Raw genomic sequence first — 72,089 nt, forward strand, 5'->3', positions numbered from 1 at the left:
TATTGTGATAAAACCTTTCCTCATGGCAACATTCTAAAGGCCTCTACACTGGCGTGGTGTAAATATTTTCATTAAGTAACGTGAGTTAGGTATATTCGGATGTAACATTAAGTCCAATTTACACCGCAAGCAACTTCATAGAGGTCCGGGGCCGTATTGTCTAATCTAATGTTTCTGACACTTGCGATCACAATGAAATGACAGTTTTTGTATGCGAAAACTCATTGATTGTGATCGCGAGTATCAGAAACGTTACGCAATAGACCCTTGTACGAGTACAGTCGCCACCAGATATTCCGGAGTGGCCAAGGTGGTCAAAAATATCGGCACATGCACTCTATTATTAAGGTATTAGAGTTCATATATCGATATTTTTGACCAGCTTGGCCGCTCCGAAATATCGGATGGCAACTGTACGTTAAACCATGTTAAACTAAGTCAATGAGTCCGAACCGCTCGCGGTGGAAACCGGGCTTTAGTGTACCATCAGCCAAATATGTGGTCTACCACGCTAAAGTTGATAATCGTTTGCATGTCATAAAACAGTAATGCCAATAGATGTCTGTCAACTTGAAAGTTCGACTTTAGCGACATATTCATTTGATAGGAACTTGTTTAAATTGATAGACCACTTATTTGGCTGATGGTACACAACTTTGTCATTCTTACCGTCCTACGAGCACATGTCTCTGATGTCGCGTAAAATTTAGGTAACTTGGTGGGAAACGAGTTGTTGCTTGCAAATCAATTGGACGAAAGGGGTCTTTGATTTGTAGAGTTCTTCAAGTGGGGCCAGTGGCATAATGTCTTCTACTTGTATTTCTCTCAGATATAGAACTAGATGCCGAAAATTTGGCTTTTCTTAACTACGCATATATTTTTTTAACAGTTACTTTATCCTGAAGCCTTTTGTCTAACACACTTAGTTTTCACCACTTCTTTCTGTCATACGATGTACACTGAGGGTAGAAAGAGACGGCGAATGCGATCGCGAGCGCCCGCGCTTTGCTCAAATGGCCACTATCTTCATATTACTACCGTAAAATGAGGTTACTTTGGCCCCCACTGAATAAATATGCTCCAATTCTGTATTTTGTTTGTGTGTCTTGTAAGTCGCAGTCCTGGTACCCGATACACTTCCCAATAAAGTGGCAACACTGAGCTTTAATTTTTGCTCCGATATTTCCTTTTCTTTTCCTGTCAGACGCCGTATACAGTAATAAGACGGAGTGCAAATAATGATGATGTAAAAATACACCAAACGCCTCCTAGTATGAATTATGAATGAAATTAAATTCAGGAGCGTAGTTACCCAAACGCCGGATAACATTCCTCCTAAATTAAAGTTTTAATATATATATTAAAACAATATTATGACGTAGTTTAAGCAAGTCACCATGATAGTAGGTGATCTACTTTACATAAATACATACATGAACATACCACAGCATAATAATTTTCAAAATAATACAAAGATTACGAAATTTGGAGCAAATATCGGAGAAAAGTAACCTCATTATACGGTAGATACCTAACTATCACCTAATGCTAAATAATCGTACCTTAAAAAATGCACTCCTTTAGAGTCGAAGGCTGTGAAATAATAGCTTTAACCTCCCATTGTAGATACCATACCCCAGAACCATCCCATGTTTGCTATCCAAATGTAATATAATATTTAAATCTAGTGATTTTAGCATTAATTTGTGGCGATCGACGTACGATTTATACTAAGCGCGCGCGAGAAGGGGGGGGGCTATATTGATACTTTTATCTCAGTACCTAATGTCGAAACTAATAATACGTGGCACTCAAACTTAGCAGATTTGCACGTGTGAGTTATGTTTTTGACCTGTTGGCTGCGTGTATGTCCGTTCCTATTTCCGCTCGTAACTACTTAACAGCTGAACCGATTTTCATAAACGAGTGTACATAAGATTTTAAAAAATCAAATTTGCATTACCTACTCAGTTGTTTTTTTAACTAATCTTACTACCGATTGTGTTGCTTTGCTAGGTAGGTAGGTCCTAAAAATGTATGAAAAGAATTGTTACATTTGGATAGCTCCACGCATACCAATACTTACATATTATATATTACACCTTACAAGTACAAATTTAATTTCCCGTCACATAGCTTTAGGTCACATTTTGTACTTTCCTAAGTGTAGGTACAGTATTATTAAATCTTAAATTAGATTTAGGAATTGTTATACATAATAACTTTGCACGACCACTCAATGTTCACTCTTAAAACTATCTTCAAAATGTAATCGACTTGCTATAAAAATTGTACTTTATCTACTTATACCTTAATTAACTATATTCTGAACATGTTTTATCAAGTTAGAACCCAGTCTAGAACTATGTATGATGCATGTAAACACATTGTTTACCTACCTAGGTATACCTACCTGCGAAAAACATAAAAATGTTTTTTTTTTGGGCTGGTTAGATCAATTTACCAGAATCGTTATTTCCCTGTAGGTAGCAACATTTCCATTCGCTTTTTTCCCATTATGTTTTTTTTAAAGCAAATTTTCACGATAGCGTTTTTTCCCAATTTTAATCGACACTGCAACAGATGAAAGCTTCGGGCCGATGCAAACTTAACATAACCTAAACCTACCCATGTTTCGTTACCTATATTGCGGCTGTAAAATAAGTTTTAGTAAAAATCATATTGTTCGGAAAAACCGCGAATATTAATTTTGGTTTGGATAGGTATTTAACTAAAGGTAAACAAAACAACGTCAATTGGTGACTTACATATTGAAATTCCCTCATTAAACAATATATACATTTACATTCTGTATTGAAACACACTAGTCTAGTTGGTATTACAATGATAGATAAGTAAAATGTTTAAAATCCTTGAATGTACCAAATCTGGCAGTTGAAGTTTGTTTACATTTAATTAACCAAGTAATAACCAACCCTTTTCTTTTTCTTGGATTATTTTGTCGCTAGCCGTTCTTGGGGAACCACAAGGAGGCATTACTATTGAACATATACTTGCAACAATTTTGAAACATAGTTACTTTATCCGTAAAATACTTGGCGTACGACTTTTTAAAACATGTTCAGGTATCTTTCAGAATCTCGCTCTACATATTAATTATATCAAAATATTTATAAAAAGTTTTATATATGTATACCTAACAAATAAATTAAGACAAGAATGAGTATATATATCACACTTGAGACAATAATAGTAATCCAATTACATATACGACACTGGAAGGGTTTCTACATGAACTTTTAAAACAATACCTACAAAAAATTTAATACGCAATCGTCTCAATAACGTTTAATGTGAAAAGGTTCTACAGTTTTACAGTTTGTAACTACAGAACTGTAAAGTGAATGAGTGGTTGTGGTGCTAAAAATGATACACAAACACCCTCTTATTATGTTGGCAGTACCTACTGCTGGTACTTTCTAGTAAGTAGTTAACTTTGAACTCAACCGCTCAACCACTAAGCAGGTAAAGTACAACCAGAATGTTAATATTGCTCAGAGGGGCTACTACGAAACTCGCAAATCGAAGTTCGTATCGCACTGTCACTCTCACTTGCGTATTAAATGACATAAGCGTCAGAGGGACGGCAATATACGAAGTTCGAGTTTTGCACTTCGTGGTATAGGGTCGAGACTCGTCGGCTTTCTTCGTTTTCCTGAAGATTCAAATGAGAATGAAAGAGAAAACCCGATTTTGTTTCAAATTCCGAACGTCATTAGCAAACTATGCGACATGCGAGCACAGCTTGATGTGATATAACTGAATAACAATATTGTTTTAAAAGTATGTGTTTATAATCATTGATCTAAAAGTTCGTTGTTTCAGCGGGCCATTTAAAACTGCAAAAAAGAGAAACATTGAACAGTTTATTTTTAGTTCGATAATTACGTGGTTTGCTTTAATTTAAACCAAGTATAGGTATTTATATTCCTATTTGGTTTCTTTTTTTATCTGTTTACTTAATCTGATATTGAGAGATTATCTGGTAATGTATGATGTGGGGAAAGGCTACAATAGAGATATTTCTCTCCAGGCAGTATGCGTCCGAGTTGAGAACTTCGACAGCGCGATCTAGGAAGTCGGAGTTTCTAGATTTCCTCTCTAGATAGCGCTGGGAGTACCACAAGTTTAATTGTGTTTCGTGTTTTGATCGATTGTTTTAAACTTTCTTTGTGTATCTGCTCTTTGTTTCTGATATTTCGTCAGTCAATAGATGCCTCCAAGCAACAAAGTCTGTATTGTTTTCCCTGTAATTAGTTAGCTAATGTGATGTGTTCTATGTAAAACGTTTATACACAAACATACAAAATAAATTTTTTGAAGCGTTTTTTTGTTAGGCTATAAGAACCTATAGCATTTTTCTACGAACCTTAGATCAATGAATAACCCTTCTATTTGACCCTCTTTTTAGAATGTAAACCTCCAATTTGTATTTTTCCACTTTTCCATATTGTGTAATCCATAGATTGGTGTATCCAATGTTTTCACTAATAAAATGAAGCTATTCGAATCAAATGATAAAAATAAGTAACTACGTGAATTGAATTTGCAGGCTTTTTATTTCTATCCTTAGACGACATTTTATGTAGGTATTTATTTTACTATGGATTTTTTAACAATAGAAATGAGGCAAACAAAACAATCTTGACCTGTATTTTCATTGATAAACACGTTTTAAAAATCATTACTGCTGTTAGCGGATAAACACCATAATATAACATCTGTTTAAGAACCATTGCCAATAAACTACAAACCCACTACAGAAAATCGCATCTAAATCGGTCAAACCGTTCTGCAGATGAATGGGAACATTTGTTTACGCACAAACAAACAACCTCTCTGCCTAAGTGCCTAAGCTAAACGCATGCTTCTCAGTTCCGTCAAAAAAATCATGAAGATATTTACCTCATTTTCATTGTTAAAAACCGAAGTATAAGTAAGTACTTACTGTATAGATCTAACCTCAATCCCGTACCTCTCGGTGATACTTACAAGTTGATCCACCTTCTTGCTCGTGTACAATATAATACATAGAATGACTCTTTATTGTACACCACAGCAGTAAGCGATATAGAAAACAGGTACATAGACCGAAGCTAGATGTGACCTGTAGTGATATGACCTAATAGCCTCAAGTAGAGGATCGTATGGATTCGACCCCAGGCACCTGTCGCTCGCACCTTTTCAGAATGTGTGTACGAATTATTCGAAATTACGAAGAACTTTATGATGAAGGAAAACTTGAGGAAACTTGCACACACCTGCGAAGAAATTTAATTTGGTGTGTGAAGTTCGTAATCCACACTGGGCCTGCCTCAAACAACAGATGACTATATTTAATACTAGCTTTTGCCCGCGGCTTCGCTCGCGCAGTATTAGTATGTACCTAGTAGTAGTACATTATTTCGGGATAAAAAGTAACCTATATCTTAATCCAGGGTATATATTACCCGTGTGCCAAATGTCATGCAAATCCGTTCCGTAGTTTGAACATCCATCCATACAAATTTTCGCGTTTATAAGAATTAACGCGTTAGTAAGATTTTTTTTAATTTATCTAATCTCCCTTTTTTAAAAAAATAACAGGAATAGGAACGGGAAGGAACGTAACGTAAAAATTGAAAATAAATAAATAATTTAACTTGAGAACAGGTTACCCAGACAACATTACAAAATTAAAACATCAGTTCTTTATTGTGTTCAATAAATAATTTAAATATCGATAAATTAGTTCTTAAACTCTAGCCGTTCGTTCGTGCGCTTATGTACAACATGATGCTTTAGAGGTAGCTCAGTAGGTGGGTGATGATGACGATGATGAAACCGAGGAGACCGAAGCCACGCTGGAGTAGCTCGGAGACTGGTTCGAGCTCGACGAGGAGCTGGAGTCACCAGGGTAGTATGAACTATACGCAAGCTGCGAGGGGTCCCACACGCGGGAGTAGGGTCCAGAACCTGATGGCTCCCATTGGGGGGCGTAAGAGTCCTGAGGGGCGGCGGGGGTCGACACGGGGGTTCCGTACTGCGAGGCTGGGGGGCCGTACTGGGGTGCTGGCGGCGCATCCGTTGGTGCCATCATCATGGGCATAGCTGATGACAGAAAAAGGGTTTGAAACGTGGACTGGTCTTCCTTACTAAACTAAATCGAGTGTGTGTTTGAGCTTTAGGAGTAGATTCGAGTAGGCAATATGTTTTTTTTATTTTTATTGAGGTAGTCTAGTGTGACCTAATGGCCTCTCAAGCAAAGGGTCGAATCAATCACAGTTTTTCGAAATTTATGTGTGAAATTACATTTGAAATTTAGCATGAGCTTTACAGTAATCGAAAACATTGTGAGACAGTGCACACATCTGCGAAGTGCTATGTGGAAATTTCCAATACAAACTATCTGGATTTGGATGCACTCTTGCTTGGGACATGGCTTCCCAGGTTTCAACCTGGAGAGAGATCTTTTTCTATTTCTCCCTACATATTGACCATCTAGTCCTAGTGTTACACACCTCCTTTCTTCATAATCAGGTTGTAGATCAAGAAACCAAGTACGAGCGTGATGGCAAGTTTGCTGAGGATCAGAGCCTTAACCGCCTTAATGCCGATGATGGCCACGAGGATTGGCATCAGAGCCTTCATCTTAAGTTTGAGTAGCAGTAGGACAGGCAGAAGCAGCTTCTTCTTCAGGATCCCTCGTGCTGTAAAGAAGTAGGTCATTAGGATAAATGGTTTATTAAAGACTAAGGCTTTTCTACCAGACTGATTGGAGATTTTTACAGTTCCAGAATTTAACAATTGTTTTTTTTTATTTGTGCGTATAAGTACTACAATTGCAATCAGAAAAACTTGCCAGGAAATATTTTTGAGCGTCTTCGAAAAAAAAGGACGAGGTTATCAGTTTGTTTGAATTTTTTTTTCTTACTGCAACTGTTTGTATTTTAAAAAGTTAAATAGGTATCAATGAACTCCTTACCTTCACCATTTTCAGTCTCCTCAGGGAACTCAACGTCAAAACCCCTGTCAGCTCGGTACGACACCTCAGCATTCTGGAAGATGAACTCAGGTAACCTGAACCTGAACTCATTGGCATTCAGAATCCTCCCCACGCGGTCGAAGATCACTTTGTCAATATTCGTCTCGTCGAAAGACCGGGAAGACTCCTTGGTCACGCCAAGCTGCGTGTCTAAATAGGAGAGCACCTTCACTTTGAGACAGGAAGACGGTTCGCTGGTCTCGAAACAATCACTGATCACACTGTCCAAGAGATCCTCACTTGTCCTCAGCCTCGGGGTCTCAACTTCATTCTCTCCGATGCTGTAACCGCTCACTATCGCCACACAAGCCAAGAAAAGGCAAACACACTTCATTTTCCCGGCTTTCACTGTTTCATTAGACTATTTAATTAGACGTACAGCCCGGTCGGTTAATAGTGCAACAATGATTTAATTTTTCGATGGGCTTGGTTTTTATACGGTATCCTTAGGGCGGCAAGGCACGCGTGCCGTGCGCGTGCGACGCATCACAAGCGCTCTTGGCGAAGCATTTAAGAAAGTCCTGGTGGTGAGAGTGAGTGCGATTTGGTTGGGTATGACTATTAAATATTGTTTATTGGTATGGTGGTAACAGGACCACGAAAACGGTCAAACGATGGAATTGGATAAATTGAGTATTTTTACGAAGCTTAATTTAATTTCCACTGTATGTTACTGTGTGTGTAAGAGTCATTGTATTGTATTGTATGTTAAGGGCTAATCTTGCGAGTTGTAATTCAGCCAATTTTTCATTATAGGATCGGATTGACAATAACTCAATCGAATAATTCATAAAAATATCGAATTTAAACTTCTACATAGTGTTCTTTTTTCAACAGTCAATTACTATTTCGACTTATCGAGTTTGACCAGGGAACCCTCGATATTGTATAACAGCGAGTACCGGTACTAAAAAGTACAGTCAGCAAAAAGCTAAACATTAAAAATACGGGTATTGTAAATTTTAGCAAGATTAATTTGCTTAGCCTTCGTTATGAGAGATATCTTATTAAATGATTTATTGAATAAGATCGCGGGTGAGCAAATTAATTGTTTTAGTTCATACATATCTTTTTCACAGAGTTATCGTGTCATAATTTTTGGACGATTATTGTCAAATTGACCACAACTTTTAAAATTAAAGTCCATCGTCAGTTTTATTAACACAAAGAAGTGCTAGTACTTAAAGAATAATTCATGTTAATCTAGGCATACCTTACGTTTGAACGTGTAACATAAAACACCAGCTGAAGGCGAGAAGTCCTTGTTATGCGCGGGAGTGCGGCTCTCGCCATTCATGCGCTCATACCGATCGATCATTACGATTTTGCGAGCACCTAATCTTAACGGTATAAGGTTGATGTTAACTTTACGAGTTGCAGTCTAAGAATTTTTGTGTATTTTACAGTCTTAATCATTTTGGTGGAAACACGGCCTAAGTCGTCCTAGTATACACTACAAGTATGGTAGAGTCACTTGTAATCTTCCCTGTTACACTGTTGGCTGTTGTTAACGGTTTTCTGTATCGCTTACTCTTTGTGGTGTAGGTACGATAAAGCGTCATTGTATCGTACTGTATTGTAACATCACTTTATAAAGAGCTGTCATTGAACGTTGCACAGGGTTTATCCTAAATTGCCTCAAACATACACCTCCCAATCGATGATGGATTGAAAATCAGCATTGTTTGCGTGCGTGCCTCCGCTGCCTTAGCCTTCGATGTTAGGTATTTTTTTATAATAGCCCAATTATATATATGTTCTCACATAGTATTTCTCTTTTCAGATCTAATTGAATTGAGTAAATAAAACAATAACCATTTTACTCTTAGCTATATTTTATATTGTTTGACAAATAAATTTTTAAATTTCATTAAAATAATTAATAATTTTATGTTTATACTTTTTTATACTTATGCAAAGTAATGTTATGCTAATTAAATTTATGCCAACTTATCGTTATGCTAATCCACATTACGCGCATTTACATTATGCGTATTCAGTTATGCAAATTAATGTTATGCGAATTAATAATTATGCGAAATAACGGTATGCCAATTTCAATTAGGATAATTAATTAATGCGAATTAATATAGACCCCCATAGCACACGCTTAGCACAAACCATTTACCATTACCGTGCTTAGTTAATAATACGTTTACTGCAGATTTTTTTTAATCTTTAACAATGTATGTTTTATTCTAAATGTGTTATTACAGATTTTTTCTGTTCTGTTCTTGCTTTCGTCGATCTTCTTTTCGTTTCAATGCCAAATCTTTAGCTCTTATTTTTATTTCATGCAATTTGTAAACTATCAACATACTCGTAGCCCTTTGATAATTATAAAATTGATCAAACTCACTCCGCTTTACATAATGTTGTTTCTTAAAAATACCTAGGTGTTATTCAATGTTGTCACAAATAAATTACGTAATCATTAAGTGAAACTTGCTTTGCTCTTATTCAACAAAAAGCTCGTGTTCTATCTACTTACCCAATCTCCATTATGCAATATGGGGTGGCGGACATTTTGTATGCACCACGCGCCGCCATTTGCATTTACCGCCATGTCCGGATTGTGAAATTGTTGTTTCTCTTCCGTTTGCTGGTAAGTGCCGTGTCACACTTTACAGGGCGCGCTAACAGTTGATTAGTGCTTAATTAAAGGCACTTGGTTTAGTGTTAGGTCGTTTAAGTTTATTTGGAATAGCATTAAGAAAGAGCAAGAGTTTTACCGAAGCAATTGACATGCCTACCATGTTGGCATGGAATGAATACTCGACGATATCGTTATACTCCTAGCTTTGAAGACAAGCAAATAAGTTAGTGTTAATTACTGGCATGGGAAATTGTTATTAGAAATTAATCACGCTTCATGTTTTCACTGACACCATTTATAGATTTCTTTACATGTTTTCAGGAACATTGTTATTTTCCTTAATTTAATTACAGCCTGCTTAATCGACACATATGCAGAAAAAAGATGTTCGTTTTTTTTTTGAAAATGAGTGTTTTAAAATTTCAGAATATTTCAGCAAATGCTTTAGTTGCTTCGAATCAAGACTTATTCTTGTAAAGGTTAGTCAAAATTATTGAAACAATGATGACCTCTTTGACGCAGTTTAATTTGAGCATCGATCAATCTATAGAGAACCACATTTAACTTTTCGATATCCCGTCTGCTGAACTACTCCGGATTAACTTTAAAAGACATCTAAATATGTTACTAACATTGTAATATTTAGTTAAAAATAATCCGTTTTATTATTACGCAAATTAATCTTTCACCATAAGACACGTAACAAAAATTTTCATGAAACCATTACACAAAATAGAGTCCCTTGTACGTAGCCATACCCCTTATTACATCTCCTTGCTAGTTGTTGTTTACTTTCAGCATTTCAAGTTAAATAACACTATTTATAACCCCGATCATGTCCGTCGTGGTCATACCGAGTCGCTCTAGCGGTCGAGACTGTTGTTCATTACAAATTGTGTATTTAACCTCTTTATACACTATACTTCTTTATTAATGACTTTGTGAATAATTTTGGTTGATAACAAAGCTTTGATTTGTAGTAGCCTAGCTGATTTACTGTCGCCAATTATTGCTTAAAGTTAATAGTATTGTACAATGAATTTTGAGGTGCGTACTTCCTTGTTTGTCCAAGAGCTGCGGTTTCTTAAGTCAATTATTTCCTGACCAGTGTATAGAGTTTCTTAATTAAGCGACGGCTGACCTGCTTTTAAGCTTTTTCATCACACTTGCTCGTAAACAGTGTCGTAACATGCAGACTACCTTGGTTGCGACCTTAATGTGCTTGTCATGAAACCCGTGGTCGGTAAATGAGTCATTGTGCGTACAAATTTTCTTGTCATGAAGCCCAATGTCGGTAAATGAGTAAAAGCCCGTACTGATCGTGCTGCGCGCGCTGCTGCAGGACCACACGCACATGCGGCTCAGGCACATGCTGAGGTAGGGGGAGGGCGACGTTGCCAAGAGCGCAACCTAAGGTATCGCCAATATTTGGAAGAATTATATTTTTTCTTTTAGAAATATTAAATTTTACTCGCAAATGTGATGAAAAACATTGTATGTCGCACGGGCGGTACTAGAATTACGAACATCGACTCATTAAAGCCCTCAGTCTTCGACTTCGGGCTTCAAATGGACTCTCCTTCGTAATTCCTTATTTACCGCCCTTAAGACACAATGTACTATTTTCTACTTGATACTGGCGGCTGGTTTCTCAAATATCACCATAAAAATGAGTTTTTGTGCCCTTGCCAGTACATTTTGGAGGTGTAGCATACAGGCGTCTAGAGCGGTCGCTCCGATCATTTTTCCACTTGTGTCGACTTTGAATATACAGGTCATTCAAAACTATATAACAACCAAAAAAAATACAACAAAACAGTATTATGGTCACCATGAATATAGCAATTTTTTTTTACTTTAATTACATCCGTTTTCTACTAATTGTGCTTTAGCCATTCCACTTCCGTTCCATCTACATTTATTTTTGTCTACATCTAATTACTTCGACCCCCAAAAACCTAACTCTATTAAATAAACCAGCCCAAACCCTTACTGGAACAAACCAAAAAACAAAACTATTTATTAATCAATGCCAAGCTGTCCGCTAAGCCATAATGCATGCTGATTCATTGAGATTCTGACGGCGCCAGGATAGCATTCCTACCCTCCTGACCCACAAGAGACCATATCGTACGCTTATGGAAGGAAAGCGAGCCATAAACATCGACAGCTACGAACAACCCAGATATAAACGACCCGAATTAAAAGTAACTATAAATTATCACATTAAATATCAATTGACAGGATAAATAGGGCCACTAGTCCTTAAGCGACCGTTTTTAGTTCCGTAGTCAAAATGGCGAAAACGGAACTCTCTGTCTATTTGGAACAGTCTGTCTGTCAGGTCTGTCCAAGGCTTATCCCAAATATCCAGTACCTACTAGAAAGATGTATTCTGGCCATCACGCCGACGTAGTAGCAGAGCAAAAATGAAAAAAAAAAATAGCGTTGTTGAATAATGTAAAATCTGTGTACCGTCACCAGCACCAATATTTAACATCAAAGCGTACATAAGTAAATATCTGATACTACTCTATTTGGCTCTACCAGGCTTGGTAGGACGCGTTAGATATTTTGGCTCGCTTCGCTGTAGCAGGTATCAATGGAGTTGACTATACCTAATTACTAGTTGGATAAACAGGTATTTCACAGTGAAAAGTGCTCAAAGAAACTCTACCTAATGTAAGATCAGCAGCACATCTTCACGAATAAAGTGATACAAAGATCTAAACATGAGTATTATTTTATATTACCAAGCCAATTATTACTCCCGGTACGAATATTTTCGTACTAATGAAAATTGTGTACAATAAAATAATTCAGTTGCATAAGCAATTTAATAGAGTAAATTGATAATACAAACTGAAATATAGATGCACCCAGAATCTGGGAATGGGGATTCCCAGTGATGGTCTTATTTTTTTGGTTTTTCTGTGCATCTATATTTCAGTTTGTATTATAAATGTAGGTTTTACGGGATGACCCTAAAAGTAAAAATTTGGAATTGAAATAAAAAATACAAAAAGATTTCAAAAAACCAATCTTAATAGAGTAAACTGTATAACTGTGGAACAAGCTAGAAACTCAAACAAACCTTTACTATCCCATCCCTCTAATAGTTTTAAAAGTTTTTAAGTCTTTGTTTTTTACCTCAGCACGTCTTAACCGCTGAACCGATTTAGATGAAATTTGGTATTCAGATATTGAGTTCCGGGGCCTTCCACATAGGATAGTTTTATCTCGAAAATTGCATATATACTCGTAGTTCCCGCGGGATAGCGATAAACGAATTCTACGCAGACAGAGTCGCCGGAAACAGGCTGGCTTGTGTGTTCTAAAACTTGTCTAAAAACTCGGCTTTTGGCGATAACATCACTTATGATTATGGTAATATTAGCATCTATTCCGAAATTATAGAACTATAATTTCCCTTACGTTTTACCTAGATTACGTTTTTATAAGTTCTACCTTTTTTAAATTAAAGCGCGTAGAGTCAACCTCTACTTACAAAGATAGAGCCACCTTAAAACTAGAATGTAAATTCGCTAAATTCCATTTCGGAAAATCCCTACTTAGTGCACCTCACGACATATAAAAAATATACGTCTGTCAAATCTCCAGTCTCAGGTTTGAGTGGTTGAGATAGAGCATGAAGAGCGTACGTGCATAGCATACGGCAAGCTTAAATTTTAACGTGAGTCCAGGTTAACCGCATGCATTGACTATATCACTAGAGCTAGAGAATTGACATTTTGTTGACATATTTCTTGAGGGTCATAGAGGTGCACTAAGAAGGGATGTTCCTAAATTTCTAGGGTATATCAGAATGAAAATGATTTAAACTTTAGTTTAAAGGATCTATCTCCGTGTTAATAATTGATATTTTAAAGTTGTGAATTATTAAACACAAATTCACATTTCTAAACGTGACAGTAATAATATACCTACATACGATAATTTAAAAAATCTTCCTAATTCATTTGTTTGTACCTGCTGTCATTTTGTCATGGAGTCATAAGTACTCGTAACTTAGTTAATTACCTACCTAATAGTATTTATTATGATATACCTAATTTGTAATTTATGAGCAGCTATCTCTCGCAGTCTCAAAGAATTAGCATATTAGCTATCCAACAAGAAAACGCTGTCATTCTTTTGGGTTGGTATAATGCCACGGGGGTCATTTCTAGATTTAATTTAGTGTTTAACCCTTTTCTTGCCAGTTAGAACAAATGTACTGAAACCAAGCCTCGTTGGATTCTTGTAGCTAACAAAAATAACTTTAAAAAATACAAGAAGATGATCTAAAATTATGTATCTTGTAATAAGATACAATACCAAAATTAAAAAGGGTAGAACTAGTTTTTCAGGGTAGTGCCGACGTAACCCTATTACTGAGACTCTACTGTATGTCTGTCTGCCTGTCTGTCTGTCCGTGTGTCGCAGGGCTCTTTCCTTGAGTCGTAATATTTAGACACTTGAAATTTTCACAGATTATGTATTACTGTGGCCGCTATAACAACAAATACCTGAAGCAGCACTTGCACTGTTGTGTTTCGGCGTGGAGAGTAAGACAGCCGGTGAAATTACTGGCACTTGAGGTATCCCATCTTAGGCCTCTAGGTTGGCAACGCATCTGCAATACCCCTGGTGTTGCAGGTGTTTATGGGCGTTGGTGATCTCTTACCATCAGGAGACCCCCTTGCTCGTTTGCCATCCAGTCGAATAAAAAAATAATACTAAAAACACAATAAAATAAATATTTAAGGGGGCTCCCGTACAACAAACGTGATGGTTTTGATGTTTTTTGCTTGATATTAATAATGGCAACAGGTAACGCTTGAAATATACACAGAATAAGAATCAGTTGTATACATATATTCACTTCCAAAATAAATAAATTTAATTAAAATAAAATAAATATTTTAGGGGGCTCCCATACGACAAACCTGACTTTTTCGCCGTTTTTTGCTAATGTCTAATGTTGTATAGAAAATGGTACAGAACCCTTCGTGCGCGAGTCCGACTCGCACTTGACCGGTTTTTTTCTTTTTTATTGATTTTTATGTTATTTTTGTGCTATTTAATCAAGCAATATTTGTAATTAAATTGATGCAATCGTCTTGACACTCTTAGAATATAAATACAGTAGTTAGTTAGCATTTAGATCGAATGCCAATGCCGAAAGGAAAGTTAAGGATGTAAGTAGTTGACCAGAAAGTCAATGCGTTAGAAAGTTAATTTATATCTATTGAGTGTCAAGGAAACTGACTTTATTAAGGACACGTACGTACAAAGTTGAGACTCAGCTGTACTTTCTTCTTCGCTAGAGGCACAATTTTTATCTATCTAAGGACCTAAAGGTGAAAACAAAAACTAAGTTAAGTGTTAATTACTGGTGTTAAGGGTCTTCATGGCAGCGGTGATAGCTTGCCACTAGGTGACCCACTTGCCTGTTTTCTTTTTTAGTTGTATAATAAAAATATATCTACTCTAACACCATTAGTTAATTTTAGGCTGTTGTAGTATACCTTTTACTTCAGTTTCCTTTTTGTCATAAACCGGTTCTCTTTATCTCATTTAATTTTTGTGTATTTGTTTTTAGTGTTGTATGTAAACTTTACCTGGTTATGTAGTAAAAAGTAGTCCAGAATCGGCTAGGATGTTATCTACGTTATATTTATATATGCGGAGCGTAATCATTTATAATTTAAAGGATTTGAAGGTGTTGTAGATTTATTTAAGGGAAAAGTAGATTATTTTGTTAAGGGCTGATTAATAAAAATTAATAGCATTAAATATACAATACTTTATTTGTATATTTTAAAGTTAGTAGGTAAATGATTCAAAAAATAAAATGCAACATATTTGTCAACGATTTATTTAAAATATAAAACACTCACTCAGCACATTCACGCTCCTGTCACACAATAAATAAATTGCACTACATAGTATTTACACACGCAGTTTCATCGGAAACTATTATTTGGTCTAGTCCGTTCGGCCAATTCTAAAATCGAACGGTGGCCATTTTGAACGGTTTTTTTTCGGGAAGTCTTGGGTCGTTTTTCGTACAGTCCGAGTTCGAGTAGACAGGTTTAGTGGTAAGCGTTGTAAGCGAGTTCTTGGGCGATTTCTTGTGGTTCAGCGTCCCTCCGGTGGCGGGTGGCGGCATAGGCGGCGTCCCATGGCCCGTGGGTGGCGATCTGGGGATGCGTGTTGTCCGCAGCAATCTGTGTAAACTACAATTTTAGGCTCAAGGGTAAGTGAGGAAATGTTAGACAAAAAGTGCGCTTGTGAAACAGTGCGTGGTTGGTTTAGAAGGAACAGTGCGTGCAAAACCAAATAATAAACAATGAGACTTCATTGGCATTCAGAGACGGTTTTTAAAAAAGTGGTTTTTTAGTTGGATTCGTTGTTGTAGACGATGAAAAAATGCATTAATAGTGATGACTGCACAACGCTGCATCGTTTCGAGATATCAAATATTCAAAATACAGGGACATACTAGTGAAAGTGCTACAGGATAAGTGCTGTGTATTTCTTAAAATCTATGAGGGTATTTTAATTTAAATATAATACTGGCTGACAACTTATTTTAGAGGAAATAAATCTCGCTTTAACACTACAAAACAATGTAAAGAATGTGTTATTAACTCACCTTTTTGCAGAGCTGGAAGATGGCTAGAGCGACGGACACCACGAAAGAGAAGAAAGACAGCTGCAGGGCGTTCCAGGCCTTCAAACCGAGGACACCGATGGCCAGAGGGATCAGGGTCATAGCCTTGAGAAGCACGAACACCAGGATCGGGACGATAATCTTCTTCAGTTTAGCCTTACGCGCTTCGCCAACGGAGCGAGCACCTTCCTTGTTGAACTTGATGTTCAGGCTCATCTCATCTTGGTCCAGGTTCCTGGGGCTCACAGTGATCTTGGTGTCAGCGATGGGCAGTTGGAAGGTCACGTCGTGGGACTGGATGAAGTTTTCAATGTTGTCGAAGAAGTCCCCATTGGCACGACCAGTCACGTCGTTGCCGGCTCCGTTTTTAGTCACCTCGACGGTCTCAGAGATCTAAAAAGAGAAATAGTTAGAAAAAAATCTTACACCATTAAATAATAAAAGCTGCTTGGGGTTAATCAAAATTACCTGGAAGACATCCTTCTTGAAGATGGTGTCTAATAGAGACATGACCTTGAACTTGATGCATGCGGTTGGGTCGGAACCTTCAGCGCAGCCAGATCTCATGTCTTCCACGAGACCGTCCATGGGAGTTCCCTTCCAGAAGCCCTCCTTGGCAGGCTGGGCCATTGCACCTCCAAAAAGCGCAAAAGCCACAAGGAACATTGCTCTGTGAGACACCATACTGATCCTCTGTGCTCCTGGTGTTGACGGGGCGAAAGCAAGTGAGTGTGTGGTGATTTCGTCAAGGACCCTCCGCTTTTTATACAGCCATTTCAAATTCAGCACGTTGTTTGTAGTTCCGGTACGCATTGTCTTTCATTCAGCGAGCCAAACGATGCCTTACGATCTTTTGGAGGGGAAAGGATCTAAGTGTAAGGGAAAGCTATTTGATATGAATCCTCCTCGAACGGCACGATCCAAAAGGGCGCATGTGTAACCGCAGGTATTCGCTGATCGGATGTTTTGTTATAGGCAGTTGTGAGCGCCTTTTCTGTTGTTTGTGACACCGTACCCTGATTTGGAGAAGTAGTGATCCAGTTAGTGTGTCCCTTTTCCACAAGTGGTTAATTCTGTTGGTGTGAGCGAGAGGAGGCAGTGTGAAGTTGCCAAGTGTTTGATATGGAAGAGCAGGCATGCGTGCTCGCCGTTTGCATACGTAATTGTGTCCGATGACTATCATTGAACTTGTCACCGAGGAGATAATATCTCTGAACAACCGATTTATTAGCCTAAATGCTCTGCACTGCAGAAATGTGAGGTCACTGGAGTAGAGTTACGTGCGTTTGTTTTGATACGAAAAGAAAGAAAATAACATGAAGGCCAGAAAAAGAATGAGGTTCTATTATTACTTACATATTTGTATAAGCCAGTATAAGCTCAATAAGTTGAGTAGATAGATCTCGTGAGTTTTTTTATATGGTCGAAATACGTAGGTATGATATTTTTAAAATTTTCAACCCATGACTCCGTTATTTTGGAAAATGTACGGAAAATTAGTCGAAAAAGAAACCATATGTATACGTATGTAATTGCTCACAAAGTTTCACGAGATTCGGTTGAGAAATGCGGCCTGTGGAGTAGAACGGCCAGACAAACAATTTTTTTTTCCCAAACTAAAACGGAGACGCTTCGCACTCGCTTGGTTAGTTAAATGTCAATTCGTTTCCAACACTTTTGATCCTGAGCTCAGTAGTAAAGAAACTTATTATCTTAGCCTAGTTAAAGTACCTATTCCCAATACTTCCTGAGAATTCTCTGATGAAGCAGTTGCCTTGGCAAAATGCCTGTGCCATTATAGAGTCACCATCAGGAACAACACTATAAAAGATGTAATAAATCTTCAAACAACTGTATTGCCTTGAGAAGAGGAACTGTTTTAGTCTGTGTAGAAATGTTTGGGGCTGATTCGACTTCAAGTATTTTTATATCACGATCAGTAGTTCTTTTAGGACCAGTACAGATAGACTGCATTCAAACTGCAACGTATCCGAAACTGTCGCCTGCCCATAGGTACATCTTTTGTTGCAGTTCGATTGCAGTCGGCACAACTGCACTCTGACTGCAATTGAAATGTATGGGCAGTCGGCAGGTGGTAGTTACGTTGCAGTTGGAATGCAGCCCGTCTGTACTGGCCCTTAGTATGTAGGTATAGGTAAGGATCAACAGCTATTTAAATAGCTTCTATGTCTATGTAAGATTAAAGACTGACTCCCTCTTTCACCATCCATCGATTAAATTTATCTGACGGATAAATGCGATGCCTTCTCTGTTTATTTACGGCAGCACATTTATCCGTCAAATAAAATTAGTCAATGGGTGGTGAAACAGCCTCTTAGCCTTTCAATAACCTATACTGATATGAACATTCCTAAGGACCGTCGTCCACTGGTATTTAAGACTACGAGTAGATAATCAACAAGCTAGGTGCATAAATTTTCAACAAGCGCGCAAGGTTTTAACAATATTTTAGTATTAGAATAGTTTTCATTCATCAAATATCTCTGGACTGTAGGCGGTTTGAGGAATTATAATTTTTATACCTGCAAATATTTCTTTGTAACGAAATAGATACATGTACGTCGCGGTAACGGTGCCTATCCTCTTTTATATACGCGGGTAGAATAACAATAGATGACCATTTTCGTTCGGATCCGCCGTCGGAGAAAGTGATACCTATTTCACTTTACCAATTAATTAATTACAATAACATACCCATAAATCTAGTGTTTTTACTTTATACAATACTGGTTCTTGCCCACAATTTTGGTTGCAAAGAATTCGTTAATCGCATGTCTGCAAGAACTAGATATACAATTTTTCGGGATAAAAAATATTCTTTGTATTTATGTTCTTCTCAAGGTATTAAACTATCTCTGCAAAAAAAAACATTTCGGTCGGTGGAGTACTGCTTGAAAAGGTAACAAAAAAATAAAAAGACATAATCTCACTCATATTTTTGTATTAAGTTTGAATTAGGATTAGTAAGCGTAGTTATTGCCTCCAACTTCGTCCGTGTCCCTGGGATAAAAAGGAGCCATAGATGCAGACGTAAAAATAACAAATAAAACCGTAAAAATCGTAAATTTCAATGTAAATAAATGATATTATTGTTATTGTTAAAAAATAAGCACATTAAAAAAGTCTCGGGATACTTATGTACATTATCAGGGATAAAGATATCAATAGGTAACTTTTGATGAGTGTACGTGATCATTTGAAAACAAGATTTTATCAACTGACTGTAACCACTGAAAATAGGAGTCTATGGTGCTTATTTTTGAAACTTTGAATAAGTTCATATTTTTACACTTGACTGTACAAGGTAAATAGAGAGTAATTAATGTACTCGTAGATACGAATACTTTTACTGCAACCAGGACACAACAGAGATCATTATATTCATTATGCTACATGCAAGTTTCTCTCCGAGATAACTTGAGATGCATAAACCTATAGTGTAAATTCCGCAACGACAAGATAGCAAAAAAATACCAATTTAACTTTGCAAACATAATCCAACGATCGTCTCATATCTGCCGAGTACACATATTGCGTCAGTCCGTTAATACCACTAGAGCTCACTAAACATTACATCACGCCTTCAAATAAAACGGTTCACCTAAAATTAATCATATGAAATTAAATTAACGGCGTCATTGTCAACCAATGCAGACTGCAAGTCCACACCGGCTACTCAACTTAATAACTAATTCATTGCCACGCCGAGGAAGCGCTGCCTTACCAAAACTATGGAGCGGCCCACACTTGGCGCTCAGAGGCCAGGCATTCGATATTTCATATCATTACTTAGTTCTCGCATCGTCCCCGCCCTGAGTGGACAGTCAGTGCAACGAATCAACCTATACCGTGACCTATATCCAAACCAAACCATATAAGAAACGGTCATGTCTAAACTGACCGTTACAAATATTAAACGGCCAGTTATAACCAAAAAAGACATGCCAAATGAAGTGAAGCAAGAAGAAATTCAGAAGACACATTACGACAAACAAAAAGAGAAGCAAACTGAACTGATGCAGAAGGCGAATAAGAAAACAGCTGAATATCAATCAAGTAAGCCGAGTTCGGGAGTGTTTACAGAAGTTACAACTGCTGGTGCCTTTACCTCTAGGAATGTATCAGTTAAAGAAGCAGTTAAGAGTGATTCAAGAGCATCATCGCCCAGAAATGGAAACGGATCAAACGGTGCTAAATCTCTTTTAGGATTTCCATCTTCAGCTAATGATTTAGCTCTCGCCGCTAAATCTGACCTTGAAGCCGATGTAAACATTTCAAAAGCAACAAAGGAAAAAGTCATCGAGAAGCTATTTACTTTAGTTTCAATGGTGCAGCATGTTTTCGAGTCAAAAGTAAGAATTATGGCAGAGCTAGATAAGTTTAAAGACACACATTTGAAAAATGAGATCAGAAGGGAAAAAGAACATTCAGAACAACTGTACAAATTGAATATGAATTTTCAAAATGAAGTTGTACAGGCGATACAGCGGTTGAAAAGTGAAATTGATATTTCTAGGAATGTTTCACAGAATGTAGAAGAGAAAATCAGTAATGTTGCTTCAAATGAAGGTTCGTCATCAGTTGATTTTAATATAGCAGGGGAACAAGTTAAAGATAAAGTTAGTGATGACGTTATAGAAGATCAATGTGAGTCAGAAGTCAAGAGTGATGATGCGCAGTCGAGTGTAAATATGTAACCTATAAAATAAACTTACGAATAAAAAGCTTGCTGTGAGAGTGTTTTTATTTATGAATCCTTGAGTTTTTTGTAGTAGGTACCGCATTCATAGATACGGGCGAGGCAGTTCTTACCTATTACCAATAAAATTTTAATTGACGTCTTTGAGAGCAACAGTAAAAGCCTCGTTGTGAAACCTTGTTGTGTTGTTTTTGATAATAATATTCTGTGTTTTGACAAAACAAGTACGAATAATACAAGGTTATTTCGACAGAGTTAAAAATGTTTAAATGTTTTGAAATGTTTGGAATGGAATTCGCTCCCGTCGTCTGTATATCCAGATAAATACAACCTAGGGCTCTTCTAGGCTAAAGTGAATAGACTGTTACTGAACCAGTGAGATACACCTTTGGCCTCATCTGCACTTTGTTAAGTGGAGATTTGTTAAGTGCAGGAGGATTTTTATTTATTTTTTTACATAAAACTGACCGCGATTGAATAGATAGGATTCACTTGAAATAAAAAGTAATAATAAGTATCTAATATGATTATTGTTGTTTATTACAGTACCTGGGCGACCGAGCTTTACAGGAGCTAAAACTTGAAAGCACATATTTTCCCAGAGACAACTTAAACCCAAAACCCGTTGTACTGCTCTTGACTGTACCTAACTTAACAATATATTATATCCTAATAAGACACTTAGGCCGCTCGCCCACGGCGACTTTTTGTAGCGATGCAGTAGCGATGCTGTCGCGCGTTCGCATAGATGCGAACGCTAGCTGTGTACCCTCGCCCACATAACCACGATTTAGTCGCGATGCAAACGCGCTACTGTCGCACTTCACCCTCTCTCCCTTCACACCCTCCCTCCGTTCTGTCCACGATGTCCGAAACCGTCGCGCGTTTGCATCGGTACAGTCGCGATGCTGTAGCGCGTTTGTAGAGCGTTGGCATCGCTTCTGTAGCGCATTGCCAATGCGACTAACGCGCGTTAGTAGCGATGCTGTCGAGCTTTTACAAAACGCGCGACAGCATCGCTACAAAAAGTCGCCGTGGGCGAAGGCCCTAAGTCAAGGCAACACACCTGCTTTGCGGCCATTCTATCATCAGGAATGTGCAGTGTGGGCGGCATAGTAGGATGCATTGCTTACTACCAACTCCATTGATAGTTTACGATATAACCGTTTACTGTCATTGGTACTGAAATCATGACGTTAGTCAGTCAATTAATCATCATTATGCGCATTAATTTTAAATTTACCACGAACTTTACTGTGAAGGGAAACACCGTGAGGCTGCACAAAGCTGCGAAGTAATTTAATGGTGTGTGTGAAATTTCCAATCCGCACTGGGCCCGCGTGGGAACTACGGTCCAAGCCCTCTCATTCTGAGAGGAGGCCTGTGCCCAGCAGTGGGTCGTATATAGGCTGGGATGATGATGATAATGCGCGTACTATAAATAGATAGCTAGTCTTAAAGTTGAAACCTTTCGTGTTTTGTTTTCGCGGTGTAATTATTGAAAAAAAAAACGATTATGATTGGTTTAATTAACATTTTCTTAAAAGAATAAAAAGAGTTAAGACTGATTATCAAGACAGTTTTAGGACTACGGACATTTCGTTAAGAATTTAACCGTGATAGATAATTTTGAAGAGCACGCCATCTCGCGTGATCGACGAAAACTATTTTGTTGCAAACAAAAAGTACGGCCTTCGTTTTGATTGCGCACGGGTTTTAGTGCGTTGAATTGCTCCTAGATGTCGCCAGCGCCAGCCAGGTATTAAACACACAACGTTCTTTTGGACGCATAAACGATATACATACTTAACTCCATAAGATTTCCGAAAAATTTAGAGATTTAAATTGATGGTGTTAAAGCAAACACAACTTCGAAAATTCGTCGAAGAATAGCCGAAGAAGTCCGTCATAGCTGTAAAAATTATGCAAGTTGAAGTGACAGCGGTAGGCCACAATCGCTCGAAGGACAGATAACCGTTGGGGAGAAAAGTCCTCGAGGGGCGATCATGAACTGGAAGACGAAGCGTGGCAGGCCTCTTATTTGGTGGATTGACGAAATCGTGAGAGTTGCGGGCAACCGCGCGGTGGATGCAAGTGGCGAGTTGTCGTTGATTGTGGCGTTCCAAAGGGGAGGCCTTTGTTCAGCAGTGGACGTCTTTCGGCTGATGATGATGAAAGCAAACGGAGCAGCTGTAGTCGAAACTTTACTCGCACCATTAGTTACTTTGCTTTGACCTGACAGGATTTTACATTGACGTCTTAATATTGAACTTAATTTAAATATATAAATAAGTTAGCCTATGATATGATAATGTAATGGATGGTTTAATTTATGTAACACTAACAAAAACACAATAAAATATATCTATTGAGCAGCTGCTAAATTCGCAATCATATTTAACTACAATTTAATTCTAATTAAGACCATTTCAAAAGTTTTAGGCGAGACCTCACGGCCGATAGAAAAAACTACTTACAAACACGTGCAAGAAATTTATAAAACCAACATCTGCGAAATCAGACTTTTTATGAGAATTTCTTTTGATACGCGCGTAAAAAACCGAGGCCCTTGCGTTTTTTACAATTCACATAAGTATCGGATGGTTTGCGCCCGCGACGTTTGATTTATACAGCGGGTGTTTTTTGGTGCGAACATTTAGTTGGTTGTTCGGTTTAATATTGTATAACGGACATAGTTAACCACAGGGCCCTAGTGGTTTAAACTTGGTATGGCCTCTCAAGAAGCGGATCTTGGGTTCAATTCAAACCCGGCCTCCCATGTGAGTTTTAGGAAATTCATGTGCGAAAGAAGTAGCAGTAGAACGTAGGTATTATAAAGGATGTGGCCTGTAATACGAGCAAAAAATTAAAACGCAGATCGTACTCTTCAAACTGAAAAAAAAACAACTTTAGTTCAGCGACTTTTAAATAAAAATAATGGAGTGTTTGAATTTTCCTTTTTTTATACAAATTAAATACTGCTATTATTATTATTCATTTATTTATTAATTTTTTGTTGGTTGGTCTTTTCTCTGGGAAAACGCTTATCGAGTTTTAGTCCGAGAAAGCTCGGTCGCTCAGGTACTGATGAAATGAAATATCATCCATTTCGTCAAGAGCACTGTCAAAGACAATATTTTACTTATTTAAGTCACTTATTCTGTATATTTCTATCTTCAATATAGTATTTCAGTATAATTATTAAAGTTTCATTTAATACAACTACATTTAAGATTCTATCGAGCTTAAACATGTCCCTGGTTTCGGCACCATGTTTAAGTTCGATAGAATCTTAAATGTACTTAGTTGTATTAAATGAAACTTTAATAATTATACTGAAATACTGTATTGAAGATAGAAATATACAGAATAAGTGACTTAAATAACAATGTGTTGCTATGACGTCGAAATTAGAAAATTAAAAGTAAAATATTGTCTTAGACACATAAGTCAAGAACAGTAGAAGGTGATGTAAATAAAACCCTTGGCGAAGATCACAGGTTACTCGTGAAAAAATCGCACGCAGAAAAACACACGTGAACTTGACCTGATATAGTTCAAGCACGCACTTTTTGTCAAGTCGGATAGAACAAACGGCTTGTCAGCTGGTGACGTTAAGAGTTTGAGATCGTGAGTGACGTAAAGGTAATTGAGTCCTAGTGTTTGACAAGCTAATGCCCAATAGATGACACCCTGATGTCAGAGCCGGTTGAAGCCAGCGCGGATCCAGTTGCAAATTTTATCGCCAGGCCTTTGATTATTGAGTATTAAGTAAAATATTATAGTAGATCATTTTGATACTATCTTTTCTTTGGCGGCAATTTCGTTTTGGTTTTGTGTTGGCAGCGTATTGTACTTACCTACATTGCATTGATTTCAAAAATATTTTCATGGACTCGGCCCTGAATGCAGCTATGTTCCATCCGGGGTTGAGACCTTAGGTCACGGACCTAGCCCAGCGTAAAAATTCTTTATAATGAATTTTCAAAACGGCTATCGGATACCACAAGGGACCGAAGAGCTGGCAGCTTCCTCGCACAACGTGTCAGCATTGCTTTGCAGCGAGGATATATACTTTAATAGCATATATTATGAGCATTATAGCATAGCATATATATGGAGCATTTTCTTTTAACTAAGTCCACACGCATAGCGTTCAAAATGATGTAGGTACCCAGAAAACCCACCAAAATAATGTATGTACACGATATTTTTAGTAAAATTAAGTAAACTACCACAACCTCAATCACAATTTTGTATACGGTATTTGCTCCCATTTTTAAATATACATTTTTAAATTTTCACGTACCTAAGCACGTGAAAATTTCTTCATAATATCTACAACGCAGCGTCATTTACATGTAAACAAATATGAAATACAAGTTAGTAGGTGTGTACGTACGTCATTTCAGATTAAAGAGGTTTTAAGTCAGCCAACTTTTTATTTATATTTTTGAAACTTAGCTATAACCGAATTTTACACCACACAGCTTATCTCTTTATGAAACTTCGTTATTTTTAACCCCCGACGCAAAAAGTGGGATGTTATAAGTTTGACCGCTATGTGTGTCTGTCTGTCTGTGGCACCGTAGCTCTTAAACGGGTAGACCGATTTGAATGCATTTTTTTATTTGAAAGCAGGTTTTCTAGCGATGGTTCTTAAACATGTTTCATTTAAATCGGTTCAGCCGTTTTTGAGATATTGAACTTTGAAGTGAAAAAGTCGGGGGTTTTCGAACTTTTTGTTGTTTAGGTTATATATAAGTATAATATTTGAACTTTATATCAAACTAGCTTTTGCCCGCAATTTCGTCCGCGTGGAATAGTAATTTTGGGAAGTATTTTTTTTCGGGTACCTATTCTGACAATAATACCTACATATAGAAACTTCTGCGGTATACTGAAAATAACATATTTTACTAAACTATTTTTTGGTAAAACATAAATATTTGGCGGGTAGTCACACTTTAGCGATACAACGTGTATTTTTTTACCTTGCTAACACAAAAGGACTCTTCATAGTGAACTCTTGGCGCCTTTACGTCCTTTTGTGTAAGTAAGGAGGGTAGTTTTATATTAAGACGGCATTTTTACTAATCATACCTATACATATTTCCGATAAATATACTTAATATAGTAATTTGCTTGGAATTATGAATTAGAGCGCAAGAACAAATGTTTTTTAGGGTTTCGTACCTCAAAAGGAAAAAAACTTTGCTGTCCGTCCGTCCGTCTGTCTGTCAAGACCCTTTATCTCGGAAACGCGCGGAGGTATCGAGTTGAAATTAAAACCTTAAACTCAGAGCTACAGTCCCATGAGCTGTGAAAAATTTAAACTTCTAAGTCAAAGCAATCAAAAGCTACAATCGCCTTAACCGAAAAATTAAAGGGTTCTTTCGGCTGTTCTAGAAACTTGCAATTGTGTATGAAGGTAGCACTTATAGCACGATCAATAAGAAAAATCTGAAAATTATAATTTTTCATGTCTGGCTGTCCTTGCCGATAAGCCATCTAAAATGAACCCACATTGCGTACATTTTGCTTAAGAGAGGGGCTCTGCTAACACTGGATATTCATAAAAAACGACTAGCATTTCATCTTTTTTTTTAGTTCATATCAAATACTTAAACATAAAGATTCATCGATTTATCTTCGAGAATGACGACCTTCCATATAAATTTTCATCCCCTATTTCATCCTGCCATAGGTAGAACTAAAAATAACGCTCAAACAAATATTGATTTATGTCTCATTAAGTGCCTAAATGCCGAGTTTCATGGATTCATCGATTTATCTCTGCTGATTCTGACGGCGTTACATAATCTTTCATCCCCTATTTCATCCCCTCACAGGTAAAATTTTCAAAAACGCTCAAACAAATATCTATTTATTTCTTATTAAGTGTCGAAATGCCAAGTTTCATAAAGAACCACCGATTTATCTTCGATAATGACGATCTTCCATATAAACTTTTATCCCCTATTTCACCCCCTCACAGGAAGAATAAAAAAAATGTTCAAACAAATATCAATTTATCTCTTATTACGCGCCTAAATGGCAAGTTTAATAAAGATTCATTGATTTATCTTCGATAATGACGACCTTCCGTATAAACTTTCATACCCTATATTTCATCCCCACACAGGTCGAATTTTAAAAAAAGCTCAAAAAAGTATCGATTTATTTCTTATTAAGTGCCTAAATGCCAAGTTACATGGTTTTATCTTCGATAGCGACGAACTTTCACCATATTTTTTTTTATTTTTTTATACATGCTTTTACATTTTTAGCCACTATTATAAACTTTCATCCCCTATTTCAACCCTTTGAAGCCTTTTTTTCGCGATAAATGATAGCCTATGTTCTTTCCCAAGGTCTATTCTATCTATGTACCAAATTTCATCAAAATCGGTTTAGCGGTTTAGGCCTGAAAGCGTAACAGACAGACAGACAGAGGAGTTACTTTCGCATTTAGTATGGACTAGCTTTTGCCCGCAACTTCGTCCGCGTGGAATAGTAACTTGGGAAGTATTTAATTTATTTAGGATACCTACTCTGCCAATAATAGCACAGAAACTTCTACGGTTTACTGAAAATAACCATTTCAATACATTGCTATGAATATAAAGTAATTTTTTTTTTGTTCTTCCATCTATCCATGTTCTTTAGTAAAACATGAATATTTTGCGGGTAGCCACATTTTAGCAAAACGACGTGTACTCTACCCTGCCATCACAAAAGGACTAATTCTTCGTAGTGAACTCTTGACACCTTACGTCCTTTATTGTAAGTTAGGAGAGTAGGATTATAATTAAGACGGCATTTTAGCTACACATAGTTCCGATAAATATACTTATAGTAAATTTGTTTGGAATTCCGCAAGAACTTTCATCCCCATATTTTCAAGGTCGTAATTTGAAAAGCGCCGGAACAAATGTTTTTTAGGGTTCCGTTCCTCAAGAGGAAAAAATTGAACCCTTATAGGATCACTTTGCTGTCCATCCATAAGTCCGTCTGTCTGTCAAGACCCTTTATCTAGCGGAGTATCGATATCGAGTTGAAATTAAAACCCTAATCTCAGATCAATAGTCCCGAAAGCTGTGAAAAAATCAAACTTCTAAGTTGAGGCAATCAAAAGCTACAGTCATTAAAAAGGTGTTTTCATACAAATCGCCTTAACAGAAAAAGTTATACCTACGCACTGCCGGCTGTCCTAGAAACTTGGAATTTTGCTTAAAGGTAGCTCTTATAGCACAATAAATAAGGAAAAAACCTGAAAATCATAATTTTTTCATGATGACCTCACATTGCGTACATTTTTCTTATGAGCTTAGAAGGCTCTGCTAACACTGCATCATCCCTTCCGCTAACATCACCTCGCAGGTAAAATTTTCAAAAACGTTTGAACAAATATCTATTTATTTCTTATAAGTGCCCAAATGCCAAGTTTTATAAAGAACCATCGATTTATCTTCCACAATGACGTTCTTCCATATAGTTCCATCCCCTATTTCACCCCCTCACAGGAAGAATAAAAAAACGCGCGTCTCTTATCACGTGCCGAAATGGCAAGTTTAATAAAGAATAATAAAGATTCATCGATTTATCTTCGACAGTGGAGTAAAGCGGAGGCAGCGGAGCGGAGGCAACGGAGCGGAGACAACGGAGCGGAGACAACGGAACGGAGACAACGGAGCGGAGACAACGGAGCGGAGGCAGTGGGGTAAAGCGGAGACAACGGAGCAGTGGCAGTGGAGTAAAGCGGAGGCAACGAAGCGGAGCGTAGGCAACGGATGGAGCGGAGACAATGGAGCGGAGGCTGCGAAGCTGATTGATGATGATCATGATTGTGGTGATAATGATGATTGATGAATTTTTTTGAAGACATTTTTTATAAACAATGTTTTTTTTTGTTATTCATCATCATCAATCATCATTACCACAATCACCATCATCATTACCAATCTGCTGGAACTTTTTGGCGTTTTGTAAACCTAGTTATAAAGCATTGTTTCTTCTAGTTGTGACAAAGTCACTCATTATCCTAGTAATATTTTTTTTATCTAAGCGTCGTCGGTGTCGGGGGACTGCTAAGGTTAACAGGAAACTAAAGTACATAATATGTTGTATTTTTTAAAGTATAAACCTTAGCGGTCCCCCGACACCGACGACGCTTAGATAAAAAAAATATTACTAGGTACTTTTACTAAATTAACTTAGGCTAATTTTGCGGGAAATCAGCATAGTCCCCGCGGGATAGGGATAAACGAATTCTTCGCAGATGAAGTCGCGGGCAACAGCTAGGTAGTGCGTAATTATTTTTTACTTTTTAGTTGTCTTTTTTGGCGGCGTTTTTTTTCGGGCAATTTTTTTTTGTTTTTGCTGGCGTTTTTTGGTGTCGGGAATTTTATAAATTTTTAATTTAAGTTTTTTATTTTATGTTTTTTAAACTGGTTAATATTTTTTTCAAGAGTATACTGGTGTGCTGGATATCCTGGCTGCAGCATCAGCTCGTCGTGTTGCCACCACTGCATTGTATGTTGAATGAATTACTGATCAAAACGAATCCAAACACGATATATGTGCTATTATTTTTTATAGAGTGTACCTACTAGTGTGCTGGATATCCTGGCTGCAGCATCAGCTCATCCTGTTGTCCCCATTGCATTGTATGTAGAATCAAATACTGATCAAAACGAATCCAAACACGATATATCTGCTATAGTTTTATCAAGAGTGTACCTACTATTGTTCTGGATATCTTGGCTGCAGCATAAGGCCGAGAATTCCATAATCTTGCATAGTTATATAGCATATATGGGTGTTTCAAATTTTAGGTCCCAAATATGTTTGAAAGTAAAGTAAATACTCATTATGCGTCTAAGATACCTACCGCAGCGAACAAAAGAGCTGATGATCTTGAAACGGCTGAACCGATTTTGATAAAACATGTCTAAGATCCATCGCTAGAAAACCAGCTTTCAAATAAAAAAACTTATTTAAATCGGTCCACCCGTTTAAGAGCTACGGTGCCACAGACAGACACACAGACACACATAGCGGTCAAACTTATAACACCCCTCTTTTTGCGTCGGGCTTTAAAAATGACTTTCACCTTTCCTTGCAAATTTCGAGCTACTTCAAGACCACGTGTATACCAAAGAGTATAAGTACCTGTGTATACATTGTTGTGAAAAATTAAGCAAATGTAATTGTTTACATGTTAATGACACTGCGTTGCAGATATTATTTATACTTGTCACGTATATTTAAAAAAACGGGAGCAAATACCGTACTGTGATTGAGGTTATTTACTTAATTTTACTAAAAATATCGTGTATGTACTTACAAGAACAAGGGTCACCGACATAGCCAAGCGATTTAGTTCGTTAAAGTGGCAATGGGCGGGCCATCTAGCACGGAGAACAGATGGCCGTTGGGGCCGGGAAGTTCTCGAGTGGAGACCGCGGAGTGCCAACACCAACGACATGGACGGATGACCTGGTTAAAGCCGCGGGTTCACGGTGGATGCAGGCCGCTGCCAACCAAAGCGACTGGAGGTCTATGGGGGAGGCCTATGTCCAACAGTGGACGTCCTACGGCTGAGATGATGATAATGATGATGACACGTGTAGCGTTGAATGAATGATTCAGCAGTCAATATCGATTTCGATCCTCTGCCAAAATATTACAATACAAGGCTTTCCGAATGTCTCTTAAACAATAAAGAAAAGATTATTGGTTTCACCGTGATCTTGGACCTTACACGCTTCTTGCGCCTAGAATCAAAGGTCAATGTCACGTGTTGTAAATAGGGATTACTGAATAGGTAGATAGTGCCACCAGAGCTGAGGTTACGCACACAAGAAGAAGAGATTTTGACATTAATTCAGTCATTTCATTCATTCTCCTTTTTAACCCCCGACGCAAAAAGAGGGGTGTTATGAGTTTGACCGCTATGTGTGTCTGTGTGTCTGTCTGTGGCACCGTAGCTCTTAAACGGGTGAACCGATTTGAATGCGGTTCTTTTTATTTCAAAGCAGGTTTTCTAGCGATGGTTCTTAGACATGTTTTATCAAAATCGGTTCAGCCGTTTCAAGATCATCAGCTCTTTTGTTCGCTGCAGTAGGAATCTCAGATGCAAAATGGGTACTTACTTAACTTCCAAACATATTTGGGACCTAAAATTTGAAACACCCATATATGCTATATAACTATACAAGATTATGGAATTCTCGGCCTGATGCTGCAGCTAGGATATCCAGAATACTAGTAGGTAAACTTTTGATAAAACCATAGCAGATATATCGTGTTTGGATTCGTTTCGATCAGTATTTGATTCTACATACAATGCAATGGTGGCAACAGGATGAGCTGATGCTGCAGCCAGGATAACCAGCACAATAGTACACTCTATAAAAATAATAGCACATATGTCGTGTTTGGATTCGTTTTTCTACATACAATGCAGTGGTGGCAACACAACGACCTGATGCTGCAGCTAGGATATCCAGCACACTAGTACACTCTGTAAAAAATAATAGCACATATGTCGTGTTTGGATTCGTTTTGATCAGTAATTGATTCAACATACAATGCAGTGGTGGCAACACGACGAGCTGATGCTGCAGCCAGGATATCCAGCACACCAGTATACTCTTATAAAAATAACAGCAGATATGTCGTGTTTGATTACTTTTGATCAGTATTTGATTCTACATACAATGAAATGGTGGCAACAAGATGAGCTGATGCTGCAGCTAGGATATCCAGCACACTAGTACACTCTGTAAAAAATAATAGCACATATGTCGTGTTTGGATTCGTTTTGATCAGTAATTGATTCAAAATACAATGCAGTGGTGGCAACACGACGAGCTGATGCTGCAGCCAGGATATCTAGCACACCAGTATACTCTTGAATAAATAATAGCAGATATGTCGTGTTTGATTCCTTTTGATCAGTATTTGATTCTATATACAATGCAATGGTGGCATAACAAGATGAAACCATAGCATAGATAGATGTTGCAGACAGGATAACCAACACACTATTCCACTTTTAAAAAATATATACCAGTTTAAAAAACATGAAATAAAAGAACTTAAATTAAAAATTAAAAAAACCCCCGACATAAAAAAACGCCGCCAAAAAAGAAAAAAGACAGCTAAAAATAAAAATAAAATGCACTACCTAGCTGTTGTCCGCGACTTCATCTGCGAAGAATTCGTTTATCCCTATCCCGCGGGGACTATGCTGATTTCCCCCAAAATTATCCTAAGTTAATTTAGTATAAGTACCTAGTAATATTTTTTATCTAAGCGTCATCGGTGTCGGGGACGCTAAGGTTAATACTTTAAAAAACTACTTTAGTTTCCTGTTAACCTTAGCGGTCCCCCGACACCGACGACGCTTAGATAAAAAAATATTATAATTAAAAAATCGTAGTCCTCATGCCACTTGTTAATTTTCTTATTTAGCGTAGGTAATTATTTCGCTCTCTTGGGAATATTCTATATCTAATATACTTTTCACTTCTCATACTCGTAAAGTTGGTAGGTATTTATGCTGAATCTAAGCGACATAAAGTTACTTTTTATGCTCTAGTGCATAAAGTAAAATCTTCGTCTAAGACCAAAGTATCAACAGCCCTTACAGCCACAAACAAAAAAGGTTCTATATATATTTTTTATGTTAAACTAAGAATCAATCAAAGTTAATTAATAAAATTAAAAATGTATAATTATATAGCAATGCATGAAAAATAAAAGGTACCTAGTACTAGTAAGTGAACAATTGTTTCCACTGTTGCTATTTAATTCAAAAAGCAGAGTGGAAACCCATTTTCCCCTCGACGTGTCTATCCACCCTCGCCGTATCGGCTCGCCGAACGCCTCGGGTAAAATGGCTCGTTTTATGCTCTTGTTGTACAATGTACTATTCAATCACATGTATTTTATTTTAATTCAAAGGTAACAAACAGTAGACACACACACACACACACACACACATATTATCATAAGGTCGTGCTCGTACGAACCTAATTCTAAGTACCTAATTCTTTCAGTGCACCTTTCTTCCTAATAGTTTTCTGTTCTTCGAGCGAAACTGTGATACTTATCGTTTATTATAGTGTTAAACAAATCCACCTGTATACAAAATTTTGATATCGAATCGCAGGTAAGGCAACTTTTTTCAAACGATTCTTTAATTATCTGGTACGAGATCGCGGTTTTTTACTATTGGCCCTTCCGCGCCATTTGGCCGAATATTATTTTACTTGGACGATAAATAACGGGTAATATCTGTGAAAAGAGAGTCGACGCTAGTTTATTAGTAATTTGGGCAACTTCTTTAAAGAACTTTACTAGAGTCCCAAACGTGATTTGAGTTAAAGTAGCCTGCTTAAAACTGTGGCCTTTTCTATACTATCTTATCTCTTACTCGTATAGTCCGAGAGCTGGCACCAATTTTGGGTAGGTATTTGAGGCCAGCTGAAAACTTGTCCCATACCTCTCCTATTATACCTACCCCAACACGGAACTGCAGACCTGGCTGGTAAGTAGCGGGGCTAAATCAACCTTAATTTTTTTTAAATATTTTTTTTTATTCAAAATGTGAATTGTGGCAATATTAATTTTTTACATGTTGTAAGTAGTTGAATGTTCAAAGAAATTAAAAAAAAACAGACGATTTAGTCGGGACTTTAACATTGCCAGGAGCGTGCAAAAATATTTTGCAAATAAATATACCTAAAAAATGTGTTTGAGGAAACTTGAAATTTTAATAATGTATTATTTATAACTAAACAATGAGATAAAAAAGACAGAACACTTTGGTGGGACTTTCTGCCTGCCAGGTGATCTAACAAATTAACAAAATTTTCCAAAAATATGTTGGAGGCAATATGATATTTTTATATGTTGTAGTTGAATGTTTAAAGAATTAAAAAAATAAGCCAGACGATTTAGTCGAGATTTTAACATTGCCATACACGTGCAAAAATATTTTGCAAAATAATATAAAAAATGTATTTCAGGCAACTTGAAATTTTAATAGGGGATTATTTATAAATAAAAAAAAGGATTTTAAGACGTCAGATCATTTTGGTGGGACTTTCTACCTGCCAGGTGATGCTGAGGTGAAACTGGCCAAATCATGAAATGGCGGTGTTCCCTGATATGCCTAGGAATTTCATGATCTGCCTAAACATCACTTGGCAAATCGATAAACGATGAGTTTTGAACGAAATGGCGGATGTTACTTAGCCAAATCATGAAATGTCGCCAGATCACGATATGCCTAGGAATTTCGTGATCTGGCGGATTTTACGATCGGCCGCCGACATATAATACTCGTACGTATGTAAATAAGTTGTGTTTCTAAAAATGAATCCTAATTGAATAGTTAGGCAGCAGTTTGTGTATTTTCTTACAGTATGCGGGTGGAGGAGCTATATGAGCACACATTTGTAGCATAGACGTGGCTATCATAAGGTTGCGGTTGAACAAAGTCATTGTTTGTAGTTCATTCATATGGACCTCCGCAAAGTAACGCCTGATTTAATAAATTACATTTCTATTCGTTTACTTATTACGCATTGGCAACACCATTCGCGGTTTTTAAGACCAAAAACAATGTTTTTTTAATCGTCGCCGCAGCTGACTGGCACGAGCGCTCGCACGAGCCATACGCATCCGTCTTAATTGTTGCCATGCCGAAAAAATACAAAAAACACGGGATAAAAAGTGAATTCGGCGAGGAAGGTAAAGACAGGAAGAGGCGCTGCGGCTACTTCCGTGGTTTCCGCGTCGCGACGGTTTTAGTGTGGATGTTTCTGTAATTGAACAATTCAACGAACGCAGCTTGTCCAGTTAGATAATTGCTAATTATTTAATTTAAAGAAAAGGAAGAACGAAAAAATCCTTTACATTTTTTCACAGCACAAGACACATACAAATAGAAAACACGAAGGACAGTATGTGTCATTGCGGTTGTGAATCGGACACTGGATTTAAATATATATTTTTAAAAATATCGGCACTTTAAGGTATCTGATTTTATGTTAATTTAAAATAATCAATATTAACAAAATCATGATCTTCATCATCAATGTGTGCATATTAAAATAATGTCGTTAACGTATTTATATTTGCATGTTTCTCTTTATACATTGTCAATTGCACCACATGCTGTATTCGACTCATTTTTTTTTAAATACTACGAGTATAAGGATGCTAATGCTTACCAAATGAATTTTCTTCATGTAAGTAAGTAGGTACCTGTTTTCTGTATTGCTTAATATGTGGTACTTAATAAACAGTCATTGTAGTGTATTGTCTTGCAAAATCTATCATAAAGTAACTACATTAAGTTAAATTTAATTTCGCATTTGTCTATTCTATAATAACGAGCTAAAATATCGAGTCACTTTAGTATGGAAAATGGCGGTATATAACTCGTTAGTGTATATTATGAGTGATAAATCAATTTCACGCCCTAAGAATGAAAAATATAAATTTCCACATCCAACATATTTTGAATTTCAACATATTTTTAATCTTTCTAGAACACTAGGCAAATCTCAATCCTAAGCTTTGTTTTAATGGCATTAAATATAATGCGATTTTATGGCGTATCCACCATAGTCTTACAATGCCATAGAGCAAGGACCAACTTTTTTCTTAATTTGATCAGCAATTGTTGGGCCATAATGCCTTTAAAAAAGGGAAATTTAAAAAAAAAAGACGCGTGCTCAACTCTCGTTTTTTACGGAAATAAACCATTTGAAAGGTTTTGAATTTTTTACAATTTTCGTGTAGATGTGTAATTAATTTTGCGCAGCATGTGGTTGATAGATGTGCGCAGATGCTGGCCGGTTTAGCATGTAGCGAAAGTACTAAAAAGTAAAAAGAACGTCTGATTACCAATGGCAGTACTACGCGGTGATTCCATTGCATACTACTACACTAGAAACTATTACTAGATACTACGCTAGTAGGTATTGTACTAACCTCTTGCGTCCGTAGACTTGAGACTGGCAGCATAGTTCCATTTTTGAATAATAATATGGAACGGACGCAAGGGTGTTAAAGAGAAGACTTGTATCCGAGCTGCCAACGTAGGAAGTTGATTTGAAATACATGTGAAAATATCCTAAAGAAGTGCTTTTAATTTAAATAGGGCATTATTAGAATAGTGGACCGTCTGTCCACTACAGTACCCTAGAAAATTCTAATCTCTCAGTTAGATTACCAGAAAATATTGGACATGGGATCCTTCCAACTGCCATAATTTTATAAGTCATCAGTAATCAGTCATTTATTTGCCCAAACATGGTATAAAGAAGAGAAGATGGTTTACATACAATTTATGGTTCGATATGTTTTGTTAGAAAGAGAACATGATTCAAGACTATCTTTTTGTATTTTTTTTAAATGTTGAATTAGACCTGAATTGAATAGTGATATCATGCTTAAATTCGTTTTTTTCTATTCATAATAGTCAAATTTAAGTTTTGTGTATCAAAAGCATTTACATAACAGATAACTAATTTGTATTCTAATATTAAATTTGAATGAAGTGTTACATTTATATAAATCTTGAATTGAATTAGTAATATTGATATTAAAAATTTTTTTGCTTAATGAATTCGTTTAATCAGTCTTTTTTTAACTTAATAATAGTTATTGGTAATTTATTTAATTTTCTGTGTGCTATTCCAAAATACACTTTTATGACAAAAAGCGGATCATGATGGCTTGCAACTATTTTTTTCCCATTTTTGAGAAAAGCTTTAATTAAATAAATTTAAAATTGAAGTACATTACATTTTATATAAATTTAAATGTATCTCATAGACATAAAGGCAAGGTAAACTTTATCTTCAATTTTATGAAATGCGGTTTGCAAGGTTCAAAGGGTTTAATGCCACATACAGATCTCAAACATTTCTTTTGATTTCTGAAAATGGTCATAATGTAATGTTTGTTCTAATTTTTGTTAGTCACAATTTTTTGGATAAATTTTTAAATGGTAATTCTGTAGAAATTATAGGTTAGGTTAGGTTTGTTTTATAACAATTCTTAAAAATAAATGGTTTCAGAGAAAAAAAAGAGATATCAAGTATTACACTGTGACAAAAATTACATGACTAACAATTTTTGACCAGTCGATATTATTGAATCAGGCGTTACTTTGCGGAAGTCAATATCAATGAACTCAACCAATTACTTTGCTCACCCGCGACCTTATGATAGCTACGTTTCCGCAAGAATTGCGTGTTCATGCAGTCCCTCCACCTCCACACTGTATGTAAGAATACACACAAATCACACAAACCCATCTATCACCATCGCCATACTACACTGACGCGTTTCGAACTCAACCAGAGCTCATCTTCAGAGCAACACAACTGTTCACCAAAATACCGTAATAATATGTGTACCTACATGTCACAAAATTTATCTTTGAGTGGTGAAACAGACCCTAAATGTGACTAAAGCACGCCAAATTACACTGAAACAACTGACTAACGCCCAAGGACCGCAGCGGAAGCGCGGCACATGCCGTGGATAAAAAAAAGATAAAATTGTCGATGGCAAACCATAGGTTTATTCAGCCATTTTTTGTCCGTGCACTTTTTAGCGATTTTTTGCACTATCTGCATATACCTTGTTTTTATAGTGACCAGATGGCGTATGCATATGACATTTTTTGTACGTAGTGCGATTTTTAGTAGTTTATCTCAACTTTTTTGAAGGCAGATGTTAACCTTTAATTGTGGATTTGAAACGCTTACAGCTATCAGAAACAAGTGAACCGAACCGTATGTCACCTTATAAAATACTAATTAACAATTAATGAACTTATTATTTTTAGTTCTGAAAGAGAGAAAGAAAGAAAGAAATGTTTATTTGCTTAGAATACGTACTGATGATATTAAAAAAAAATTGGTAACAGTATTCAGCCGATACATCAGCATGCAAATTGTAGTAATAAATAGAAAGTGAATCGTTAGAAAAAATAATATTAAAATCAAGATTATGTTGAAATTACAAAAGTAAGCAAAAATATATTTTTTTTTAATAACAATAGATATTTGAAATTACAGTGATGTCAGAAGACAATTACGATACAACATAACATAATAAGTACAATCACCACAGAAAAATACAAATATTTCTATGAGCTTGACGAGTAGTTTATCAAAATATGGATTTAAATGAGCTATTGTTCACCCGTGACCTTACGATACCTTGAACGTCTATGCAACAATACTGTGTTGTGTGTTCATGCAGCTCCTCCACCTCTTCGCTGGAAGAACACACATCACACGAACCCAACTATCACGCTGACTCGTTTCGAACTGAACCAGTACCCTTAGTGTAAGTTTTCGGTTAGAAAATACGTCTCGATCGCGTTCGCGTTAAAATCTCAATTTATATGGAAAAACCAACAGCGCCTCTACCGGAACGTTTGCGATGTTCGTGTTTCCATACAAATTGAGATTTCAACGCGAACGCGATCGAGACGTATTTTGTAACCGAAAAGTTACACTAAGGGCACAGAGTTCATCATCACAGCAATAAGTTTGTTGCATAGACGTACAGTCAGTATCAAAAGGATCACTTATAACTCTGTCATTTTAACACATCTGTCAAATTTGTATGGTGTTTAGTACGTTGATGTAAAACGACAAACTACAAAAGAATTCAGCTACTTTTGATGATGACCGTATCTATCATAAGATCGTGGGTGAGCAAAGTAGTAAGTAGTTATAGTTCATTGATATAGGACCTCTACATAATAACGCCTGACTGACAAAATATAATAAACTATATCGACGTTCAGTGGAAATGTAAAAGGGTGTAATGTAATGCGACTTGTTTGGTCTTGTTTGTATTCTGTTACCTTTCATTCAAGACATCGCTAAGTACCTCTTGCGTAATCCTACTATCCTACTAATATTATAAATGTGAAAGTTTGTGAGTGAGTGAGTGAGAGAGTATATTTGTTACTTCTTCACGCTGAAACGGCTGGACGGATTTGTATGAAACTTGGCAAAAAGTTAGTTTATAACCTGGATTAAAACATAGGATGCTTTTTATCCCGATATACCCACGGGATAGGGATAAAATCTCTAAATAATAACCGCTGGGCTTAGAGTCATGAAATTTGGTATGTAGGTAGCTGGACGTCTGGAATAACACATAAGCTACAAAAAAAAAACCCACGAGATAGGGATAAAATCTCAAAACAACAATCGCTGGGCTTGGAGTCATGAAATTTGACATCATTGTTTTTAATGTAACGTCGATGTAAACCACGATTTAATTTTCGGGAATTCCCACGGGATTTTTTAAAAATACCAAAATTTGTATTCATCTGCTGGATCTAATGACTTACGTGTGCGAAGCCGCGGATAAACAAAACACTAGTTAGTAAATAGGTTCAGAATCACTTCTAGGTCACCCGAGTCGCACTAGTCGCGTGCGCCGACGCACCCCATTTAACGAGCGATTACACCTAATCGCCACCCTAATCCCCATTTAACTTAACCGGCCGTTTAGTTCCAACCAATCAGACGGAATTCGCGGAAACATTAGTTGGACGGTATCATGAGTTTAATAAAATAAAATATAATTGCTATTCAAAAACAAATAATTCGCGAGCCCGCGGCGAAGGGCACAATCAAAAGGTTTTCGATTTGAATAAATCAATCCTTATAGAAATGCATCCTTATACAGGACAGGTTGGCTTCGGAAGGAGTCCACCATCATCATCAAGAAAAAATTAAATTCTGCCAAGTTTCATGCGGCGCTTTCTTCTTGGTAATGAGTCTTTCCCTGTCTTTCCGGAAGCGCTGGTAGTTTAAAAAGTGACATGTAAAAGAGCCCTTTACCGCCTCCTTGCAGAACAAACGTTTTGAATTTGGAATTTTATTGAATCTTCATTATCACCATTTGGATTGTTGGACTTAAGCCTCCCCATAGACCTTCAGTCGCTTCGGTTGAAAACGGCCTGCATCCACCGTGAACCCGCGGCTAACGCGGCTTTAACCAGGTCATACATGTCGTTGGTGGACGTCCTACTTTGCGCTTGCCTATCCGCGGTCTCCAATCAAGAACTTTTCAACCCTAGCAGCGGATTAGTTCTACTATTCAGTAATTTTATGATGATAAAAAGTTGACACAAATATCGTAAAAACACGTCACGATAGAAGTTCCATATACATGATACTGTATGTGTCACCTAATGAAGGATATTTTGTCTTCTTTTCTTTTGTATGGAAGCATTTTATTATACGTCCGTGTTTGTGTATTCACTCACAAACTTTTGCAATTATAATATTAGTAGGATTGCGATTTAAAACTGACGACGCTGCACTCCCGTCTCACTCCACCCTGTATCCTGCACTTTTTCGTAGCATTTTAGACGTTGAGTTTTTGAAGAGTTTTTTCTGCAGATCCACTCCAATTATGCACATTTTTGCCATCGCGGTTCGTTTGACGCCGCGCCTCATACTTAGCCCAATGGATTCCATCAAATAAAAATCGGGAGGAACCCTTTTTGTTGAAGTTTTTGTCGGTATATTGATGAGAGCTCCAGATTTTGAAAGAATTCCTTGGAGTCTGCATTTTGTGGGGGTATGGTATGCGGCGGGCTGAAGTGGCGGAGTGATGTCTATGAAAGTCGCTGCGAGTTAGGAATTGCGGGCAGCCTGGTGATTTACTGCTTACAGTCGCATTATTTACTATATACCCTCCTTCGGGCTGTCGGGTAAAACTCCTCATCTCTCCTAAAACTATAACTACCTATCTTATAAATATTTGCCGTTTCTTCGTAACGTTATTGTAGTGTAGTTTCAAGAGAATCAAAAACTCGTAGGTACTAGTGACATAAATATTTGATCAATCAAACCTCCGACGCAAAAAGGGGGGTGTTAGAAGTTTGACGCCAATATATGTCAGTCTGTGGCATCGCAGCTTATATGAATGGACCAATTTTGATGCGGTTGTTTTAAGTGAAAGCGAGTTTTCTTGTGGTAATTCTTAGCTATAATTGATAAAAATCGGTTCACCCGTTTTTTTAACTTAGAAATGACAATGTCGGGAGTTTCTCAGCTTTTCTAAGTTGGTTCCGTTATTTTTCCGTGATTTTAAATAATTGCTATGCGCAAGTTTAATTTAAACGAAATCTTATATAAATAAAATAAATATCACGGGACCTTGACACCAATTGACTTAGTCCCAAAGTAAGCGAAGCATGTATTATGGATACTTACTAACTAGGCAACGGATCAACATACTTAAATAGATAGATAAATACTTAAGAACAATTAAACACATAATACTCGAAAACAAACATTCGTAACTTTCATACAATTATCTGCTCCAAGCTCTGAACCCGGGACCACAAGCTTCAATTCAGGTTCTCTAACCACTGGTCGAAACATAAACACATGACACAAAAAAAGTTCGTTTATCATTAAAATAGTAGTTTAAACCCAAAACTCTGATATCCTTTAATCCAAAAGACCTATTTAAACTTAAACAAGACGCATGCACACTGTCCCACTCGCAATGCAAATACAATCCCAAGACAATACCGTCACCTGTCAAAACAAGTCCAGTACAGGTGGCACCGCACCTGACCACCTGACCATCTGACCACGCGCTACTACCGTGCAATAATTAACAATGAACCTAGTTCATAATGAAGACGCTTCTGGCAATAAAAATCCCCGTCTACGTCATCGTTCCCTTTCGTTGGTGATAATTTTATTTGTGTCAATTTTATTGGCTTAACGCCATTACTGGGAGTTTTAGAGCTGGTCACAATTTTGAATAGGTCCCGACTGTTACTACTACTAAGTTACTTAAAAGAACACTAGATTACCTCCAAAAGTGCTCACAAGTTTTTTTAAAAGAAGTGGGGTTTTTGTTTTTTTTTTTGCAACATTTTTTGAGTTTTCAAGCCCCATGACTATCTATTAAATATTTTCTAACCGTATCGTCAAAAATCCATATGGGTAAATTTACTAATCATCAAACCTGCTGGGATTATATCCTCACAAAATTATAGTCAATTTCTTCAAACGGAAGCCATACGCGCTATTAAACACTAGTAGATATGTAGATGATTTTATTTAATAAATAAATAAAATAAAATCGTTTATTAAATTCACAACATTGTTTGTTTGTAGTTCTATAAAACTGAACCTAAGTTTGATTAAGAAAAACAAGTCAATAAGGAATTTCGTAATTATTCTATTATTCTAGCTAGGTTAATCGGTCTATTAGAGCGAAGCTGGGTTACCCAGGTTTCTCACAAAGTATAAAATAAAAAATGCATTAATGCTATGGTGATCTCGCAAATAACTCTAATGAATAACGATTTCGATGAAAATATAGAGTTAGGGATATTTTAGGTCTCTCCCATAAACTATCTCCATGCTGAAAAAGACGGACAAACATACAAACACATGCACACACTTTCGCATTTATAATATTAATATGGATTAAACTACTATACCTATAGTACAGTCACGAACTTTAATTTGGGACCCACTGAAGATAGAGTATCAGTTATTTTGTATGACATAAGTAGGTACAAAGGTTTTTTTTTTTACAAAATGGATCAAAAATTTATAACCGCGTGCGCCTGACTTCAGGTACTTATAGTTAAAACTATAATGCAAAAAGATACAGATTTCAAATATTGCAATACTTATTTGTTTTAGTAAACGCATTATTGTATTTAATCAGCGATGCTTTACTACAAAGGGATTAGGGGTTGTGTAGGGGTTTATTCGTATTTATATGGTATAAACGGATTGTGACCGTTGACAATAAACATAAGCTTTTATTTGTCAATGTTACGTCAAAGACAATTTCGTAAAGTTCGTGTTTATGCTGGATAGTGCATAAAGTAAAATCTTCGTCTATGGCCAAGGCAATCAGGTGTCAACAGCCACAAACAAAAAAGTTTATTAATATTTTTTAATTTACCTATATAAAACTAAAAATCAATTAAATCAATCAAAATAAATCAATATAACTACAAAAATATAATTATACAATAATGCATGAAAAATCAAAGGTACATAGAAAGTGAACAATTGTTTCCACTGTTGCTATTTCATTTCCTCGCAATCTAAGTGAAAAGCAGAGGTAAAACTCGAGCATTAAACCCATTTTTCACTCGACGTGTCTATCCACCCTCGCCATACCGGCTAGAGTGGCTATATAGCCACGTTTATGTAAACGTCTTGAGTAAAATGGCTCGGTTTATGCTCTTGTTAGGCGAGAAGGAAAGGAAATTGCAGAATCGACCTATCGCATTATAAGCTGAAGACATGAATAATTGTAACATAGACGGAAAAGGGGTAACCGACAGAGAGACACTTTTTAAGGAGTCACTTTTTATAATTCTGGTACATACGACAGATGAATTCTGTAAATATTTAGTTCTAACGTGTAATCATATCATAATATAACGTGTGGCGTACTGGCTCCATTTTATATTATTTGTGCGTTGGGACAAGGTTTATAATTAGGACTTGTGGAGTCTCATCATCATCATCATCAGCCGGAAGACGTCCACTGCTGGACAAAGGCCCCCCCCCCCCTCTTAGAACACCACAATGAACAACTTGCCACTGGCATCCACCGGTTTCAAGCAACTCTCACGATGTCGTCAGTCCACCTGGTGGGAGGCCTGCCAACGCTTTGTCTTCCGGTTCGTGGTCGCCACTCGAGGACTTTTCTCCCCCAAAGGTTATCTGTTCTTCGAGAGATGTGGTTGTGGAGTATATTTGGTTCTAAAGATCGATAGGTCTTCGAATAAATGATCGAGTTTCGATTTTTATAAAGATATCGCAAAGGTGTTTTTTGAATCATTGGCAAAAGTGAAACTGAGCAATTATATTTATAAGAGACACCGTGATAGCTCACTCACCCCTTCAAAGGTTTTAAGACCACATGCTCGAATAAAAAGGTTTTTATCGCATCGAGCACAATATCTAAGTGCCTTCGGCTCGTGCCATTTTTTTTAAAACACGGAAGACAGGCGAAAGCAAATATGTTTTACTGCTTCAGAAAAAAAACTCAAGTTGAAATAGAAAATTGATCAATTTTAAGTCGAAAGCCTTCGCAAATTAAGTTGAATTTTTCACTGCAATTTATCTCGATATGTGTCGTTGTTACACAGAAGTTATGTTGTCAGTTAACAAAAGGCACACTCTACACCCAAGGAGGTATCGAGTTTCTTAACAAAAAAGACAGCACATGCCGAAATCTGATTACGCCATATTTGATCAAAGGGTTGCCATTTGCCAAACATTGCGGAAAAAAAGTAGACGCGCGTTTCGGCACCCGCGCTTTTTTAGCCATTTCATTTTGGCAGATGTCCACTACTATTCAGCCTGTGAAAGGGTTTAATAGTTTTAAATAAAAAATGGCAAAAGCATCTGTAAACAACGGTCGGTTATGGATTGGATGTTAAATTGTTATAGCAGAGTTATTTTTACGGGATGATTAATTTGAAGCGTTAAATAGTTTTTTTGTTAATTTAGTAGGTAAGTTTTAAATGGTAGCGGAAGAGGATGCACGGTGCACGTGGTGTTGGAAAATTGCATTTTTATTTTAAAGATTAATGAATAACTCTTTATCGAGAAACGTAAAAAGCAACACGGAAAAGGTGCAAATTATTTTTATTCAGGATAGTAGACAAGAGAGCGGGCCACCTGTTGGTAAACAATCTCCGCAATCCAGGACACTCACCAAGGAAGTGACTGGTGCGTTGCCAACATTTTAGAATCGGGCAGGCTTCTTTCTAGAAGATTTTCACTCATGGTGAAGCAATTCGGAAACAGCGCTGAAGGAAGTTTAATCTTTAACTTAGTACAGTGCAACCAGAATTTTATTGTTGCTCGGGACTCGTCCGTTTTCTTCGTTTTCCTGAAGATTTCTTTCTGAAGCTTTTTTTATTGCGATTTCCTAATGACATTAGCAAATTAGTTCAAGTGTATTAAAAGGGCAAAAATTACGACTAAATCGTACCTACTGTGGAGGAGCGTCAACTATTCAGATGATGTGGTGGAACTCCAGGGCTGGTATAATGGTAATATTAAAAAGCTAGGCTGCCATAATTACTTATAGCAATTAATTTTAAATGTTGTCATCTAAGTAATTAACTCTAATGAAATTACGTATTAAAATTTATAGAATACACGAGTCACTGTATTTTACAGTCGATGCGCTCGTCATACCTTTATTTATTACTAATATACGAAATACCTAAGTAGGTACTCTTGCATTTTAAATTTAATTTGTGAATCTCCCGGTAGTTTTATCCCAAAATTCTGTTTGTACGAGAACGCAATCGCAAATATATTATTTTGTGGCAGCACAGGCGCAAGCCTATTTCATTTGATTAGAAAGACTATTTCATTTGATAATAATTATTATGGACCTTCGCAAATTAACACTTGCACCAATTATTTATCTAAAAAACATAATCTATCTGGCAGTCGAGTAAAAAAGATCATGTTGAACTAAGAACCTTCTCATTTTTTGAAGTCAGTTAAAGCATACGTCAATTTGTAATTGCCATAACATAAAATTCAACATGCTTATGGTGGTACTTTTTTAATTGTTTTACGGCGGAGGCTTTAATCCCTAAAATGGGCCGTCGCCACCGCCCCATTGCTATTCGGCCTGTGCCTGATGCCTAACTTGATTTAATTAAAAAGACCTAAACACTGACCGGTGGAACTGGCAGGGACATGAAATATAATGAAATTAATATTTTATTTGTTAACATACAGTTAATAGACATATTTCACAGATCTGCGATCCTATTATGAGGCCATTTTACAGCTGCCTGAACAGAATTTATTAGGCGAAATCTCGCGGGAACTACGCAATTTTTCGAGTTGAGAAGTATCCTAATGATCGGATGAAATATGTATATATCAATAGTTTGTAACCCAAGTTACAAGCTAGTAAGTGCACCGAAAGTCACCCGTATTTTTTTTATAATTTTGGTAGAATTAGTACAATTTAGCACAAAGAATACTTTTTCCTACCAAAAATAATAAATGGTGACCAAAATTTCACGTAAATTATTTTCCATTTAGGTATTCCTATTTTATGAAAATACTAGTTTATCGCTATCCCGCGGGAACTATGCAATTTTACAGGATAAAAACTATCCTATACTTATCTTTCCCCTGGACGCAAACTATCTGTAGGTATAACGAATTTCATCTAGGTAGGTATATCGGTTCACTGGTTTAGACGTGACGAAGAAACAAACAAACAAACAAACAAATAAATAAACAAACAGACTTACAAACTTCCGCATTTATAATATTAGTGGGATTACCTAACTAATAACTAATTATGATTTATTCTAAAATATTGAATGACTACTTAACAATTCTACTTAAAAGTAAACTTTATGAGATCGAGTTCATAGTTTAGGCACTTAGGCCTTACCGCAAGTCTAACATAGCTTAAACCATCAAGTTATTTATCTAAAATATGTCAAAAGGCAATTTTTAGTTAAGGACAAGAACTTAAAATACTTCAACTAAACTTACAAACGAATATAAATGAAAAACATTTTAAAATCATAATCAAATACCACTAGTTAGTTAATAGATTCAAAATAACACCAATTGATCTAAATATAACTGTATAAATATATCTAATTCTAAACTATAGCTGTATCGGTTAGTAGGTACAATAATTAAACTAATTACTAACCAACATCAGTTACACTGGCCCTGAAGACGTGTCCTTCATAAATACAGAAGTGATCAAAAACTCTGTACGTTCGGTCACTCCCGACCAGAAATATTAGACCCCCCATTCCTTTAATTCTCAACCACATCTCAAGAAACATTAAGTTCTTGTCGGTGTCTCCGGGGATCTTAGATAAATGGACGTTCCTTACTACGGAATGCGTTGTAGAGTTAATCTTTCCTTGTATGGAAGATGAAAGGGAAGCCCTGGACTGCCAGTGCAGAAGTTTTTCTCATCATTTGTGTCACATGATGTGGCTGAAGTCGCTAGAATCCGGCTAATCCTACTAATATTACAAGCTTTTTATTTAGTTTCACCTGTCCCGTTGTCTGTCTGTCTGTAATCAAATCTTGCAAGTTAAATTCGACCAACTTCCAGTAGTTGGATTGACATGAAATTTGGTATATTTATGTAAATTGCGTGATAATAATCTGGTAGTGGCTTCCGGGTAGTCCGACCAGGATCGTCTCCACAGGACGGAACACTTCAGCGGTAAATGGCATCGTCTTGAAATTTGGTATGCAAATGTACTTTGGGTGACAATACAAGTACAGTCTACAAAAAGTACAGCCAACAAAGAAAAGCTTGTAGTAAAAATGAAATTTTTACCAAAAAAATATTTTAAATGTGGCCAGCCACATCGCTCCAAGAGCAGATAACTGTTAGGGAATAAGGGAAGAAAGGTCTTCGAGTGGTGACGACGAAACGGAAGACGAAGCATTGGCCTCCCCTAGGTGGACTGAAGATATCACGAGAGTTACGGGTAGCCGTTGGATACAAGGTCATCACCTCAGTTGTCGTTCGTTGTGGCGTTCTAAGGGGGAGGCGTTTCTTTCTATTGATGAGAAATGATGATGATGATGATGATGAATTATTATAGCAGATTACTAACCCTGCTATTATTGTGTAAGTGCACGCGCGCGCCTGTGTGTGTGTGTGCGAGTGTCTTAATCTTATCACGCGAAAACGACTGCAAGCTGTAGACTTAAGCTACTTTTCCGAGTTTGCTCCTTCAGAATTTCTTATTTCTTTTTATTTTAGGGGGATTCCAACTCTCCCTATAAATATCAATGTACACACAATTAAGGTATTTTTTTTAATGACAAGAGTGCTTCTACTCAATAAGAAGTCATAAGCATGTTACTCCGGTCCACTCAGGCCCTATACCACAGTATATATATAAGCTAAAGCAGTATGGAAGCCAGGCATATTTTTTAAGATAAATACCTACGCTCTAATGGAGCGTTAGGGTTGGCCATGGCCACTTATTTTTTGTAAAATTAAAAAAAAAGTTTATTTTGCGCTGTATCTCAGCTTACTAGGCCTTAGGATTACTAGTCCCACTGAAGCTTATATTATTTAATACGAGAGTGAGAGGGACGGTACGATACGAACTTCGATTTTCGAATTGTGTAGTAGCCCCCCCAGTTCGTTAACTTTGTTTCCGCTCATTACCCTTTTTTAGTGGAGGGGGATATACAGGGTGGCACCATGACTTGGGTATGACCAAGTCTGAAACTATAAGAATAAGAGATACGTAGTGTTCTTAGGAACCATGCCATTTATTTAAGTGACAGGAAAAACTGCATACATAAATTAAAAAATAAACTTGTACCCAGTTCGGGAATTAAACCAGGGCGTGTTAAAAAATAAAACTTAGAAATGTCAGGTGGTAGGACTTTGTGCAAGGTCCGCCCGGATTGCTACCACCATCTTGCTCGCTAATCCTGCCGTGAAGCAGCAGTGTTTGCACTGTTGTGTTTTGGCGTGGAGAGTAAGACAGCCGGTGAAATAACTGGCACTTCAGGTATCCCATCAATAATACCCCTGGTGTTGCAGATGTTTATGGGCGGTGGTGATCTCTTACTATCAGGAGACCCACTTGCTCGTTTGCCATCCAGTCAAATAAAAAAAAATGTTAAAAAATGTATATATATCTTGCGAGTATGTAAAATACGCTAAACGTGGTATCGATGCCATCGTTCCTAACTACAAATCTTTTTATGTCATATGTAGTTTCATACTTGCTCATACCTACCGACCGATCTCTGTGCCACCCTGTAATACGGGCAAAGAAATCCTTTGCTCGACTATACCTTTTATTCCTAAAGAACATAGCTTTTAATAGACTGTATAAAAATAAACCGGCGACGATCTGCCGCACAAAACTTCAGCGAATATGACAAAAAACGTCCAAACTCCGCTGCATTTCGACGCATGATTTTTTACCGTCAAAAAACTACGTTTTTGCCCCGCCGAAAACAAAACCTTTTTTTAACTGACAGCAGTATGCTGCGTTGTAAATTAACCTATTGTTTTAAATCATTACGGGTAGAAAATTCGGAGTGATCGGATCAGGGTCCCATCCAAAAATGTATGTGATAGTAGGAGATACGGTAATGGAAATATATACCTTCGTCTGCTATTTGATAATGACAAATTTTATTAGGTAATTATTTTCAAATAATTTTCTCTTTAACTCTGGTTGTGACATATGTACTTTTGACAAGGTAACTTATGTATAAAATATTGTCGGTGAATAATAAAATAAATATTATCCTAGTATTAAAAGCTACGACATAACTGATGAGTATTAAACTGATTACGCCAGTTTACCCAATTCTATAAAATCACAGGCGTAATTAAAAATAATATATCCTCATAAGTTATTTCATTGTTTTGAACAAATACCCTTGGGTTATTCTATTTACACTTCAACAATATATATAAAATACCTTGTCTTGTAAAACGTATTTTACAACCATGTGATTGTTGTTAGGACCTAAAATTTTCAAGTTCCAGAATTAGCACGACATATTAACAATTGATAAAGGTGCTGATAAAAAGACAGACATCGGCGTCAATACATGATAAATTCAGTACCCCTCTTTTTGCGTCGGGGGTTAAAAAACCCTCCCCGCCCCGATTCCCGTCCTGCTCCCGGCTAGCGTCCAGTTTGCGTTCTGAACTGTCGTCATCGAATAACAGAACCGGGTAAGTATTTCTTTGACCGTATCTTAGACTATGAGGTCTGGGATGGCATCCCGATGCACGCCTTATATAGGGCGGCTTAGGTCGAATGAGTCGGTAGGGTAACGCCTTTGTGGAATTCGCGAGTGGTCGAAGGATGAATTCTGCGGCGATGTAGACATTTGAGGCGTGCTGCTGCCTGAAATTAAATAATTTATTTTGGTTCACTACGTAATGTGTAACCAAAACATTTTTTTATAATTCGTTTCACAAATGTTAGCCAAACGTAAGTAGCGTCAGAAAAAAAAATCTTATTTATCAGTGTAACTTATTTTGTACTATTTTCGTGGTATTAAACTCTTCTTTACTTTCTTTGTAGTCTTGAAAAAAATTTGGTGCTATCTACATAGGAACTGTTTTGTAGAGTTTCAGGAACGTCTGATTGACGTTGAAAAAGAGGTTTTAATGCGCCTACATTTGGTCAATATTTGCTTATTCAAAGTAGAACACTTCAAATACGTGACATCATCTTGCTTCTAAAGAGCTCTGCGACCCCCTTATGTATGACCCACAGGATGTAAAACCATCATTCAGATATAAATTCATTTATTCATTATGCGATTCCATATTTCGTGCAAATAATATAACACAAATTTATACTGAGTTTGTAAAAAAATACAAAACACTTAATAATATTACCTAACTGCAGGTTTTTCGAAATATTTTTGCTCGAATTTATGCTGATTGACTAGCAACAATAACAGATAGATTTTATATTTTATTTAGCTTGTCTTGTGTTCCGCTGCTGGGCAAAAGCCTCCTCTTTTTCTTCCACTCGTCTGTACTTTTGGCCAAATCTTGCCAATCTGACTGCTCCGGTGCCCGTCACAGGAACCCGATAACTATGATATACTTTGGTTTAGAGATAAAAAAAACATCCAAAATATGAAAGCTAGAGTTATATCAAATGTTTTTAGTGCTTTATGATATCCAATACAAGCCTGTGCCGTGCCCAGTTTTATAATAGGACAGACGCTCCTCTTCCCGTGGGTGTCGTAAAAGGCCAAGAGGCGGGAGAGAGCAGCGCTCTCTATTGCCAACTACGAACTCCGTACTCCAGCACTGTGGAGTGGAAGGCAGGGGGAAAATCAGCACATTTTCCCAAGAAAGTTGCCATGATAGTTGGCTTGCTAGGATTTTCAACCGATTTCATTTTGTGTGTTGTGTTGGTACATACACTTTGCCACGAGTTAGAAGTGACTATACATGCGGAACCCTTCATGCGCGAGCTCGACTTAACCGGTTTTACGAAAAGGAGTAAATATTTGTTGGTTAGCCAAATATAGCAACATGTTCAGACTTCGCCAAAGAACATCACAATCACCCGGTCCTGCGCCGCCCGTATCCAAAGGAATCCTGTGCATACACCATGTCATTTGATCAGTTCACTTTGTGGAGGGCCAATCTAAGAATGTTACGTCTTTCGTTACGTGGCCGTCGCCGACACTTCAGAACACATGTTCTTCGTTTCAGTCCATTGAGACTTCATTCCAGCCTATTTGTGTCCCACTGCTTGACACAGGCCTCCTCTCAGAATGAGAGGGCTTGGGCCGTAGGTCCCACGCGGGCCCACTGCTGATTGGGAACTTCACACATACCATTGAATTACTTCACAGGTGTGTGCAGGTTTCCTCACGATGTTTTCGTTTACCGTAAAGCTCGTGGTTAATTTAAAATGTACCTAATTTCGCACATGAATTTCGAAAAACTCAGAGGAGCGAGTTGGGGTTTGAACCTACGATCCTCTGCTCGAGGGGCGATAGGTCAAAACCATTAGGCCACCACGGCTTTGCCACCACCAGGCCAGAAAGGCCAGGCTTCAGAATCCGTTTTCGTCGGTTTCTTTTCATATTTCTATAAAACAAATTATTTCTATTTTGTAATATTCCATCATCATTAACATATCAGTCATATGACGTCCTCTATTGGACATAGGCCTTCCCCATAGACCTCCAGTCGCTTCGGTTGGAAGCGGTTTGCATCCACCGAGAACTTGCTGCATTAACCAGTTCATCGGTCTATTTCGTTAGTGGACGTCCAACGCTACGCTTGGCGATCCGTGGTCTCCATTCCAGTACATTTCGGCTCCAACGGCCATTTCTTCTCCGTTCCGTACTATATGACCAACTTCATTGTCACTTCAACGAGTCCATTCGCTTGGCTATGTCGGTGACCCTCGTTCTTCTACGTATCTCCTCTTTTCTGGTTCGATCCCATTATAGTTATGTTTGATTTTCTGTAACTGTAAATTCTGATAAAACTAGAATTCGATCAGAAATCAGATTAATCGGGAGCTAATTTTCGTTTTTATGTTTGATTTAGTGTACATTAAAGTATAATAATTTTGTATTTATTTTGCTTCTCTTTTGAGTATTTCTGTTTTCCTCTTTACAACACGTAATTTTAACTGCTTGCTTATCTTCTTCTTAATAAATCGTCTCCTCGTAACGTACTTCGCTACCTCGTACTTCTATCTATGTATCTGTATTTCTATTTTTTATTTTTATGTGCAATAAAGAGCTTACATACATACATACATACCAATCGGATCTCTTTATTACTGAATCGATATTGTAGATAATCATAATAATAAATACGTAAACAGAACAAATTTTTACAGTCACCATGACTTGTCTGGGATCGTTTCCTTATTGACAAATGTACAGTTGGCAACAAAGTAGCATATCATATTTATTCAGTAACTTCAAAAATTAACGTAATGAGACCAGTGTACACGCGTGCAATTGCAATCACATTCACATCATCGTAATCATAATCTACCGTAGGGCGTCCTGCCCTGTGGACATAGGGCTTCCCCACACATTTTCATGAGGGTTACCAATACTTGCCACGTTTGGCAGGCGGGTTGGCGAGCGAGCGCTGTATAGGACGTAAAGGTAGCCAAGAAAATCGTCTCGTATCATCCCTTAGCGGGTTTCTACGGCGCCCACGAGAGGTAAGGGGGGGGGGGCAATATTCTATCGCCGGCGCCTCGCAGCACCCACATAAGCTTAGCGTTTATGAATAAGGTGGCAGAATTGTGAGACTATCGCGAGTGCTGGCTTCTGGCCGAAAGACGTTGTGTTCCGGCGGCGGTTCCGGAGCATCATGCCGGAGATGAATGCGAAGGCGACGTCGGGCCCGGGCCCTACTACGAAGTGCAAAATTCGAACTTCGTATCTTGCCGTCCCGCTGACGCTTATATTATTTAATACGAGAGTGAGAGGGACGGTACGACACGAACTTTGATTTTCGAATTTCTTAGTAGCCCAGGGACGGTGACTCAACGGGGTCACGCCGTTTTGTCAACTTATTATACTTGGTTTGGATAGGTAATTAATTAACTAAATGTAAACAAACGTCAGCAGCCAGATTTAGTACATTCAAGGTTTTTATACATTTTACTTATCTATCATTGTAATTGAAAGCCGGTGAAATTACTGGCACTTGAGGTATCCAATCTTAGGCCTCTATGTTGGCAACGCATCTGCAATCCCCCTGGTGTTGCAGGTGTCTATGGGCGGTGGCTTGCTCGTTTGCCATCCAGTCGAATAAAACAAAAAACAAACAAACTAGACTAGTGTATTTCAATACAGAAATGTAAATGTTTAGATAGTTTTATGGGCGAATTTCAATATTTAAGACACCAATTGACGTTGTTTTGTTTAAATTTAGTTAAATACCTATCCAAACCAAGTATAGTTTTAAATATTATTGATTAGTATGTATGTTAGTCTGAGGTAGGTATTTATTTTATGAGCCAAGTTGCCCGAAATAAATGAATTTATTATTAAAATATCTAATCCTTTCCAGAACAAGTTGAGCGCTCATAATAACAAAATGTCTATTTAATGTCGCCAAGGCTAACATGCGTCTCTTTGTCGCCAAATATTCATTATTTCATGCGCTAGTAAGTTCTTCAATAATTTACATACATACACTTACGCTTTGTATATTCCATTATTTATATGGATTATGATTCGTTGTTACGTGTATAAATCTTAAACTCGCGCGTCAGATATGGGTGTCAATTTTTTACAGTTTTTTTTTTTATTAAAATTTAAAACACGAACACATACAATGGTACCTATGAATAGAACAGAATGGAACCATTTAATACATTCACATTACGTGATCTCTAGATGAAAATACTTATAAAAATAAACAGGTATACATATGATGCCCTGAGGGCACTGCAATATCAGACGTCTATTTGCTTTTTAACCGCTGTCGCAAAAAGAAGGGTGTTCTAAGCTCGATGCCAATGTCTGTAGTACCTACCTATGTCTTAATGACAATGTCGGGGTTTATAAAATATTCATACTTTAGGTGAGCTTATTAGTGGCATTTTATCTTTCATAAAGATTCAGTTATTTGTCTAAGAAATTCGAAAATCGAAGTTCGTATCGCACCGTCCCTCTCGCTCTCGTACCTATTTAAATAACATAAACGTCAGCAGTTGAAATTTTGCACTTGGAGTTCGTAGTATAGGGTCTATGGTCGAATGATTCTTTCTCTCGCTTTTCCAGGCAAATCCAAATCCTATTCGAAATCCGTCTTTATGCACGCTGGAGTCTTCGGAATCGGTTACCAAGTGACATCAGGCGCTCGCAGTCGGCTAGGCCCCGATATAGAATAGACTTAGAGATACAGGTAAAGAAAGAAAGAAAAAAACGTTTATTCGTGACAACGTGGTACAAAAAAATCTTCTTCTTTAAGTTAAGAGTTACACTCTTGTCGGTGGAGTATCTTTCACTCATCCCTCCTGTGAGCCATCCTCTTGATAAGACTCGACGCCGACTTTCTCCCTTATCTGATCGATGTAGCTGCGCCTAGGTCGACCTCTTCCTCTCTTCCCCTCGATCTTGAAAATTGCCATAAATTATCTTTCATCGCATGCGCTGCGCAAACTACTTATGATGATAGAATTTATAAACAAATGTTCTATGATATTAAAGAACAAATATATCAATATCTACAAAAAACTTTGCGATACCATATGTACAACTATTGTAGTTATGTCACTATAAAATATATAACTATACTTTTTACGTTTTAAAAGTTGATAGAAACGCAGAATAAAATCAGACCAAGTTATCCATACCTTTGTATTAATCCTTACCAAATAAAACATTTTATATTCAAGACTTTTTCAATACCTATAGATTAATATTTGAATTATTCAAATCCGACATTTCATTTCATTCAAAAGATAATTATTATGAATTTAAAAACGCGTCCCGCCCGGCTTCGCGCGTGTAGTTTTTGGGAAATGGAGCTGAAAATGTGCAGTGTGGTGTCCTTGGTTTGAGAGAAACCTTCTTTAACACCCGGCGCAAAAAGAGGGGTGTTATAAGTTACAATCACATTACATCTTGAATTCCGAAAAAGTCGGAGATGTGACTCGGCTTTGAATCCTGAATTGGTCGAGAGAGTAAACGGCTAGGCTACCGCTGCATGCTATAAATACTAAGATATATTGTTTTGCCTCGCTTAACACTTAAGAAATTGCTGTATACAATTGTACACTGACTCACGACCAACTGTCCTAACTAAGTAAATTCAAAATTTCATGGTCGGAATCAGTAAAATGTATGTTTTACGAGCAGATAATGATCGTTATTAAGATTTCCAGTCGTTTTACGTACACTTAATCATACGGGTACTTTGAGCATTAAGCCAAATGGAGACGCGTAGCTCTCTTAATAGCATACCTACCTACCTAAGAGAATTATCTTAAAATAAAACTCATAACAGACTTGGCATAACAAAATGTATAATGCTAAATAATATAACAATGAACAACTAATATAAATTCGCGCAACGCTTTTAAGCATAATATTATAAAACATTTTTACCATTTGGTCTCCTAAAAAAATAAGAGCTTAAAAATAATACATTGAAAATGGCCCTACTTATAAGTTTAGCTTATCTACAGTTTTGGGTAGGTAGGATAGTGGTAAAACTTATAAGTATGTAGAAAAATAGGGTTATGTTAGGTAGTATTGTATCAAGGTCGAAGGCCCAAACTACACAGAAAAAGGATATCGAAAATACAAACTGAGACATGGATGCACAGAAAAACCAGAAAAAGAGACCAGCGCTGGGAATCGAACCCAGGTCCTCAGCAATCCGTCCGTAAAAGTAACAAATTTGGAGTTGAAATAAAAAATACAAAAAGACTCCAAATAACCAATCATAACAGAAAAAGGAGTTTCGCGGCGGAACTCTTTCAACTGTCACGTTATCTTTGATCATGACAAATTCAAATAGCTTAGTTAATGTTATATTACGTACGTAGAGTTCCTTGTTATCAAAATTAATGTTATGCATTTTCGAATTAGGAAAATTTACGTTAAACGTACCTATCTGTGTTGTGTATAATGTATATTGTATAGTATCAGCATTAAAGTTATGCGTAATAATCATCGTTATGCTCTCTAATTTTAATACAAAAAATTGACACTTTCAAAGGGGGCGATAAGTAGGTACGCTTAAGGAACGTTAAAGTTTTTCAATCCACTGGTTATTCGCAAGAAGAATATAACTGTCGAACTTGAACTAAACACACATAATTATACTTTATTTAAAAATATGTTCGTAGATATTTTTGGTAGAATAGGCCAGGCTCTCAACTCCTGCGGTTGGTTAAATGCTCTAAGTACCTACATGTAGGTACAGTCAAGGGCATAAATATATATACGTTCCCAAGGCGTCAAAAATACCTGTACAGTTGATTAGCCAGAAATATCTGTACGGTAATCCGGCCAAAAAATATGTGATCATTTAGTTAGTCAAAAAGATGTAAACATTTACATGGCCATAAATAAATGTACAATGTCAGTCAAATATATGTAGGCAAATAGGAGGCCATAAATATCTATACACGCAACTCTCACATATATAAGAACAAAACCCAAGCCAAAAATATCTATACAGTCAAGGGCAATAATATCTACACAGTCAAAAATATCTAAGTATACAACAAACAAACAAGATTTCTAATTTTGAATTATGACAATCACCGAAAAGAGCACCGTTCTGTCATGATCGTTTTGTCCTTTTCATTTTGATCGTGACGTCATTGACGTGTCATTTGTGTTTCCTTTCACCCTATTATTTTAGATTCTGCTTTACAGCTATATACCATACAAGATAGGCAAGAAAATAGGGCAAAAATATCTATACACTTTAGTACCTTGTCACTTAAACCACTGTGACAGTTCATATATGGCAGTTCAAATATGACGAAAATAGACAAGGTACTAAAGTGTACACATATTTGTGCATAATTTTTGCACATAAATTTTAAAGAAGGTATGTATCTAATTTAGGTCACTTTTAGAAGCCTTTTCAAAAATTAATTTATACTTGTAATGAATCGTTGACGTATAGCCGGGCATGTGCACACCGGAGTTTATTTTTGATACCTCTACTTATGAAAAAATAAAACAAATTAAGTACTAAAAGCTACATTTTTTTATTTGAAAAACTTAGGTAAATAACTTTCATCATAAAAAAAGCTTCACATCTTTTTTTATACTTAAATTATCATAAATCATAAAAAATCCATATTTTCTTCATATTAACAACCTAATATTTTGTATACCCTCCATCTGCATCTTTCACCGCTTGCAAACGGTCTTTCAGGTCGTCCTTTGGATGCATGATTCCTTACATTTCCTTCTTCTCTATACCTTTTCACCCATAAATGTACAGTACTCTTCTAAAACAAATAAAAGTAACAATAAGTCAATGAATACCAGTTTGCTACAAAAGGGGTATTAAAAAAACATTCGGATCACTCAAATGTATGATTCGGCGCACTCACCATTACACCCAATTCCTCAGCAATTTGTGATATGGGAATTCTGTCTTCCCACATCATTAAGATGCGGTGTTTTATGGTCTGAAACCCTGTACATTATTTTTAAATATTTTCGATAATATCAATGTGTACCGATATCCAGAATAGCATTGGTTGGTTTTTTATAAAAATATGGCTCTGTCCATTGGAGGACAATTTTGCCAGTGTCTAGTAGGTTTTGCCGTTGTACGGTAAATTAGATTATTACACATAACATAAATCAAATTGACGCATATCAATGGCAAACTTGACATTCGAATACATTATTATCATTAAGTAGGTACGAGTACTATGTGGCCAGTATTTATAGTGCTGATATAAACCTTTTTAAAATAGTTTTAATGTGAATGATACTTCGAATTATGTGTACATATTAATGCCCTTGACTGTATAGATATTTTTGGCTTGGGCTTTGTTTTTATGTATCTGAGAGTTGCGTGTATAGATATTTATGGCCTCCTATTTGCCTACATATATTTGACTGACATTGTACATTTATTTATGGCCATGTAAATGGCTACATCTTTTTGACTAATTAAATGATCACATATTTTTTGGCCGGATTACCGTACAGATATTTCTGGCTAATCAACTGTACAGGTATTTTTGAAGCCTTGGGAACGTATATATATTTATGCCCTCGACTGTACGAAATGCAGGTGTAAACTGTCTTGCGCTTTAACATACAAAAATGTTAATAAATATGCGTATTTGTATTCAACAATTAAAATTGCCGTGCCGTGAATTGTACAACTCGTTATGTAGTTACCGGATGTATAGAATTTATATGAAATTAAATTTCCAATAAAAGTTATACATAAGAAGCTCACATACATACTTGATACAATAAAGCGTGCATAAATATCCGATACGACTCTATATTTAGAATCGGTAGGATGAGTTAGATATTTTTCTCTAATAATTTAATTTAATCTAAGTAGACCACGAACCTGAAGACGAGGCGTTGGGAGACCTCCCACTAGATGGACTGACGACATCGTTAGAGATGTCGTTAATTATGGTCTTCTAAGGGGAAGACTTTTCAACAGTGGACGTCTTCCGGCTGATGATGATGTAAATCTGGTGAGTGAATTTTTGGTGGTACACCCAGAATCGTCTCCGCATGAGACACCTCAATAGTTAATGGCACTGACACGAAACTGATGCTGGAGCGAGCTGCAAACCCCAATTTTTTACATATGAGACGTCTTGAATTCAGGCTGTTTATCCTAGAATAAGAACTACTGATATGCACAGCACACATACTTGATATTCAGTTATAGGGGGGTTAAAAGATAAGTAAATCAAAAGCTGCCGTGCCAATCTTACGGAAAATTAGAAAATAAGTTGTAAGAGGGCTAAAAATGATGCAAAATGTTTTCCATCTCGAAAAATGTAGAGAAGGAATAAAAATCAACATTCTTTGTTGATAAGCAATGACAGAACGGATTTCCACATTTCTACCACAACCACGGCGACTACTTCAGCTCTGTGAGGAAGTGAGACCCGTGGTTGTATTTGTGGAGTCAAAATATAAATACTTATCAGATACACACATTCTGGAGGCAGTCAAGTTTGTCAACCTGTCCTAGTCTGTAGCTAAGACGCGGCTAAGTGACAAAATGAAATTTGGAGATGGAGTCGAAAATCGCGTTTTTTTTAAATCGATGCAAGTTTATATCGGTAAATTGTACAATTATGAGTTTACATTCATAAAAAAGAACTAAATCGGTAAATTATAGATGTTTTAACTCTATCTTAAAACTTGATTTTGTCACTTAGCCGCCTTTTAGCTTGAGCACGGCAGCAACTGTTTCAGCAAGATCTAACCGACTTGTTTACGTTTTGTGTAACTTTGTGAGTTTATTTTTACTGTAAATAATTTGGTAAAAAAGCTTGTCAACGACAAAACCACAAATCATTATAATAGACTGGTGATTGTAATTGTAACAAATGTAACTGGCACAGCTGATCTTCTATAGTTAGTTAAACGCTTTACAAAGTTAACTTTGCGTTTCAATCAGGTTAATATTATCCTTAAGCTGTTGTACTAAGATGTATAGCGAATGGGTAAGAGATGTACTTGAGAATAGCACATGCCACAGGAGGAGAGGCCAAGTCGTTGCAATTACTTGGCCACATGTTTTGACGCACGCGTCTAGTGTAGAACAGAGAGTAGAGTAGCTTAAAATTGACGTATTTATAATTTTTTATTTGTAAAAATTTGTTAAAAAAACCCTTGTTGATGGCATGACGGGTATGACGTTTAATATCTATTTCATAAAAGGATGTTTATTAGGTATAGGTAATTATAGAATAGTCTGTTTTGTTTGTCTGGCAAAGGCAATTGTCTGAATGACGTGACAGATGAAGAAGAATAAATGTTAAGTCAACACAAGCTTACAGACTGACCAACTTATCTGTGAATTAAAACAGTTTTAATGTCGTTCGCGTATAGTGTAGTCTTAGTCTTGCTTGGTCCGATTAATTTTTTTTGATAGGTGAAGCGATAACGCGGCCTATTGCTTACCTCTGAAGGTATCTGTGTATATACCTGCAGGGCTACTACGAAACTCGAAACTCGAAGTTCGTGTCGTGCGGTCCCTCTCGCTCTCGTATTAAATAGTATAAGTGTCATGTGTTGGTGTGCAATAAAGTTATTGTATTGTATTGTATTCACAGATATAAGTAGGTCAGTCTGCAGTTGTAGTGTAAGCAGGATAAAATTAGGATAATTGATAACATGATTATTTAGTACTTATACATGTACGAAAGTATAAGTAAAGCATGTACATTTTTTTATTTCTATAACATGGTCCTTGCTATAACTCACTCAATATTTCTTAGTCTCTCTGTATGTTTGCTTCAAATCTTGCAAGCGAATTTGAACCGGTTTCGATCGTCTAATAATTGTTTTAACTTAGACCGACATTAATAATAATACGAAAATAATACACTAAATGCTCGCTATGTATTTTAGCTTTAAATATAATTTTACATTTTTAAAATTTATTTAGGTATTTGCATGTCCACTCCATAGACGTCCCTGTTCCAAGTCGGCTCGTCAAAATCAGTCTTACACCTGTAGTGTACGTTCACCTGTAGCGAACATTTTTCAGAGCGCTGCCAATTGCCTTCGTATGATATTTAATCGAGAATAATGATACACTTCGAGCTTCCGATCGTCTATCAACGTTTTATGCGACTACTTTTTATACTTAGCATATTGCTGTTTGAAATTAATTTGAGTCAATATTAAACTTATTTATAAGTAACTAGCTTCGCCCGGCTTCGCATGTGTACTTACGTATACTAATGAAGAAAATTTAATAAATTTTTATCGTATCTCAACTTAAATTATTTACCTACTTGTAAGTGAAAACCACTAGTAAGTACTTTTGCTTGCTAGACTCGGTATAAACATAATCCTCCCCCATTCACCTCCGTTGCTTCGGTTGGAAGCGGCCTGAGCCTATACTACGAAGTGCAAAATTCGAACTTCGTATCTTGCCGTCCCGCTTATGCTTATATTATTTAATACGAGTGTGAAAGGGACGGCACGACACGAACTTTGATTTTCGAATTTCGTAGTAGCCTCTCTGCATCGATCTAACGCGCTCACGTTCGCGATTGCATTCACCATCTCTTTCTACAAACCGTGTGAAAGAAAGTAGTGATGAAAGCGATTGTGATTTAAGTGTGCTAGATAAAACGAGGCTTGTCATCCGGCGATGTTATTACTGGACGTCCTACGCCGCAACTAAATTATTGTTTATTTAGTTCGCCAACAGCGAGGCACCCACATAATCAGTTTGAGGCATTGTTAAAGAACATCACTTAAGGAATCACAACGACATCTTATGGCCACATTTTTAAACTTTTTTATTTTATTTTACTTTACCTACTGAACTACTGCTATACAGGGTATAACAGTTAAATCAAAAAATTTGAATGCCATTTTTATTAAATCTAAAATCGAAGACATGGTTCCTAAGAACAGATTTCGCTATATCTCAGTTTCTGCCTACCGACCCATTCTCCCTACTGACCCATTTGGATTGATCATTCTGTACATAGGTATACCGGGTGGGCCCTGTAACAGGAGCAAAAAATTAAAACCCAGGCTCTGCTACTTAAATGGAACTACTTTAGTTCTGCAACTTTCAAAAATTAAGTAATTTTATCATTATGTTTATTCCAAACAAATTAAATGATGTTTTCAATGTACGGCATCCAATAGCCTAAATGACATCGCCTGTCATGTAACAAAATGACGGATTTCACAATGCATTGCTTGTCCAAATAAACTTTAAACTATAATAAAAATGATAATACAAGTTATTTTCAAAAGTTGTAGAACTAAATTAGCTCAAGATGTAGAAGCTGTTTTAATTTTTTGCTCATGTTTCAGGGCCCACCTTGTATAAGTCATATTTATTAAGATATTATATAAAAGAGCTGTAACTGTTAACATACAATACAAAGTATAGCAGAGCTACTATGTTAGTCATACTCGAAGATAGCATTATCTAAAACTAAGAGGTATAAAGATACAGTAGAATTTTTAAGTCGATAAAATTAATGAGAATGCAGCAAAGACGTGCTATGTCGTCATAGTGACATGAATAACGCGATTAAACAAAATATATCGCGCATAACGTCGTGCTACCAACGTTACGCTGTCATACATAAGTCGCTTCCGATACACGTCGCACCTTGACTGTGCAAAAGCGTCTTTTTTCCACGAAACAAACGAAACACTTCGCTCAAAAGTACCAGGGCAGCAGAAATTCGGCGAGGTGTGTCAAATTTATATTCAATCTAAATTTCAACTCTATAACAAATTTGCTAACGTTTATATTTGCCTGCTTGAAGGTTAACCACAGCTTAAGTGGTGTTTGGCGGTTATGCAAACTATTCTGTCTCTTATCGGTAGCAGTTACGGATTAAATTGGAATGTGGGTGATTTGCACTCTGTGCGGTGTTGAGTGGCGGCGCTAGACGCGGATTAAAGTCAGACTTAACGTAAGTCAGCGGTACTAGGGCAGCAGAATGGCGTAGGAGTTCAGAGCGCGCTACATAGATGGCGTTAACGAACCAGTCCAATAGTCAAGTGACAAGTGTTGTAGTACGAAATCATGATGGTGGCGCCACTGTCTTGCAAAACAAAACTGCTCGAAACAAATTAAACTAGTAGGTATTGAAAAATAAGTTTTTTCTTTTTTTTTTTAATGAATTGTAGGTCTTAATTATTATGCCATCATGGTAAATGATGGTTTTACCGGAATAGATTTGAGTTTCATGGAAAAACATGAAATCAAAATGAGTATGTATTTGTTATCTCTAAATAAAAATACTCGTATCACCATTGACGAGCAGTCCAATAACCGGTACGGTTAAGTCTTGCTTGAGATAGCCCATTTAGAGGTAGTTTTAATTTAAACCAATTCCAAACGTTATAAAAAACGTTAAAAGGACCACGCGATACTAACGCCATCTAGTGACATTTCCCCCATCAGAAAACCCTCATTCTACAGATAATAGTACATAATGGTTTTCCATTGTATATTATCAGAAAATCCATATTTCGACCCCGTAGAGCAAAAAGTCACCAAGTCCCAAAATCTCGAAATTTACTTTTTAATGCCATCGATATTGCTTTTTTTTTTTGCAAATTTCAGTCTTGCTATGTCAATAGGAGCCATACATCCAATTTTAAAAAGTTTGTAAAATAATTATTATGCTAATAACTTGGAAAATTAAGCTTTTTGTTTAAATTTGGAAGTTGGAGCTTATACCGTGATATTATATCATTGCACGCCTTAAAATGTTAGTTTTTTTTAATTTACACAACTTTAAACCTCCGTAGTTATCTCAAAACAGCAAAATACGACTTAGTGACTCTCTCAATAAGCTCCAGTACATCGTGCAGCTTTTTTGACATTTGGCACTAAATAATAAAGTTCCATATTAATCTTTATGAAAATGTCACTGATTTAAAACAGTAACTGATTGACACTTCGGGTGCCGTCGTATTCCGATTGAGATCTGACTTTTCCGGATGGAAATACATTATTCACTATAATCTGTACTATTAAGAGGCATCTATCTTTTATGACTTATTTCAAAATGAAAAGTGTCAAAGCTTGTACTAAAGTACGGTCGCGGAGCACGAAGAATTTGTCGAAAACTCTGTCACTCGCGCGTGAATATATATCTATTAAACCTACATGCATGTTTCTTACATGGTTCAATAGCTAAATGTATGTAGATTATGGGGATACCAATAACTCAATACCGACAACAAGGTACCTTTTCCCAGATAACGCCACATTTGACGTCGCATTCGTTCAACAAACTCATCTGTGCGACGGCAAATATTTACGCGCGAGCAACAGACACATAGTGAAAGTTCATTGTACGAAATCCTTCGTGCTTCGCGACCAGACTTTAGCGTGTTCAGGCAAACTAACCCAACCAAATTTAAATGATCTTTTATTTCTTCCCGGAAATAACCTATTATTAATATCTTCTATATTTTACATTCCATTTTTCTAGTCACGTCCCTTTTAACTTAAAAAACTATTGTCTGTCCGAAATATCATCTGCCGCGTAAAAGTCGTTAATCATTCGACGCGTGCGCTGATAATCATCAGATTTCGGTTCGCGGGTTCTGCGCAAAATTGTTAACAAACTAACCGTTATAAATGATGATCAAGGTGTGACAAAAAAAACAAAGTGTTTTTTTTTTACGAATCATTCTGTTAAAAGGGAGGTCAAAAAGTTGTGGGTAGGTACTATGTTTACTGGAAGTTAGCCACATAAAAATTCACGTAGAAAACGTTGTGACACGAAAATAACCCATTCCAATAGAGGTCTACTATTTTTTACAGGTATACCTACTATACTAAATCGGAACCCATTTCGCCATAATGTACCAAGATTTAAAGGCTATCAACTAAAAATAATGCAGCATTTTCAAAAAAGAAAGAAAGAAAATTTATTTATTCACAAGGTTTGTGTGTCATTGCGGTTGCGAATCGGACAGTGGGTAACTGGCTCAGCATAATGCTGAAGCGTGGCTGAAGCATAAAAAACGCCCCAGTACCCTTAGTGTAAGTTATCGGTTACTACTTACTAAATACGTCTCGATCGCGTCCGCGTTAAAATCTCAACTTATATGGAAACACGAACAGCGCCTCTAGCGGAACTCTAGATTTTAACGCGAACGCGATCGAGACGTATTTTGTAACCGAAAACTTACACTAAGGGCACAGCTCTGATTTTCAGCCCGCACCGTCGGTGACACTCGGACTGCTATATATATACTCGGCTCAACCGAGTTAGCACCACATTCCCACAGAATACCGGCGTGAAATAGTACTTTTGCTACTGTTTCGTACGGTGAGTGGGAGATCCAGAAGCCCAACTCCCCTCCCCCTTTCCCCCCTCCTTCCTCCCCATTAGCCCCCCATTTAGGCCGGCAACGCACCCGCAGTCCTAATAATACTGTAGGTGTCCATGGGCAGCGGTGATCACTTACCATCAGGTGACCCGCATGCTGGTTTGCCAGCTATTTGATATAAAAAACGTTATAAATTTATATATTTTTTTTTTTTTTTTTTTAGGAGAATTGAACTTTTTCAGTTTGTAGCGCACTTATTTTGTTACAAGGCCTTTGCAGCTAAGAAAGCGTAGGTAGTTGAAATATGAATGGTGTGGCGCCGTAGGTAACTCAATTTCCTCCAGATTAGGTACCTCAGTTTCTGTTAAAAGGACGCCCCCACGCGATATTCCGAATTAAATTTAACCTGTTTATAGATCCACTGTTTCCTAAAACGCCAACAACATACTCGTGACACCTTAAGACATTCATTAACCCAAGAGACCGTAGCTGTAATAATGCAACAGTTAATTACCATAGCCCGCGCCTGCGCCTGTGCCGCTGCGCCACGCAAAAACCTAATTAGAAAACAAGATGCAATTCTCACGGATCCCTCTATGATACACGTGAAGCGCAAAAAACACCGTTATAATACACGGAAATGTGGTGAGATGCTCTTAAAAAACTTTTTTTGTCACCAAATGCGTAACAAAAGTAAACTGAGATACGGACAAATCTGGAACTAAATTAACTTCATATGAAATAGAGGTGTTTGGGCGACGCTAGCGCCACGGAGGCTGTTAAAAATAGGTTTGTAAAACTATATTAAACAAATGGGCCGAACACATTTCACACCCGGAAACGCATCAAAACTTTTTTGCTAGTGTTTGGCTGTTTATAACTAGCCAGTAGAAGGTGCCGTTTGAAAATTCAATTCGATTAAAGAACGTTTTACAGAAAATAAAGGTGGATTTCAACGTTTTAACTTCGAAGGAGTTTATAAAGAAGTTGATATTTACTTTTTGACAGCAATAATATAACTACTAAAACCGAGACAGCTGCGTGAATGAGGGCTATCGCGTATGAATTCGCCACTAGAGGCGCTAGTGTAGCGTGAGGTCTCCGAAATATCAAATCTCATAGTTTTTGGGTGAGCTACGCGGGTTTATTTATAATTAGAATAATTTTGTGAATATTTTACAAAATCTGAAATTAATTATGGCAAATAATATGCGTTCCGGGGCAATGAATGTCTGTGTTTTGAGACAGTTTTGTCTTTCGAAAACCTTTGTCCTCCCTTTTTTCCGAACAAAACGGGGACTATGCAACACTGTGGCAAGCTTGATATTTTTATGGTACGGTTTTAAGGTGTATTAAATATGATTTTATTCTAAACTTTGTTTTCACGCCCGTAATAACAGACTTTGAAAGCCATACGCAACAGTGCGCCATCTAGTGAGACAAAAAACGATAGCCCTCATTGTTTACGGCGTAATTGGTAGGAATAAGAAAGAGTACGATACAAAGCAAAAATTAAGAAAATGTATGAAAAATAAACTAAAATAAAGAAATTACGGGCGGTGATCTCTTACCACCAAGAGACCCACTTGCTCGTTTTCCATCCAGTCGAAAAAAAAAATTGTGTGTTTTTATATCGGTAGGTGGGAGTAGCGTGGCGCCGCAGTCGATGTTCACTGGGTCTACGCGCATAGACAGACGTAAATTTTATATTATAACTAGCTGTTGCCCGCGACTCCGTCCGCGTAGAAGTATGCAAAATACCTATTATAATATATATACCATATTCTCAGACCTACCGTTTTGGAGGAGTTGGTTACAAACACTGTGACACGAGAATTTTATATATTAGATATCATAGACTTCTTATAGGTTTTACTGTGATCTATACGTATAAAACCATTTTCACTTCTCATGCTTGTAAATTTCGTGTTTATGCTTAGATCTTTTTTTTTTTTTTTTAATACGACTGGATGGCAAACGAGCAAGTGGGTCTCTGATGGTAAGAGATCACCACCGCCCATAAACATCTGCAACACCAGGGGTATTGCAGACGCGTTGCCAACCTAGAGGCCTAAGATGGGATACCTCACGTGCCAGTAATTTCACCGGCTGTCTTACTCTCCACGCCGAAACACAACAATGCAAGCACTGCTGCTTCACGGCAATATTAGCGAGCAAGATGGTGGTAGCAATCCGGGTGGACCTTGCACAAGGTCCTACCACCTGCTCTATATACAATCTATGCTCTAGTGCATAAAGTAAAATCTTCGGTCTAAGACCCAGGTTATCAGGTGTCAACAGCCACAAACGAAAAAGTTTCTACATATTTTTTAATTTATAAAATAATTAAAATCAATGAAAATAAAATATATAATATTATACTCTTGTTGTACTATCTACTATTTCTGTCTTTTTTTTTCAAAGTAATTATTAGGCCTCGTAGTTTAATAACGTAATGGTAAACTTCAAAACTATTTTTCTTAAAAAAATTGTGACATTCAAATGGAAAGTGTTGCTGTAAAATAGTATTAGATGTTGATTTTATATTTCGATAGATGTCACTGTACTGAAAATTTTATTATTTTGAATCGCGCTGGCTAGATTTTTGCTAGGTAGTATAAATTAAATAGGGTGTCAAATTTCAATAAACTGCCAATGGTCGAGCAACCTGCAGTAATAAAATAAAGTTGTTATGAGTTTTCACCTCCATGTAGTTGAAATGCACGTTTTCGTTTTTTGGTATTTGTAACGTTTTCGCTTTTTAACCCTCGACGCTAAAAGAGGGGTGTTATAAGATTGACCGCTATGTGTGTCTGTGTGTCTGTCTGTGGCACCGTAGCTCTTAAACGGGTGGACCGATTTGAATGCGGTTTTTTTATTTGAAATCAGGTTTTCTAGCGATGGTTCATGGACATGTTTCATCAAAATCAGTTTAGCCGTTTTTGAGACATTGAGCTTTGAAGTGACATAATCTGAGGTTTTACAACTTTGTGTGGGTTAGGTTAGGTTATAAGTTATTTCTAGGTAAATAAAAAGATGGGTAGGTATTTCAATGATTCTGAGCGCTTGAAGAAATGTTGGGGTTACATTAATAAGTTGTCATCTAACTTCTAACTTTAGAAATGTTACTTTCTGTTCTGATATTTGAACGATTTTCGTAAGAAACTATGTTTATTGTTTAAAGAAAACCAGAAATGAAAAGCTGGGGCCGGGAATCGAACCCGGGTCTTCTTCAATTCGGTATGCATGCTGCATCCGAGCTTGTTGCAGTATTATATATAAAAATAAAAAGCGATGCAATATGAGACTGCTGATTGTTGTTTCACATCATCATACAACATATAGCATAGATATATAGTATGTAGTTATGAGTGAGAATCGCGAAAGTTAAAAACATTATAAGTTAAATAGAAGTTTAAAGCATAGAGTGAAATTTTCACGATAAAGCAAAAGATTTTCAGTATAATGTTAGGAACAACACTCCTTACAGAATATTAAACCGCTTCGCAGATTATAAACCGATGTTTGTATAGCACTGGTAACCCTAACTACACAAAACAAACCATCATTCATATTCAAACGATAATGTAGCGTCCTAAATGACAGATTAACCAAAACAAATACGTCATTTCAATGATAATTCCCCGTATTTATTTTAAAGATCTATAACAAAAGACGCTCGTTCAAATATTAGGCTGTATGACGAACAACCGAGTCCTGAGAACGTGAACAGGACGCCAGTACTGAGTACAGAGAGTACATACGGGCAATTTAAACACAGCAGTACTTGTAAACTGCCCTGACGACTCCACAGGTTTAGGGGAGCAATGACCTATATCCTAGCTGGGCACTCCCACAAAAAAACGTAACAACTATTCTTCTACAGGAAAACAATATTAAACCCTATCTTTTACCCATTAGAATGCAGTTCAAATCATATATTTGTCTAGGGTTGCCAGCTTAAAAAAGTCATACGTCAATTTTCCCGCCAAAAGCAATCCGACTCCTAAATACCCGCACTGCGTTCCAAATTCAAATTTTCGAATGCGAACGAAAGACTTTTTAAAACTGTATGAACGGGTGAAGTTTATGTTTTTTAAGAATTTATACCCGGAGCATTGCTGCGGTGGTTATTTTTAACCAATCCCGAAAGTTTATTACATACTCTTACGTAATTAATAGTTTTTATTGGACCGGTAAAGGACTAAAACCGCTTGATTGCAGCCAGTGATGCTTTGGGAATGTATGCTCGAAGTGTGGAACAGGAATCGTTGATAGGTAGTATTCGACTTGCTATAGGAGAGATAAAGTTGCCGATGAGTCAGGGTGGCAGCTGTGCCAGTATTCTGGCAGTCCTATGGGTAAATTTACGCCGCGCCGCGACGACGGTGGGTTTCAACTTCAACTTACGGTCATAACGACTCTATATTTTACGATGGATCTTGGGTAAATTGATTAAGGCTGTAAGTGTGGCTGTGTGTGTATTTTCGTGCCTTTTAACTTAAGATTTGTAATTTTGGAATTTTACACCGTGGTATAAATTGTGAAATCCAGTAATAAAACTGTTCTGTGCCATCTATCGCAAAGATATTATGTCTAGCCTAGCATTAAGTATTATTTAAGTACTATTTATCCACGACTTCGTCTGTGCAATATAACTAAAATAGACGTAACCCGCACCCAGAGACTATAATTAACATATTGCACTTTTTAATGTGACATCTCTGAATGAGAAAAAGTATCATCGCAATCGTTAGGCACTTATCATCATTTTATCAGACGTAGGCCTCCCCCACCTTACTGTGTAAAGCTTAATATGATTACAGTACCATTACTTGGAGTTAACACTTGACAGATGGGCGGGCCTTCAGTCAATTTTCAACTTTGACGTCATGCAAATAAAGCCATTTTTAGTATACCGCTACCCACGTTTACAGATTATGTAAAAACTATTTTATTTGTATGACCTCACAGTTGAAAATTGACTGAAGGCACGCCCATCTGTTAAGTTTTAACTCCAAGTAATCGTACTGTAGCTGAGTGTATGCGAACTTTGGAGCTCCCTTTTGTCATAGGTCTATCGAAGTCTAAAATTATATTCATATCTAACTATGTAAGTATCTGAAAGTAACCACCCTTATTTGAGTAACACTACAATCATTGTCGACGGCTATGTTAGCGACGCGCTCGGCTGTACTTGCCCTATGTTTACAGTGTGCGCCTGCTTTGAAAACGTCGCCGTCAGCGAGTGGTTTTTGTTCTAAAATGTCAGGCCAACCGAGCGCCGCTTCCCAAAATTGTGATAAATCGGGCTAGAGAAATAGGTACTTTTAATATCTTAGGAGTGTTCAGTCAGTGTTATAGCTATCTTCATTACAACCAGTGCACCATATTTTACAAAGTGGCTTTGTCGGTGCATTATTTGATAAAAAATGTGCGAAAAATGAAAAAAACTTCTTGTATCTTAATAGACCGTATTTTGCATGCTTGTATTTAAGACTATTAAAAGCAGGTGTTTCATATTTTGCCAATACTTGTAACCCATGTTTTCAACCGTATTTAATCTAAAAATAGTATCAACTGTATGCTTTTTGTTTTAAGACTCAAATTACAAGCAGCCGAAAATGTCAGTGACAACTTTCGATGTCTGGTCGTGGGTAATATTCAAACAATTCACACTCCCACTTAATGCGCACATAGGTACTAAGCATATAAGATATTAAAGAGAGTACTAAAACATTTGTAAACATAGTTCCACATGGAAGTTAGTTACAAGTTCAATCAAATATCCTTAGCCAAAAAGTCTAATTTCCTATAGTTTTCGATATTGAAAGAAATAAGTCATACCAATGTAATTTTCCAATTATGGTTATTCGCCGAGTTGGTAATTTATGCATTTAAGACAAGGCACTTTTTATTAATATTACGTTTTATGATATGACATTTCATACTTTTGTATAATGGTAACTATTAGGTGTGCAAAATAACCGTAAATTATAAAATACTGGCTTACCGTAACTTCATAGATTCTTTTATAGATTTGTGTAGGTATTATATTATTTAAAGCATTGTATTGTAGCTTCCACTATTTATTTTATTTTATTTTTTAAACTCACTTTTTGTCTGTCCCTGACTGAATGCTCCTCACATACACTCAAAGGTTGTCTGGTAGAGATCCCTTAAAGGGATAAGTTCACCTTTGTACATATATCTCATTGTTTGTCAATTGTGTTTGTTTACTTATTCTGTACAATAAAGAGTTTACACATATACATACTTCATAGCGAAGAATCAAATAGATTATTGCTAACCGATCGTAATGTAGTAAAGGTCTAAGATACCGTCATCATCATCATCTCAGCCGTAGGACGTCCACTGTTGGACATAGGCCTCCCTCATATAACGCCAGTTAGGTACTTCGGTTGAAAGCATGTAAAAATTTAACTTCCTCCTTCTTAAAAGACCGTTAAGAGCCTTATTTTATCTTAAAGCTATAATATAATACAATGACTCTTTATTGAATACCATAGTAAACAGTAGAGATTTTCCAATGTAAGCAATAGGCTGACTTATCGCTTTACAACGACATTAATAATAAACAAGAAGTAACGATTTTAAGAGGTAGTGCAATTTACAGCAGATTAGAGTAAGAATATCAAAAATACAATAAAAAATACACCATATACAATAAATAGCTGCACAGCAATATATAAATGAACTAACTTCATCAGAACGGAAGACGACACGTTATATTTAAAGCCAACCTTATATTTAAAGATAGACAAGGGCTACTGAGAAATAATGAAATATTCGCTTATTACATTATCATAATTATTAGTCATATTAGGCGCTACATCTACAAAGTTACAGTCGAACCATTTGAATCTTGACCCACCGTAGAACGTTCTCACAGTAAATGCGATGTCACTATA

The 72,089-nt window shown here is 36.8% G+C and overlaps 3 protein-coding genes across 4 annotated transcripts; 1 reads left to right on the forward strand and 2 right to left on the reverse strand.

Moving 5' to 3' along the window:
• Positions 1-5,696: 5,696 nt before the first annotated feature.
• Positions 5,697-7,447, reverse strand: Osi20 (DUF1676 domain-containing protein Osi20). Its single transcript, XM_074107121.1, has 3 exons — positions 6,986-7,447; positions 6,522-6,710; positions 5,697-6,111 (listed from the first exon to the last, which is right to left on the reverse strand). The coding sequence occupies exons 1-3, from the start codon at positions 7,377-7,379 to the stop codon at positions 5,813-5,815; spliced, it is 882 nt and encodes a 293-aa protein (XP_073963222.1). The 5' UTR covers positions 7,380-7,447; the 3' UTR covers positions 5,697-5,812.
• An 8,059-nt stretch (positions 7,448-15,506) lies between these two features.
• Osi19 (DUF1676 domain-containing protein Osi19) lies at positions 15,507-17,148 on the reverse strand. Of its 2 annotated transcripts, none has more exons than XM_074107066.1 (3): positions 16,789-17,148; positions 16,303-16,713; positions 15,507-15,874 (listed from the first exon to the last, which is right to left on the reverse strand). In XM_074107066.1, the coding sequence occupies exons 1-3, from the start codon at positions 17,131-17,133 to the stop codon at positions 15,740-15,742; spliced, it is 891 nt and encodes a 296-aa protein (XP_073963167.1). In that variant the 5' UTR covers positions 17,134-17,148; the 3' UTR covers positions 15,507-15,739. The 2 variants fall into 2 exon arrangements, with proteins under 2 accessions (XP_073963167.1, XP_073963166.1); XM_074107065.1 differs by having other exon boundaries at positions 15,507-15,883.
• A 2,752-nt stretch (positions 17,149-19,900) lies between these two features.
• On the forward strand, positions 19,901-21,069 carry LOC141442309 (uncharacterized). Its single transcript, XM_074107267.1, has one exon. The coding sequence runs from the start codon at positions 20,229-20,231 to the stop codon at positions 21,036-21,038; it is 810 nt and encodes a 269-aa protein (XP_073963368.1). The 5' UTR covers positions 19,901-20,228; the 3' UTR covers positions 21,039-21,069.
• The last annotated feature ends 51,020 nt before the right edge of the window (positions 21,070-72,089 follow it).

Source organism: Choristoneura fumiferana, chromosome 25 (assembly GCF_025370935.1).
Source record: "Choristoneura fumiferana chromosome 25, NRCan_CFum_1, whole genome shotgun sequence".
Lineage (NCBI taxonomy): Eukaryota > Metazoa > Arthropoda > Insecta > Lepidoptera > Tortricidae > Choristoneura > Choristoneura fumiferana.

What these genes read in the sequence shown, in the direction of transcription:
- Osi20 (XM_074107121.1), bottom strand. Translation starts at nt 7,379, where the DNA reads ATGAAGTGTGTTTGCCTTTTCTTGGCTTGTGTGGCGATAGTGAGCGGT. An exon ending in GGAGACTGAAAATGGTGAAG is followed by an intron (nt 6,711 to 6,985) that starts GTAAGGAGTTCA and finishes ACTTCTTTACAG; the next exon opens with CACGAGGGATCCTGAAGAAG. An exon ending in CCTGATTATGAAGAAAGGAG is followed by an intron (nt 6,112 to 6,521) that starts GTGTGTAACACT and finishes TTCTGTCATCAG; the next exon opens with CTATGCCCATGATGATGGCA.
- Osi19 (XM_074107065.1), bottom strand. Translation starts at nt 17,133, where the DNA reads ATGCGTACCGGAACTACAAACAACGTGCTGAATTTGAAATGGCTGTAT. An exon ending in TCAAGAAGGATGTCTTCCAG is followed by an intron (nt 16,714 to 16,788) that starts GTAATTTTGATT and finishes TTCTCTTTTTAG; the next exon opens with ATCTCTGAGACCGTCGAGGT. An exon ending in TCTTCCAGCTCTGCAAAAAG is followed by an intron (nt 15,884 to 16,302) that starts GTGAGTTAATAA and finishes CTAAAATTGTAG; the next exon opens with TTTACACAGATTGCTGCGGA.
- LOC141442309 (XM_074107267.1), top strand. Translation starts at nt 20,229, where the DNA reads ATGTCTAAACTGACCGTTACAAATATTAAACGGCCAGTTATAACCAAA.